The sequence below is a fragment of the Meriones unguiculatus genome, chromosome 16 (genome assembly GCF_030254825.1).
Source record: "Meriones unguiculatus strain TT.TT164.6M chromosome 16, Bangor_MerUng_6.1, whole genome shotgun sequence".
Lineage (NCBI taxonomy): Eukaryota > Metazoa > Chordata > Mammalia > Rodentia > Muridae > Meriones > Meriones unguiculatus.
In genome coordinates, this window is record NC_083363.1 from 62,469,380 (window position 1) to 62,541,468 (window position 72,089).

The following is a 72,089-nucleotide window of genomic DNA, read 5'->3' on the forward strand; positions in this document are numbered from 1 at the left end:
TCTTCCTTCTGCTTGAGACTGCTTAAATGTTATGAGATCACAACCATTTAAATGAAAAGAAAACTGTGAGTAAAATGTCAGATTCCATCAATGACTGGAAGAAAAGAATTTCCACCTAGCACTGTATCAGCTGAGCGGTCCTCTTCTGTGTCCTCTTTTTCCTGAGCAGAGAAGCAGGCAAACATCTTAGTGTTGTGGGTTTTGGTTACCAAAAAAAAATAAATAAATAAATAAATAAATAAAAATAAATTTTTTTTTTGCTTCTTTCAGATACCTATATTTCATTAATAGCAAAACGCTCTCCAACTTAAGCACAGCCATACATTTTCTATGCATTTCTTTCTCTGACTTCAGATATAAGAGATTTTGGGTTGTCCCCTTGCTGATCTATTTTGAGTCGAATGTTTTTAAGCTTTGTTAAGAGAACTGTTTTCTGGATGCCCTAATCAACCCTGAAGAGAGCGGAGAGCCAGCACACACTTCTGCCTGGATGTCGACCAATCTTATTAGAGCCCCCGCCTTGACCAGGGCTGCCACTCAGGGGCTCTGAGGAGATGCCGGGTGCATGATCGGCAAACCTCAGGGGACTCTGCTCCCCCGAGAGCCCATGCAATCGGCGAGGGGTTCAGCTGGTTGTGGTCCTGGTTTGCAGAGTATGTCAGCAGAGCAAGAAAGTGCTCAGACGAAAGGAAGAGCATGCCTGTTAGTCCCTGGTTGAATTGGTCCTAGCAGGCATCACCTGCCCTGGGACCTTGCACGGGAATTTTGGGTGAAGTTCTTGTGTGAGGAAATGAAGGGCTCACTGCTGTCTCTGTGGAGGAAAGTGCTGGAGGAATGTATTCTGTCTGCTGCTGGTTGCTCACAATCATAGATGCAAACACCAAGACGGCAAAGAGTCAGTGGGGACACAAGCCGAAAGCAGAAAGGTGGCAGTGTGGCTACGAAAGGCAGCGCTTTCTCCAGGGGAGAAGAGGCAGGCTGTGGACTACCAGGATAGTTGTGTAGATGAGGATAAGGGCCACATCAGACTCACACGTGTGGGGGAGAAACAGTTGTTCTGAGCAGAGTGCTCTTCCCCCTCTAAATGCTGGTCATTTCACCTGGCAAAGGGCACAGAGCTCAGAAACCATTAGGACCCAAAGTAGAAGTAAGGAAATAAATCTGGTAAATGCCCAGAGGCATCACATGAGAGAAAAAAATGGACATTGCTTACAAAATGGGGTAGCTGGAGAGCTCTAAAGTCTGGAAATGCATAGTCAACGTCGAGTTATCTGCACTGATGGATGTGTGGGGAACAAGTAGAAAATTAGGTTTTTTTAAAAGTCAGATACCCCTGTCCCAGGCTCCTGAGTCCTGGGGCCTCATGACCTTCCTGGGCATCACTAACAAAAGAGGGAATTGTCCGGTAGGCTCTGGAGATAGAATTTTCTGATTTCACAGCGGGTCCTAGTCTACTCAAACAACAATGAAAGCTGTGTGTGTCACGGGGCTGGAGGATGAAGACAAGGGAGATATTAGAATAATCTGAAGGAAAAGGAAAGCAAGTGCTTAGGTGAGAAGAATCAGGGGTTGGGGGGAGGCAGGCTTCCCGACTGCTACTTCCAGAATCCCTTCGCTCTGTGCGTCCTTATCCAGAAGCTCCGACCTGAGCCTTTATCTAGCCGCTGGCCCCGGTGTGAGCCAGGCACTACTGCAGCGCTTGGGATCTGGCTGGCCACACTCTCTTGTGCAATGAGGCACTGCAGTGTTCACTTGCTGCTTTGGCTGGGTTCACATAGGTGGCCTGAATCCTTGTATAAGATTGTTTCTCGCTGGGAAAATCAGGACCCGGCAAACCACTCAAGAAATGGAGCCAAGAAAATGAAGAAAAGCTGTTGGGAATTTGAGTGACCAGGTATGCAGGTGGCAAAGCTACCACTTCCAAAAAGAAAGAAGCTTTTGAAATTATAATGTGTTGTTGGGGCTCACAGAGCCTGAAGTGACAATCACCGAGCGTGTACAAGGTCTGAGCTAAGTCCTCTGCATAAATGTTATTGTTCTGTAGCTTGCTGGTCCTATGGGAGTCCTAACAGTGGGAGTGTGGGCTGTCTCTGACTCTTTCCCGCTCTTGGGGTCCCCTTCCTCCTGCTGGGTCACCTTGTCCAGCCTTGATATGAGAATCTGTGCCTAGCCTTATTGTAACTTGCTGTATTACGTTTGTTTGATAATTCTGGGAGGCCTGCTCTTTAATGAAGGACCATGGAGGAGGAATGGATCTTGGGAGAGACCTGAGGGCTGCTGGGGGGAGTGGAGGGAGGAAAAACTGCAGCCAGGATGTAACATATGAGAAAAGAATAAATAAAAAATACAAGTGTAAGAGCTTGTGACTGAAAGTCTGTTTTTGAGTTTTCTGTCTCACTTCATGTTTCATATCCAGTGTCTTGAGTCAAGGTAATTCTTTTCTCTAATATATAAAAAAGGTTCGTATTTTTTATTTTATGTGTGGGCACTGTGTGAGATCTGCAGAGATCTGCAGAGACCAGAAATGGGCACTGGATACCCTGGAAGTTGGGTTATGGACAGTTGTGAGCGGACATGGAGAGTAAGAAACAGAAGCCAAATCCTCTGTAACAGTAGCAAGTACTCTTAACGGCTGAGCCATCTCCCCAGGCCCACCACGAAGATGCTTGATGCTCAGATATGTAGTTTGTTTAAAGGCCATGGCCATTACTTACGAGGTCTCAACGATTAGCTTTGCAATTTTTTCCACTGATTATTTTTAATGCTATGGTGTGTGTGTGTGTGTGTGTGTGTGTGAGAGAGAGAGATCTTTAAGTGATGACAGTGCACACAAGAAAGAGGGAGAGATGCTATATTCCATCTGTGAGTTCCACTGTGTGTCAAGGACAGAACTCTGAGTGGGACTCAGGCATCCCTCTGCTGCATTTCCAGGATGTTGGAAGGTGGATGGAGCAGGAGACCCCACAGGCCTGTTGCTATCCCTCTCGCCTCCAAGTTACACAAAGATGGTGTGGCTTTCCATAGGTACTCAGGGAGGAAAGAAATTCACTTGTGACGTTGTCTTGGACACTGGGCCAGAGGGATGCAACCAGCAAGTAGGGAATAAGCCTGTCCAGAGTTGAGACTTGTGGGTAGGACACTTATTTAGACCGAATTGCTACATCCCAACTGTTTTAAAATATTTAATGAAGTAGATAAACTACTCAGTTCTAAGAATTCAGCATGTTATACTCCAAAACTGCTCTGTTCTATGAATCAGTATATTTCCAACTTCTTTGAAAAATTCTATGTTAAATGGCACCTAGCTAGTACTTGAAAACATTCAACTGTTTTAGTTCTCAGTAACACAACGGCAGTGGTGTGAACTGATGAAATGAAACAAAACAAACTAAAACAGCAAAGCAGAGTGCTTGAGCAAGGCCTTCTGGGGGCGGACGATCTGACCCCGAGTCTGTGTCTCAATGGCCCATAGGTTATTTTGGTGGCCATCCAGATTTGGAAACGTTTAATGTCTACACAACTAAGACATCCTCTGTTGACAGGTGCAAGACTAAGTTTGTTTTTGTTGTCCTTTGATGATTACCCCAGGAAAGTCTCTTCATTTCTCTAAGGGTGTAACAGACTACACAAACCATAAGTCTAGCTGTATTTGCTTAGAGCCCTGATTCCTATCTGTCCTCATTATGAAGCTCTCAGTTGAGTTTATGCTCATATGGGGAGGCCAGAGTAAGGGCCTTTGTAGGAACTGTTCTTTGTTTCGGTAAGGCCTCGGGGAAATCATCTCACCTTTCGGGGTCCCAATGTCTTCACTTCTAAAGTAGAGTGACATGAGGACCAAATGCATCACCACTAGACATTCTGAATAGAGAAGACTTTGCATTGACACTGGCCACGCTTATACCTGGTTGTACCCTTGCCATGGTGTTCAAAGCAGTGGTACAAGTGTGCCTGGAAATTAAAAATTATATGTAAAGCCAACCAGCTTGCCCGCCTTGGCAGGGGGACAGATGCCCACATGTTCACTTCCTTGAACTTGTCCAACTGTAGAAGCCATTCTGCGTCAGCCTCTTAGAGCGGAAATGGTGTCTCAGTCCCTGGAGGCCCCCAGCACAGGGCTAGCACGTTCTTCTTTTAGCTGTGCAATGGCCAGTCCTCCTCAGAAACCTGATCCATAATAAGAATCTGGTCCTTCCTATTCTTTCTTGTTACACTGTTCTATCTTGTCATTTCTGGGAAAGCTTTGAGGCTCTTCCCATTGTTGAAGACAAAGTTTAGCTTTCAGTGCCTTTCCCCAGACACAGAAGTGGACCAGCTAAGAGTCGGCTTGCAAGAAGCTCAGGTTGGACCAGATGTGCCTGAAGGATAGGAAGGACCACCCTCCAGCATGGCTACGTCTGTTCCCTCCAACTTGTTTCCACACATACAGTTTGGTTTCCACAGAACACATCATATGGAGTCAGATGGAGAACATGGGTTTCCCTGGCAGCATGGGAAGACTGCCTTTACAGCAATCAGTCCTAAAAACACACATGGTAGAGATCACCTGCAGGACCCGCTCACTGAGAACCCACTCTGGGCACTTCATCAACTCTCGTGATGTGAAACAGACATCATTGTCTCCATGTCAGAGTCACTGAGGAGTCAACAGTTTCAAGTATACATCTTAGCAGAACAGGGTCTGTCCCTGCCTCAGAGAAAAAAAAAGACTCAGATCTGATCAGCAGATCTGAGAGCAGATCTGATCTCCAAGGCTGAAAAGGACGATGGGACAAACAAACTAATAGAATGAGGTGCTCTGATCCAAGATCTATGTGGATTTCTTTAAGTGGGTTTCCAGAATGGGCAAGGAAAGAGGTTTTAATGGTGATGACATAATTCTCTATCACCCTTTTCTCTTTTTTTCTTAAACATTTAAAATTGTGCAGCATAACAGAAAGCAAAATAAGCACATACACACCTCTACGTTTTAGTACAGAGCCCATGCTATGAAGCTTTCAGGAACTTTCTTTGCACAATTCCAGGTCCACCCTGAGCAGGGTGACTGTCTGTTGAGTGCCCTGGCTTTTCTGTTTCTATGTTTCCGTAACTAGGAGAGTCTAGTTTTGGTTGCAACAGGAGATGTATATTAAAGATTATGCAGAACTTATGTTCTGGTGTATTATTTCTATTAAGAAGTTGCAGGTGGGCACAATGGCACAAGCCTGTAATCCCAGCACTCTGGGAGGCAGAGGCAGGCAGATCTCTGCAGTATGAGGCCACCCTGGCCCACAAAGCAAGTCCAGGTCAGCCAAGGCTACACAGAGAAACCCTGTCTCCCAAAACCAAAACCAACCAACCAACCAAACAAAAGCAGCACCCGAGGGTCATGCACAATATCACATTTGTTCACCCTTTTGTCACAGTCTTCTTTGCCTTCCAGAAAAGGCCTGTCCATCCATCCAGCTGCTAACATGTGGTTGCTTCTAATTGTGGGTAGTTGCAAATAAGGTGTTTAGTGCAATGCATAGGCTTTTACCTGATTCAAGTTTTCACGTCCTCTGAGCAAACGCTTTTGGGTGCCATTGCTGGACTGACAGCAGGAGAGTTTGACTTTTGCAAAAAGCTGACAAATTGTCTTAGACAGAGACTGTGTTATTTTGCAGCCATGCAAGAAGTGAATGGGAGTTCCTTTCACTCCTCTGCCTCAACGGTGTTCTGTAGACAAAGTTCTAGATTCTGGCCATCCAAACAGACATTCAGTATTAGCTCATTGTTTCAACTTGAATCTTCCCTGTAGAATACTCAACAGTCAGTCTAATATGATGTGTGTATTAAATCTTTGAAAATTTAATACAATGTATTTTAAGTGCATTCACCCTTAGTCCTCTGTTTAACTCCTCTGAGACCCAACCCCACGTCCTTCCTCTCCTGTTTTCTATTCAATAACCCAATGAATCCAGTTTGTGTTGCCTGTATTCAGCCATCGTCTGCAGTGTGTTCAACCCACCAGAGGCCATAATCTCAAATAAAGTTAACTCTTCCTCCCTGGGAACCAGTAACTGCCCAGAGCTCTTCAATTAACATTGACTGCATGGATAGTGTACCGCTCTTGTGCAAGCAAGCAGAGATACTGTAAGTTTATGTGGGCAGGGGTTTGCCTGTCCAGGAGAGACGGTCTATTTCACATTTCAGGTCCTCTGTGTCCAATGATTATGTTGATTTCAGTTAAGCCCATCTTTGCTGAAATGTCTGTTGCAATCAGATTCTTACTGCTGAATTTTAACAGTTATGTACATATTTGGATACAAGCCTTTCATCAAATGTGTCTTTTCTAAATGCTTTCTTCTGTCTGTAGCTTCCACTGTTACCTCCTCAGTGTCTTTCCTATCTTTCACTTATCAGAAGTTTCTCTAAATTTGCAGAAGCCTAGCTTTTGTCAAAACCTTTGGACCTCACTGTAAGGAGTTATCCACAAATCCCAGGTCACCTGGCTGTTTTCTGCTTTCTAATACTGTAAACTCAACTTTATTTTCTAACCTTTACTTTTGTGTTTAGCTTTGAACTTTGAAAAATCTTTTAAGATCTATGTCTAGATCAATTTGTATTTTCTAAACAAAAGAAAACACACCCGTATTTGCTCTATTGCATCAGTTTGATTCACTGTCACAGATCAGCAGTCTCTACCTATGTGGTGCATTTCTGGATTCACTCTTCTGCCTCACTGACCTATTTGTGGGTGTGTGACCTTGTCCTCACACCCACATCACACCTCCCTGGTCCCTGTATATTTTGAAGTTCAACCCAGGAGTGTTTTGTTGTTTGTATTGATTTGCTTTTTTACCTCTTGCTTCTCCGTCTTAACTTTAGAATCTGTTTGTTTATATTCTTAAGGTAACGTGAGAGGAGTTGGGTTAGGAATGAGTTGAACTTACTTTTGAGAATGGAAAGAAGTGGTTTACTGATAACACTGAGTTTCCTATCTATGAACATGGTAAATCTTTTCATTGGTATCTTTGAATAGTATAATATTTTCTTCATATCTATGCAAATACGTGCATGTATATAACGGCATGTATGCAGTTATATTTATTCTTAGTTATTTCAGTTTCAGTTGTTGCTAATATTAATAATAATATGCATTTTATTTTAATTTATACTTGTCAACTGCTGGTATATAGGAAAAACACTTATTCTTAATATGTTAATGTTTTGTCCTGCAGCCTTGCCTGTAAATATTTATCAGTTTTGGAATTGTTTTTGCTGATGGTTTCATTTTAGACATATCATCTCTCAGTAAAGACAATTTTATTCCTTTCCCCCCAATATAACTCCTTTTCATTTCTTTTTCTTATCTTATCACATTAGTTAATAGAATATCTAAAACAAAAAAAAGTGAAAGGAGACAGGAGATACCCTGTTTTATCTCAGATATTATCAAAAAGTTTTAAGTTTCTTACTTATTTTTTAAGTTTTCAGTAAAATACCATTGGAAATAAACAAAAGCATCACATCACTTTATTAAGCATGGCGATAACTTGTAACAGAAGTTTTGGTTTCTTGGGATTTTTGTTTGTTCTTTAGTTTGTCCACAGTTGATAACTGCCTCATGCAAAGGCATGGTCTTTTCCAGCTGGTAATGGCCTGCCTCATGCAACACAGAGAGGAGTGTTGCCTAGAGACTCTGAGAGATATAAATAGGAGTGCCCAGAAAGAGAAGGTGTGGCAGTTTGAAGAGACCAAAGATGGACAGTGTGGAGGCTTAGAGAAGACAGATGGAGAGAAACGTCTCAACATGGCAGCTTGGAGAAAACTGCTCACTGCATTTGCTGTTGATGGAGACTGGTATAGCCCCAAAGAACCTATCAACTCTAAACAGTTGGGAGAAGTAGGAGGGTCTGAGGCCCCTGTCCGCACTAATCTTCTCTCTCTTACCTAAGCTTAAAGGGTTGGTGGAAGAGAGGTAGAGGCATAAACATCCCAACTTAAATAGTTTAAAAACGAGCAAAGCTGTACCCATATGTTTTTGTCAGTGTTATAAAATCAAAGTTTCCTTTGATTCCTATTTTGCACAGCTTTTTCTCTAAAGTCATGAATGGGTGTGGGATTTTGTCACATGTTTTTAAAATATTACTGGAAAAATTATGTGATTTTTCTTTGATAATACTGTTTTGTTGAGTGATGAATTAAGTGGACATGAATACTTGGAATAAATATCATGTGGTTGAACTGTTCTTTATTTACTGATTACTTTTATACATGATTCAACTTAGTCTGCTGATATTTTGCCTGAATTTTTTTTTTGTCTACATAGCAATTATTCTCCCATTATCATTGTGTGGGTATAGGGTCATATAGTAATATCCCCTTCTCATTTCTGTTATTAGTAGTTCTCGCCCTTTAATAATTTTCAGGAACTTAACTGATCACAGAGAACTTTTCAAAGAATTGTGTTTTATTAAATATTTCCTTGGTTTTTCTCTATTAAGTTTCTGTTTGCAAATAAATTGACTCATGTTCTAAATTATATTTATCTGTTTATTTATGGATAATTTAATTTCTGCTTGCCCTTCTCATCCTTAAAGGAGAAAGATTTGATGATATGTTGTATTTTCCCCTCTTCTCTCATATGTATATGTAATGCTATGAATTTTCATCAAAGCTTGTATTTGTTACACCCCCTCCACATTCTTACAAGTTGTGTTTTCGTGTTTATTTAGTTCAACATATATTTAAAATATCCAGCTGTGTCTCTTTGACTCGGTCTTATGCAGCATCATTCTGTTTAATCCTCAGGCATGTGGAGTGATCACAGCCACATTCCTCTTTCTCATCTTCCGTTAGGATTGATGAGCGAATACTGCAGGATGCCTGTGCTTTCCATCTGATTGCAATGACATCTCTTTTAAGGCAGATCTATTAGTAACAAATTTCTATAATTTCTGCTTGTTTGATAAAGCCTTTATTCCTTTTTTGGCTTTGAAATGCAATTTCATGGGTGCAAAATACCAGGTTGGTATGTATTTTTGTCTTTCCACATTACACATATTTCACTCCATGTTCTTCTACTTGCATGATTTCTGGGACGCTATGTGCAATCCTTATTTTCTCTTTACCTATTTATAAGGTACTTTATTTTCTGCTGAATTCTTTCAAGATTCTTTATTTTTACTTTTTTGGGGTTTTAACATGAGTAGGTGTATTTTTATGGTAGGCAAGTAAATTTATTCTGCATGTTGCCCCATGTGTTCTAAGATCTATCTATCCATACAACTATGTGTATGTATGTATGTATGTATGTGTGTATGTATCTGTCCATCTATCTATCTAGCGATATCTATCTATAAGCTATCATCATGCATCTTTTATCTATTATTTTTCTATCTCTGTGTATCATCTATCTATGTATTACCTATTATTTCTATCTACATATCTATTCATCTACCTATCCATCATCTATTATTTGTCTGTCTGTCTGTCTGTCTGTCTTTCTATCCCTGTCCCCAGTGTATATGTTGTGGTATTCACATGTATGTGTGTGTGTGTGTGATGCTCCGTGCTGTTGTTTCCTAGCTCTAGACTACATTTTCCCTTTTATTTCTTTTCTCTTTCTTACCTGTCTTGGAATCTTCTTCTGTGAGATCTTCAAATTCTTAGATTCTTTCTCTAGCTACATTTGTTTAGTTCATTTATAGTGTTTTTGGAGCTAACATTTCTGTTTCATTTTTTTTTTTACAAATTTTTCTTCTGATTATAATACTAGTCTGTTTTTTTATACTGTCCATATTTCTCATTAACTCCCTCAACACATTCATCATAATGATTTCAAATCCAGTATCTAATATTTGCTCTATGTCAAATTAGCTTTGATGTCCATTTCGTCTCTGACTAAGTTCTTCATCTATTATTGTACCTGTGCCTTTCTCCTCAATAGGTATCAGGAATGAAGCTGTTCTCATAGTGAGGACCTCACTAATATGTCCGGTTCTGGTTCAATAGGCTTCCTAATTCTTCACTTCTCCCTTCTCATTTGGGGACATAGGAGGTGCACGGAAAGCACAACACAAAAGCATGAAAGCGTGACCGGGTCCCTCAGAATGTAAGCTCTCAGGCTTGGGTGGCAATTCATCTGTTAGTTTCCGTCCCTTTGTACTGTTTCAGTCTGTGATCCCTGCTCTGCTAAGTAGTGATTCATCAAATCCATCTGTCTATTTCTCTAATTTGGGGAGAATAGCTTGTCCTGTCCTCACATTTTTCTTACTGACCTAAAGAAAGCTTCTGGCAAAAACCAATTTGTTCTGTTTCTTACTTTTTAGGCTGAGGTGGCAGCTGCTAGAGTCTTTAGCCGGCTGCATCACAAGCTGGTAGAACTGTCCTCAGTATATAAAGTTGAGTGTGACTCCAAACCTCAGTCCTGGGCAACTGAGTAAGTGGTCTTTGCATTGCATTGCATTGTATTGTATTGCATTGCATTGTATTGTATTATTTATTGTAATTGGTTCCCTAATTTAATCAACCACTTTGATGATCATTGGAATTGAGTTGTTGGTTTTCCATATTTTCTGCTGTTGTGAGTAGAGCTGTTATATTTGTGTATTTGTTCCAGGGAGTTATGCGGAAGCATATCTGTGTTTAAATGCACACGAGTGGAACTCTGGGTCAAAGTTATGGGTGTTTTCAATTTCTATACATATTCCAAATTGAATTAAAAATGTTATAGTGCCAATTACATTTCCTCTGTTAATATTTGAGGATCAATTGACAATTATTCTTATCATCACTTGGCATCATGGATCTCCCAGTAGTTTCCACACTCTGCTGCACCGTCTACAGTGGTAGTGCAAGGGAACCTTTTGTTGTTGCTGTTTGTGAGACAGGGCTTCTCTGTGTAGCCCTTCTCTGTGGTCCCTGGACACTGTCAACGGCTACCACATCTCACTAGGCTGGAAACAGCCAGAGTGCAGAATTCTCACCCTCTGTGGCAGTGAGTGTGCTAGGTTCTCACTGGACAGGATGAACCTGTTCTGGTTGTCAGTGGTGGAAGATTGGAAAAGTTTTGCCAAACTTATGATGAAACTAGTCTATATTGTTTGGATATTTTTTTCTCCTTGGGCTATCAGAAGGTTGCCAAGTCAGACGCCATTGAGACAAAGTCCTATCTACCCATTTAGACACCTGCTCCTGCACCATCAGCCAGAGTCTTCCTGGACACTGAGAACAATAGAGGTAATTCCCTGTCCCGTACATTTGGTAGTTGACCTTTTGTGATATGCTACCCTGGATGGCCCTGATAAAAAACAGAGGTTGTAAAACAGATAGATAGATTGAGTGATAGATTGTTAGATGATAGATAGATGCTAGCTAGCTAGCTACCTAGATGATAGATAAAATAGATAGATAGATAGATAGATAGATAGATAGATAGATAGAGCCTCTATTAGTGTTGGTTATCGAAGGCACAAGTTTTATATCTGTCATTTAAGGACCTTAGGACTTCTTTCTTCTTGGGTATTACAACTCCTTTTCTTGGTTCATGTATGCAACTTTTCTCTCTCTTTTCAACTCTCACTTATTACAAATAACAGACTTATTTGTTGTTCCTTCCTTTGTTTCTGTTCTTCTTGACTAAATCAGTTGATGAATGATGTCCTGTTCAACTCTGCTGGTCTCCAGGCTGTAGCTTAGCCCTATCCGTCTTCCCAGGACAAGAGCTCAGACTCTTGGATGGCAGGGCTGAGTGCTGTGTTATTTGTGACTCCTTGTTAAGTACTGAGCCCAAATCACCATCCCAGCCAAGTTTGGGGAAGGATGTCACTTCTCGTATTGCCTAGAAGACAAGTATGGGTGATGCTATGCCCTGAGACCATTGCTGAAGGAGCGGGTCACTCCACATCCTCCTGGCGTATGCAGTCACAGCTGCTTAGCACTGGGAATATGTGCTGAGAAATAGCTTTGTTATTGTGCTAACATCACTGAGCATACACACCACATGCCGATGGTGCTGGCAGGTGAAGTAGCTTACGGAAGCTCGGCAGGACAGGTGGTCGCGTCAGGCACTGAAGCGTCAGCGTGCGGCACGTGACTCCCTCCACACAGCCTGGGACTGGATCAGTTGCAGACTGTTTTTAGAAGGAATGGGTGCGCAGAATCCCAGGACTCCCCCAGGCAACAAACAACTCCTTCCACTCTGCCCACAGAACCACATTCGAATGCTGTTTGGATTTTTATAATGGTCTACACAGTCACACAACACATGCGTGCCAGATATGGCTTCTGCTTAAGGCAGACATTTGAAAAGTGAGGCATTTGGTGGGGGGGAGGACCGCATACTCCGGCTCTTTTCTCCCTCAAAATCCTTTCCTGGGCTTAATAGCCAGAAAGTTGAAAAAAAAAAAAAGACTTTTTTTTTTTTTTAAAGTAGTTTTTTTCCATGCTTTTACTATCCTGGAATAAGTCACCCTCCCAGCCTTGATGGCTGTAGCAGCATCTCACCAGTCGCCCTTGCCTCGCTCTCTTCACTCACCGTTCTGGAGACAGGGCTCAGGGTCATCCCAGGCCACTGCGAAGCTTTCAAGGGAGGTCTAGGCACAGTGGATTTGGCTGTCTCGCTGTAGTACCAGCTGGTTGTCTATGGTAGGAAAGAATTGAAAGAGTGTTTTACACCATGGAAATTGTCTTCCAGGCCCAGATGGACCGTTGCTGTTCTAGCTTTGACAGGCCAGGATAGATATATTCAGAAAGCCTTCCAGCTATTTAGTAACTCTTCCAAAACACTGTCAGCACCCATGCTAGCATGCAGGGAGTGGGAAGGAAGTCTAAGGAGGGAACTAAGCCTCGTTAGTATATATTTGCATAATCAGCTCCCAGTGAATGGATGTGTGTTTGGGGGCAGGGAGGAGGTCTCCAGGGACACCAAAAGCCAGAGCGTGTTTGAGTCTTCCTGGGTCAGCCAGTCTTGACTCCCTCACCTAAGCTCTTGTGTATTTTAAATATCCAGTTAAAAAGAGCAACATCCTTTGGAATAAACTCACCTGTGGGCTAACAGCACTCAGTTTGGGACTCAGGCTTAGAGCTGTGTCTCAGCTTTCCCCAAAGGCCAGGGTCAGACTGGGGCTTGCACAGCCTGGGTGGATGTTGCAGTAGCCGGGGGTGCTCTGTCTGGTCATGATTCAAAGATGCTGCACAAACACAAGCTTTTAAACACAGGATCATAAAGATACTGTAGAATTCGTGGCAGCAGCGCCCTGCATTTAAATATAGCTGTGTGACTGTTAGCAAAACGATGTGGTTATGAGCTGACTATTAATATAGCTGTTTGCCTGAGACAGAGGGAGCTGGGAGGAGGAGAGAGACAGCAGAGAAGAGGAGGGGGAGAAAAAGATTAGGAGGGAGGGAGGGGGAGAAAGAGGTGGAGAGAAGGGAGAGAGAACAGGAGGGCAAGAGAGGCAAGAGAGCAGGTCACCTGGGTTTTGAAAGCTCATTTATTTTTGGGTGAAGTATGCCCCTTTTAGGGCCAGACTTTATATTTTTGGTTCAAACTTCTTTAATTAAACCTTTCAAGAATACAAACTGATCAGGCAGCAAAGGTGGTGGAAGTACATGGATAAGTGGAAAAATGGCCCACTGGGGCTACCTGTTCTCCTAATGGTCTACGACGCTCAACAAACAGGTGGCAGGACTGCTGTGCCGAGGGCCGCTCTCCTTCAATGTATCACATTTAACACACACATATATGCGTGTACATGTATGTATCTATATATGTAATGTCTTCAAGTTTTGTAGACATAAGTGAGACAGAGAGAGAGAAAGAGGGAGGAAGAGCTAGAGGAAGAGGGAGGGACATAGAAAGATCAAAATTCTTGAAATCTGTTTCTGTGCCCAGCTAATGAACACCTTAGGGTTTTTGTTTATATGCTCAGATACCAGGGTAATCTATACCTTAAAAATCAACCAGAAAGTCATTTTGCTACTTAAAATAATATCATTGAGCATGCTAAGCCAGTCAGGTTTTAGGAGTGGAATTATTGTGTTCTGCAACCTGTAGTTAACGGCTGGGTTCTCCTTGTCTTAGACCGTCCTGCCAGTGTGCCTGTGGTGACTGATTATGGAGATGTCTGAAGGGAACAGGCTGCCTCCACTGAGGCCGCTGACTGGAGCTCAGTGCTGTAAGCACTACATGTTGAATGTGAAGCACCAGCCTGGCTAGTAGCCAGTTTTACATAAAGAGGCCGGAAATATGTCCTCGCCTCCACCTTTCCATTGTTGTTTTCACCGAACAGGCCAGCATGTTTAGAATGTAACCAAAGTGTTCATTTAGAAAAAGAAAATATCGAAAGCATGGTTTTTGATTTTGTTTGTTTGTCTGTTTTTCTCTTTAGGACGCAAACAAGGCAGCTCCATCAGGCTGCTTTGAAGACTGAGCGCAGGCTGGGATGATCTTGGGTTTTAAGTCATGGCTACTGGAGCAGCAATGGAGTTAGAGAACGCCTCGGCAGCTACTCACGTTTCTTCTAAATAATCCAAGATGAAGTTTTCTTTGTTCCTGCAGCACTGAGTCACTGTACTAAGTTTTAATCTGTCCACACAGATAATTTCCTTTGGTGTCACCTAGTAAGGCTGCATTTAGTGACTGTTGTGCTGAATGTGTTTGGGGAAGACACTGGGCAGTGCAGACATCGGCCCAGGACACTATGTCCAAAGGGTTTGCTCATTTGCTGATTGTGCCCTCACAGAAAGCCATTCCCTGAAGGATTTGCATTTTAGAAGACATTTCCATGGCTGATGTCACCTCAAATAAAACTCTAAATGTAGAAAAAAATTGAAAGGTATATATATTCTCTGAAATCCCCAAATGCATAGAATTTCTAGCTGACAGTTTCTGTTTTGTCTGCACCAGCTTTTGAATGTCTCATTGAGTGGCACTATTTCTGTGAAATTTCATTTGAGTTACACAATATGCTCTAGAAAGGTCCCAAAGCCTAATCTAGCTTAATTACTTTGTAAAGAACACATGTATAAAATGTATATATGTATGTGTGGAGTACATAGAGTTACTTTCAGCTCTTTGACCATTTTCTAGGGAATCTCTACCCCAAATAACAGAATTTAGCATTTTTTTAAATTAAAAGAAAACAGTTAAATATTTGAAGATACATCTCTCTTCCTGAACGTAAGAGGGCCTACAGTTTATTCCGTAATATCCTGCCACCTTTTCTTCCTTCACGTGTTTCTGGTATTTTTGGGATCAGATGGTGGGATCTGTTCTTCACAAAGCCATGTTTTCTATAGTGTGTTTTGCAGATAAAAATGTGATTTCTTTTTCATTTTAGAAATCAGCCATTCTGTATTTGGTTTTGATTTATTCTCCATTTCTACTGACTGTGAGAGCAGAGCTCGGGTTTCCCTCTCATTATCGAAGCCTGAAGTTTTAATTATAATGAGCTCTGCTGACCCGCTCCGGAGACACTGAGTCATGAAACTCCGGAGTCCTTGGTTTGAGCTTATACAGTATCCACAAAGAGCTTCTGGGTGAAGGACACACAGACTGAGAGGCTGTGGACATACTCCAGAAAGGCTATGCCCTGCATCGGAAAAGAGCAACTGGATGATGTCATTCCAATTGTTAAAAAATAAAAAAAAGTCACACTGCTCTCATGGCATTCCCAAGTCCCAGTTTCGTTTTGAGTAATGCAGGCTATTTTTTTTATATGTAGTTAAATTTTAACTTGACAAATCCTTTATGTTTTCTCTCACTTTAAATTTTAAGTTGTTATAAAACTTGACATTGTTCATCAACCAGAAAGAGGCAAAGCAAGAAAATGAGGATTCCTCATCAAGAAACGGTTGCTGAGGCCTGCCTGGCATGTCGGGAGGAAAACGGGCAGCTGAGTTCCAGCGATGCTCAGAACACTGGTCTTCATGGCTGGTTCCACAGATATTCATTGAATAGTTAGTGTGTGTGATACCCTGTTCCATCTTTCTTTCCAACTATGATAAAACAACTGTGGAAATTCACTTATAAAGAATAAGGATTTATACTGGCTCATGATTCTGTAGGTTCTAGTCCAAGGCTGACTGGCTTCTCTGTTTTATGGTGAAACACCACAGCGCATCAGGGATGAGTCATTAGGAAACTGCTTCTTCTATCATCTGGAAGCCAAAGGACAAGGAAAGAGGCCTGGACAGACGGCTCAGTGGTTAGGAGCCCTTGCTGTTCTTCCAGAGGACCCAGGTTCATCTCTCAGCTTCCGCGTGATACGGTGGAGGCTCACAACTGTTTGCAACACTAGCTCCAGGAGGGCTGACACCTTGGTCTTGCCTCTGTGCCATTGCAGCCTGTGATGCACAGACAGATATGCAGGGGAAACCTATACACACAAAATAAAAGACGGGCAAGAGGCTAGTGTTTCAGCGTTCAATTCACTGGTCCTTCCTAATGACCTAAAGACCTTTCATCAGGTCTCACCTTTTAAAAGCCCACCACCTCCCACCGGACTCCTTGACATCCGAAGTTTCAAGGCATGGACCTCGAAAGCACAGAACTGGGGGCCAGGGCGGGGTGTCTCACACTTACAACCCCAGCAGTTGGAGCCTGAGGAGGAAGGACTGCAAAGCATAAGGCCAGACTTGTCCACATGGTGAATTGGAGACCCAGTCTCCAAACAGAAACAGTCCCGAAAGGAAAGCGCGTTCCGGGATGCACCACACTGTATGACAGAGAGGAGGCCGTCTCCTGCCTGTGCCAGAGCCCTCTTGACGCCAGGTTATGAAGCTCTGGTAGGGACAGACGTCCAGTGTCATCTCTACTCTTGATGCCAGGTTATGAAGCTCTGGTAGGGACAGACGTCCAGTGTCATCTCTACTCTTGACACCAGGTTATGAAGCTCTGGTGTGGACAGACGTCCAGTGTCATCTCTACTCTTGATGCCAGGTTATGAAGCTCTGGTAGGGACAGATGTCCAGTGTCATCTCTACTCTTGACGCCAGGTTATGAAGCTCTGGTAGGGACAGACGTCCAGTGTCATCTCTACCTCGTGTTCAGTCAGGCCAGTTGCATAGTTTTTAATCACTTCTTTTGTTTTTGAAATAATGACTTCATTTCCCCTTCTCTTCATCCCTTCACATAACTTTCCTTTTTTTATTCTCTTTAAAATTCAAGGCTTGTGTTTCCAATAACTGTTATACATACAAATATGTGTGCGCACACATGCATAAATATTCCTCACTATGTCAGTGCAGCCTGCTCAGTCTGCATGATGTTACCCGTATGTACATGTTCTCAGGGCTGACCGTTTGGTGTGGGTAACCAGCTTGCGGGCTGTCCTGTGAAGAACGCTGTTTCTCTCCTCTCAGCGTTCTGTAGTTGCTTGTAGTTCTCTCTGCAGGCTTGAGGCCTCCTGAGTTTCCCCCATCCATTCTGGCTTGTGTGTTGTTGTTGTCTTGATCAGCTTGAGTGTAGGAACTCACGTTACAGAGACTTTATGAATATGGCTTCTGACATTGCTTGGAGACACAATCTCATAGCAAGCTCCCTGCTGCTCTGGCTTTTACAATCTCTTTACCTGTTGTCCAATATCCTAAAATTTATAACAGAATTAGCAAATTCTATGGGTTACATAGTCTACTCTCACTTTCCAGGAAGCGGTTACTAAGCATTTGCTAGTACACTGATGACCACATTCCCTCAAGGGAAGAAGAGACAAATATTAAACAGGGTATGAAAGGTCAGGCTGTGACTGGCCTCTGAAGAATAAATATGGAAGGAGAGAGGACCATGTGGTGAGAGGCCCCGAAATAGTCAATAACTTGTAAGATACCACAGTCTGACCCCAAAGCCCCAGTGTAATGGAGAGACATAGGACACACGGCTTCGAGGTTTGGGTCACTTTCTGCAGATCATGAACCCTGATGAGACTCTGTGATCATTCATTGTACAGACAGAAGGAACCAGGCAGACTCTGAGATCACTCTGCTCTGTGCTTCTCTCCTGATCTTTTACTTTTTTATAATCAGCAGAATGTGGCTAGTGAGGCCAAAAAGTGGTACTTAAGGACAAATCAAATGTTTAGAAAAAAATATAAGAATTGTTACCCATTCACGGCTTCATACATCTCGGGATACTTGGGAAAGAATACTATGCCGGTATCATGAGGAGCCTGTGGAGTTGCTGTCCTGAATTAAGAGAGCATCAGTGTTGTAGCAGTCTAAGCTCAAACGCTTGCAGGAAGGCTAAGCCGTGTGCTATGGCAGGAGACCCAATCATGTGGAAACACACCTTTTAAGTATAGTTCATGCCTTGGTGAACGGGAGCCCAGGACTCCACTGTTCTCACGGGTGCACAGACACTATGGCCCCTATAGGCCTCCGGAAATCTCCTGTGGCTGCATTCCTCACAGCCCAGGGGCAAGCGAACATTCCCGATGGTCCAAGGGCAAATGTCCTCTGCCCTTCGGGGGAGGCCCCATCAAGTGCAGGTGAGGCCCATGGAGAAGGAGGGTGGAGACACCCACCTTCAGGGAGGAACGTGGCACAGATAGCGGGCCAGAATCTGAGCTTGCTCTCACGTTTAGAGTTCTCCCTTTGGCTGCTGACTGGCTGTCATTTCTTCTACAGATGGTTTAGTTATTTGACCTCTGAAACTTCCATTTATTTATTTTTAATTTTGTTTTTCTACCTATGCAATGGGAAGAAGAAGACCCACTATGTGCAGGACTTCTCTGGATTGCACTGTGGCGACACAGTGCCCTAACGTGGATTGCAATGCCGCTTTTCCCAGTGGGTAGAACTCTTCCTGAGGGGAGGTTCCCGTCCTGACCACACATGTACTGGATGCCATGAAGATCAATGTCTGATGGAAAACTGTGTGGCCAGATTTCTAAGAGGGAGACAGTCTATAGAATATAGACTATATTGCTTACGCTAGAGTCTACGGAGACGCAGCAATGTACAGAGAGGAAATGTCAAGTCAGATTAGCAGGCCAGACCACCTTCAGCGCAAAGGGATGTTTCCAACCCGGAATAATTATAGTTTAGATGCTGAAGTCCAAAACCCATGCTTCCAATGGTGGAAGAGAGCCCTGTGGGTGTCCAGATGCAGAACAGATTGCCTTTGCTACTTTGGAGAGCTGTGATTGTTGAAACAAACAAACAAACAAACAAACAAACACAGATCTGAAAACGGCCTTGGTCCCACCTTGCTGTTTGTCCCCTTTTAGTCCAGAAGCACGTTGTAGCTGCACGCTGTCCTCTTCAGCATCAAGAAAGCCTTTATGGGACTTCAAATTTCAAAGCTACAGGTGGTCCACAAGTGCCGCGCTTCAAAGAATGTTTTGATGAAATGTAACAACAATATTTGTGTAATACAGACCCTGGATCTTTGAACACTTCCTGCTCAGTTCACCCCATAAAGGTTCAGTTAGGAAAGATCAGGAGACAAGAACCCAAAGCCGTTGCCATCTCTCACTCATGTTTGTCCTTTCGAACACTTTTTATGCAACCCGGGAACACCAATTTATGTTGAGGATGTAATAATGATAATTCAAGACCCCTTTCACAGAGCCAGGGCTGGAGGTGAGGGGCGGCCGCCTAGGTGCGCAGCTCGGATCCTCGGCCTGTTAGGACGCGTCTTAGCGCGGTGACCCGTGCCCACAGCCAACAGTGAGCTTCCAGCCCCAGAGGCCTTTGTGTCGACCACGAGCACACTTCCCTGCAGAATCCTGCGGGCTTTGCCTTCAGTGAGAGAAAAACTGATCCTAACAGTTTTAAACTTGTTAATTCAAGCCATATGTCAGAGAGCCAGACTCCATATGGCGCCACACCACCTTATATTTACCGGGCTGCTTTTCAAACATTATTCTAAAGCTCTCTCTGCCCTCACGTTGACGCGGGGCGTCCTGCGCCTCCCGAGCACCGCGTCGACAGCGCTCCAGCTTCACAACCGCTTGCGGATGGAGCAGAAACTCGCGAATAGCAACAGCTAATTCCTGCTCGTTTTATTGGTAAAAAACGTGCTAATCAAGGGAGGGGGAGACGCGTGCTGAAAGGAGAACGGTTTGCCAATCGTCTGTTGCCAAATACAGCAAAAATAAATAAACAAACAAACAAATAAGTAGAGAGGAGACTGAAGGAAGACAGCCTCCTTGACTGTGAAAGCGGCTGGAGCGCCCATGACAAAAGCGCGGCTGCCGCTGGGAGTCAGAGCTTTCCGCTCTTAGTTGTAAGGCAAGAGCAGAAGAGAGAGGATTCTCACCATCAGCCCCGGAGCACAAGCCTTGGATCCAGGACCCCTCTTTTAAGTGGGAATTGTGTAGTCTGAGACCCTTTGGGACCTGAGATCTTAGGGAAGATTCTCCTACAGGACACGGAGGCCGCTTCCCAAATACCTATGAGGTGACTACAGATGCGTTAGGACCTAATTATCTTCCAACAGCGTTGTTTGATCCGTAGAGTCCAAGCAGGGGCAGGCATGGTTTTCATTTGCGAGGCACATAGAGTTGGCGCTGTTTGGAGGATCAGCGTGTGTTAAACGCTTCGCCTTTTCTCTTTTTTAAACATGGGAAAAAAAAGTGATCTCGTATCTGATTTCTGGTGGGCATTTAAATCTTCATTCCTGCTGTAGAGACTCCCACAGAATTCACTGGCAAGAGTCTCCCGCGTGGAGGCCGCTGCTTGGATAGCTGCTTTCCCTCCTCTCCTTAATTCTCTACCCTTCCCAGAATCAACGCCTGACTTCGAATTTCAGCCCCTCCATTTCTTTGTATGCTCTCTCTCATGTAACTATTTATAGCCTTACATTCTTTATTTTTCTTCCCTCCCTTTCTTTATTATTATTTTTCCTTTTTTTTTTCTGGGGAATATATGAAAGAAAAAAATGGCATAAGGTTTTTCTTCGGAATGTTTGAAATGATTCCAAGGGATTTTCTAAATTGTAAACAACATGCTGGCTATAACATGCTGCATTGTAAGAAAAAGGCTTTTCCGTGGTGGTGAAAGGTTCTCGACACATAGATACTAATTCCTAAGCAGCTGAACCAGGAGGAAAGTAACTGGAGGTCTTGCCATCTTCAAGTCCTCCACAACAGGCGTGCCCATTATCTTTCAAAAGTAAGGTAGGTCTGTGTGGGGAGACAAAGGCGCCAGACGTAACCTTCTGGTCAGTTTTCTGGAATTAACATCAAATTCATGAATGAAATGGCTCAAGGACTGGAGGACAAAACCAAATAATCCATTCATAAACTTCCCGGTTTATGACAAGCTCCCATCCAATCAAGCAGCTGCAACTCACAATTCCCCTTGCTGAGGACTGTGGCATTCTCGAAGCTGGGAGGGGAAGGTTGTATCTCTCCGCATATGTTGTGGAAAGGGAACTCAGCCCAGTCTATTAATTCCAAACCCATGCAGAAGATTAAAGCGCCTGCAGTCTGTTGAGCGCTGTGGAGACTCACTACAGCACTACATTTTTAGAATACCTTGTTGCTGGCACCCTCATGCAGAGACTGTGGGTGCCTGAAGGACTTTGGTCATTGGTATAATGCAGAAACGATGTTCCTTCTCATTACCTAAATTCCTGCCCTGTGCAATGGATGGTAAATTTTCCATTCAGACCAGTTTTCTTCTTGGTAAAGTGCTTAATGGTTAATTGATTTTTAAAAGGAAAATCTATATTTTGCAAGCGGTCATTTATACTCAGACTTTAACCTCTTTGTCTTGTTTTTCACTTCATTGTGTTTGCTTTCACCTCCTTTTGCCTCCCGCTAGCGCTGAGATTCTTACTTAGCCCAAAGATATGAAACTTAGACCACCTTATGATTGATGGCTAGAATAAACAGCACATAAGATTCTGTCAGACTAGAAACTGCTGAGCGATGGACACAAGCCAGTTTTGTTCTTCAGAGAATGATATGCTTTTGTATAGTTCGAGAATATTAAAGGGAGCTGGAGAGACGGCTCAGCAGTTGACAGCACTTCCTGCCCTTGCAAAGGACTGAGTTTGGTCCGTAGCATCTATGGTCTCTTACCATCATATATGACTGAAGTCTTACTCAATCTGTGCCATCTTCTGGCCTCCTCTGGCACTGCACACATGTGATGCACAAATACACATGCAGACAAGCACTTACACACATAGAATAAAAATAAATGCAATTTTTAAATACTAATATTCTATATAAGTAATGTGATATTCTAATAAAACCCTATAATTGCACATTCCTGCTCTGCTGCAAGAAGAAAACAGCCAATGCTGCCTCTGGGCAGCCACAAGATCTCCTAACTGTGGTCCCTTTCCTAACTCAGGCTCTCCTCCCCAGCACAGGAATCATCCCCACCCCCTAAACACCGTATTCAGATCTCCTAACTGCGGTCCCCTTCCTAACACAGGCTCTCCTACCCAGCACAGGAATCATCCTCACCCCCTAAACACCGTATTCAGAGGGTCGCTGCTGATCAACTTCATGAAAGAGCCAACTAAGCCACCTTCCACCAAACTGAGTCACCCTAGACATGTTAGTGCATTTCACTGTCAAGGTGATCTGGTGAGGCCACATGTGCACATCAGCCTGCATGGGTAATAACACACAATACACACGAATACATCATAAACAGCAAACAAAAAACCCAAGGCTCAGGCAATTGGAAATAACCTTCCTTTTTGTTTGAACATCTTCTCTGATGGTCACATTCAAGCCACTTACAATGAGGATATTAGAAACCTTTTTAAGCCCTTAAAATATTGAGAAGTGATGAGGCCTGCTAAGGCTGAGGAATGAATACGATAATATGATAGCAAATTGAATCCCTCTATTTCATTACAGCTGCCAGTTTTGGTTTGCTGTGGTTTTGGTTTTGAGAGACAGGGTTTCTCTATGTAGCCTTGGGTGTCCTGGACTGGCTTTGCTGAAGGGGCTGGCCTTGAACTCACAGAGATCTGCCTGCCTCTGCCTCCCAAGTGCTGGGGTCACAGGTGTGAGCCACCGCACCTGGCTTATAGTTGCCTATTACTATCCTAACATTTAATTATGTATACATTAGCACGTTTACACAACAGCAAGCCTATGCAGGCCTTTGTTTTCCAAAACCAACTTGGTCACATGGGAGGCTATTTGAAGTAACGATGCATCATCACAACCCTGAATAAACTTCTCTTCTTCCTGAAGTACCAACAATGTGTGCTCACCCTAATCATCCCCAATCAGTGCAGGAAGCCCACCGCGTGTTTCTCCTCAGCTGTCTGAATCACGTTGGCCCAGCAGATCCCGTAATTGAGAGGGACAGCTGCAGTGGCAGTCTTGGTACATTTTTTTGATCAGTTGTCTTCTGTGTGTTCCTAGCCTTTGATATACCCTCTGCGGACACTCCACGGCTACCCAGCAGCCACTTGGCCTCTCCAGCCCTGCCCCACTGTGGAAATGGACCTTAGCTCTCATTGATAACATTGTTTTCAGTGAAGGGGAGCAGACTTTGGCCGTGTCCCAGTGGGATCCTGAATTCATTCAGTTCCCTTAATCTCCTTCCCATTGGCTGTGGACATGTTAGAACATGTGAGGCCAGTATAATTAATTAAGACTCAAGAAAGTCATGTGAGTGGAAAGGTGGGAAAGGATGGGCAGCCGGTGGGTGGGCAGACAGGCAGAGCTTTCCTGTCTGAAGGGAGATATTAAACATTTTGCAGAACAACCACCCTCCCCCACCCTTTCGTCTACCTTCTCCTTTCTGCCATTTCTCTGGATGGGACTTTAAACACTCTGCTATCCCATGCTTTTGTTCTGTGATGGCATAAAAGACAGTACGCCCCTCAATACCCACTCTCCCACGGGCTTATTGTCCTGGTGAGAGGTGAGCTCCTGGCTAGCCCATTCTTCCTGGTTTCTCGTTACTGAGGAGCCAAATGCAGCCAGACATCTGGGATCAGCAGATCATGGTGTTTGGAAAGGAGCAGGCCGGCCTCTGTAGTTCAAGTTCATGCTGTAACGGTGCTACGACGTGCATTCTCAGCAAACTGGCTACAGTAAAGAATGCCATGTTTACAGTCTTACCTTCTACATTAAAAACGTGTTATTCTGAAATCTCTGTTGCTGCTTCCTAAATTAATCCTAACTTAGCTTATTAGTAGAAAATACTTTTGTCAAAAAGAAAAGAAAAGAAAAGAAAAGAAAAGAAAAGAAAAGGAAATCACAAGTACATATTTTAATGCTTCTGATGGGCAGAAGGGCCCATGTCAAACTTTGTCGAATTTTGTCACCTGAATGTCTTTCTTTTGAGCCCACACGTCTGAACGCTCCCCAGATCTTCATGCCTGCGGGGGTAATGAATGCCCAGATCTCCATGCCTGCGGGGGTGATGAATGCCCAGATCTTCATGCCTGCGGGGGTGATGAATGCCCAGATCTTCATGCCTGCGGGGGTGATGAATGCCCAGATCTTCATGCCTGCTGGGATGGTCCTGTCCCCTCAGTATTAAGTGAGAATGTTGAGCGAGTGTCCCAAATACGGTAGAAACAGTGTTTTCCCGGCTGGGGTTGGGGCTTCTGCATTCGGCCCGGCGCCTCCAGGCCGGCCTTGTCCTTTTGTCCGGACTGTGGTTCCTCGGCAGAAAATGCTTCGCATTGCACTTGGGCACAGTTAGCAACCCACCGGAAATTTTTTCTCGGTCTCTTGCTTTGCTGCCTCTCTACGTCTCTCTGACTGTTTCTCTCTTGTTTTCTCCTGTCCCTCATTAGAAAGGATCCTTCAGTGCTGTCTGGGCCTTGAACTCCTGGGCGAGGCTCAGATAACACTCTCCTCCCCCGCTTTCCATGTAGCTGGGATCTCAGGTGCCTGTCTTTCAACATAAACTTAATTTTTATTTGTCCTATATTGCTTTTTTTTTTTTTTTTTGCTTGTTTGCTTTCTGTATATGATCCTTTTGTCTGTGTATCAAGTTATGCGCCTGATGCCCAAGGAGACCAGATGTGGACCCTAGATCTCCTGGTATGAGCTATCTTAGCTCTCTTGAGGGTGCTGGGAATCAAAGCTCGGGGAGAGCAGCCAGTGTTCTTTTTGAACTGTGTGACTGTCTCTCCAGCTCTTCATTATAACATTTTCATTTCCAATCACATGTAGAAAAAGGCTGGGATGGGGTAGGGTGGGGTGAAATGAGATGCCGTGTGCAAGTTCCTAGCATTGGGCACAGAGATGGGTGTCTTGTCCTCTTCTCATGACAAAATCCTAACTAAAACTCTTAGTTAACAGACCTGGACTTCAAACCCACGCCAGGCCTCAGGACTTGCTGGGGCCTGCAGACACGGATTTCCTGTATGAACCCTGGTTCAATGGACCCCACAGAACGATGCTTCTCACAGGGTAGTGGAAAAGACCAAATGCGATGCTGCACTATTCTCAGTAAATATTGGGATGAGAATGTTTTACCCTCTTTTTTGCTCTTTTCATCCTCCCTTGGATGTGGTAGCAGTCCATCCTTCCTTCCTGTGCGTTAGTTTGAGGGAGAGGGGATCTGAAAATGTCAGTATAAATGAAAACTTACCTTAGAGTCTGTGTAACTAGTTCACTGCAAGGTTCATGCCTCTTGTGATTTAAATGGAGCCGCGCTAGGCAGCAAGAGTTAGATCTGGTTTGATTTGTTACTTCTGAGATCTGTGAGTAGGATCTGGTTTGACAAGGGCTGGTTTTGACCTGGGCTCTTACTTGTTTGGCTCTCACACATTTTTGTAGAGAGAGAAATGTTAAGTTCATTATCAATCATCTCTTTTTAAATTTTTTATTTATTTGTATTACTTATCATAGTTTATTCATTTTGTGTCCTGGCTGTAGCCCCATCCCTCGACTAGTCATCTCTTAAATGCCAGGGTTCAGTGGGAAACAGCACAGTGCTTTGTTGGTTGGAGTGCAACACATGCTCTTCCTTTAGGAATTAGAAGCTTTATTTTCCTTCAGTATTCCTAAGCTTTTGTGTTTTACGGAAAAAAAAAAAAAGAGAGAAAGTTCTGTAGATAACTTTTCTTCTACAAAGGCTTTATTCCTCCTTCATTACAAACATCAGAACAACCCCACCAAAAGTCTTCAGAACACAACGTATTTCTGCCCAGTTTTAGGTAGGAACATATGCCCATTTGAAGACCAGTCATTTCTACCTATGGAGGAATGTCCAGATTTCTAGTTGTATTTCTATAAAATATTTCAATACAAAATCTTTATATATTTTCAAAGAAAAACAAAATGTCACTCTTTCTACATAGGGGAAGTGACATTTTTGAAAATCATTGACATTTTTCTACATCAGGGCTGTTTCAAGCAATGGCATTATTAAATTAATGCAACAGAAATAGAAAAGTCGCCCACAGAGTATGTGGCCAAATTCTAAGTCTAAATGCGCAAATAGGATCAACTGCTGAAGAACTCGCTTGCTCAGAGCTGCTTAATTACCTGACAGCAGGCCCCCCCAAGTGAAGAAGGGGCCTGGAGATGAACTTACACGCTACACTTTAGCTCCCTTTGTATGTTTATGTGGAGAAAGGAGATAAATGCTGAACAGATATAGTACTAAAAATAACCTGTGAATGGATTTAATATATGAAGCAGTCCAGAATGCATTTCTGAATTTTAAAATGTCCCACCTATGGAGTATAAAGGTACTGAGGATTTTTGGCTTTTGTTTTGTTTTGTTTTGGTAATCTTTAAAAAATCTTAAATCTTATGTACTATTAAGTCTGATGTGTAAAAGAGGAATTTGGGCAGATAACGTAATGACCAGTGCCATCCCGTTTAGTTTTGCTTCATGCAAATTAAAAGGAACTTGAATCTTATGAATATTTAACACACAAACTATCTCCCATACTCTTTCACAGTCTGAATATTGGGGCTCAGGGCCATCTCCCTTCCTCCCATCACTCTGTCCAAAATGCCAGTGGCAGCAACACCATTCCCCAGGCTCCAGATATTTCTTCTTTAGTTCCAGGATCTTGCAGCGATCTAAGGGTTTATGAAAAAGATTATGGGTGGTGGGTGTTTAGGGGGACCATATTTGATTATATCTATGAAATCTGAACATGTTTATGAAATATGAGTGTATCTATGAAAGAATTAAAGTGTAAAAATGTGTTTTATAAAATAGTTTTGATTTTAGTCTGAGTCTTATTTGTTAAAAGTTGTGTTTGGGAATGATTGACTAACACATTGTGGGAAAAAGACCCTGTGTGTGCTAACACACCAGCTCAGACAGCAGCTCAAGCCTGTGCCCGCACAGAGGCCTGTGTCACTCGGAGGCACACAGTGTGCGCTCTGCCTCACCGAGGGCTGGATGGGCCCCGGTGAACAGCAGCTGCAATCTCTTCTTCCTTTACTATCCTAATGACTTTTGTGACGTCCTCTTGGATCTATACCAGTGATCGCAGCAACAAACTTCTCTTCATGCTCTGGCTTTGTGTTACAGTTGCTATCGTTAGGGCTTTGGGGATTACTGGGAACTGGCGACCAGGTTCATCATCAATAGTTATAGTTTCCGCTTTCCCTGCCTTCCTGTTTGTCTAGGGCACTGGTCTGTGCTGTTCAGAAACTGACGACAACATCCTCCACACCAAGATAATAAAAACACACCATCCTGGATCCCTGGTTACAGCTAGAAATGTTTCTTCATTTGTGTAGAATCCTTTACAGAAGCCAAGGAAACACAACAGCTATCAGCAGAAAGTAAACCCTTCCATTTAGGAGTTGAGTTACTACTTGAAAGTATTTTTTCAGAGTTTTGCTACATAAGTTTCTCTGGGTCCCAGCAAATCTTACCGTCACATCCCTGTAGAGACACAACTTCATCAGCACTGAGGTTCACTGTATTTTGTGAGCCTCCCTGCAAGGCATGGGGAGCCTAGAGGACCCCTGTTGCCTTAGCTGGGATGAGAAAGTGTGGGCCAATATCTTCCTGGCACATTCTTAAGAGGTTTGTTGAATGAGGCCTGTGCTATTCAACTCTCTTACATCCCAAGAGACTGGCCCTCACAGCCAGGGTTAATAATACACCTTGAGGTGACTCTTCAGTTGGAAGATTGCTGTCCTACTGTCCTACTGCCTACTCAGCCTGTTCGACCAACATGCTTTTTTTTTTTTTTTTTTTTTTTTTTTGCTTAATGGAAAATTTATTGCAACATTCCAACAGCGTGTTACTTTTTCCTTTCAACATCTTCCTCTGCAGCTTCCTTCTCCTTTTTTGCTCAGATGCCAGAGCTGGGCATTGGACCAGGCCATGTGAAGACTGGTGAAAGCCTTGAAGTTCTTCTCTTCTTTTGTGACTACTCTGGCTTTCTCCTCTTTGTAGACATTCCGGATGGGCATCACAGGTCCTGTTAGCTGGGTGGGTGAGTTACTCTTCATCAGTCCTATCTTCTTTCTTTGGAGCAGAGGGCTGCGTGGGGAAAAGTGTGAGCTTGGGGCAGTACTCCTTTGGGTGCTGCACATTGGCCTGTAGCGACTCGGTGGATTCCTTTCTCCTCCTTGGGGCCACAGAGATGCTCTCAAGCCATGACCCATTTCCTTGTGGATACCAGCCACCCGGAGCACCCAGAGTTCTTCCAGGATTATGCCCCTGTCAGCTCAGAGCTTGGTATGGCATAACTGGGGCACCTCTCTGTGGGCCCGGTGGGCCTGGGATGAGGGGCAACGTCCAGTGCTTTGCCTGCCTGGATTTGCACCTGTGGATCTCACGTACCAGCTGCAGGAACCGAGTGTGCGCTGGCTCACTGCTGCCAATGGATGAGGGGCTTGAGGGTAAAGCCATTCCTGCTGGGTGCTATGGCTACCTCCGTGCAGGAGAACCGCCAAGGAGTGGAAAGTTTCGGCCAACCTGTTTTTAAGAGATGAACGTAACCAATCAACCTTAGTTGTCTTGGCTTTGCCATGCAACCAACCTTTCCAACCTAAACTAACCACAGCTGTAATCTTAAATCACAGACCCCTCCAGGTCCCCAACCCAGAGCAAAGAATTTGTATCATTTGCTGAAAACAGCAAATGCAGACGTTGAAAGCAGGCTTCTAAAATGAATAGCCACCATGAATATTGAACGCAGCATTTGGATACTGAGTGATAAGCAATAGTATGTGATACTGTTGGTTGTGTGGGTCAGTTGGGATCAGTTGGAAATAGTGGCTTCATCCCTTGCCAAACTCTCATTCCTTCCCTTGGGATGCTTTCTGTTCGATAAACACAGATCAAAGCCTTTTGTTGGGGACAGAAACAGAAGAGATTCACAAAGCAGCCTTCACACAGGTAAGATTCAGATCATACAACAGAGGACTGAAGACACAGACACGAGGAACACGAAGCAGAGAATTGACATCTGGACTCTTGATTAAATGACTCCAAGGAGAAATACTTTCCTTTCTTTTCTCCATGTGACACAGTATGTTATTCGTGACTCTGAGTTAATCAGTAAAGAGTTTAATATATGAATCTCCATAGTAATATGCCTGATGTCATTAACTTACAAAAATTACTTGCTTTTATGGTTTGGAAGGTTTGGTCCACAATTGAATGGCCTCATGGCAGGGCTCTCTGTCAAAGTGAGGTATCATTGCATGATCCAGCAAATTGTTCACCTTGTAAGCCAGAAAGCACTGAGGAAAAGCCTTAGTCTGGTAATTCCATAAGAGTTTAGACACCTAGTCACTTGCATACTTGCTAGTAGGCCTGGTTTCCTAAAATGTTCACCATTTTTAAGTCACATGAAGTCACGTTGACCTCGGCCTGTGGACTGACAAGGATACCCATCCAGGCTTCCCAGCCTAGATAACATCTGTTACCAACACTTTCATTTCAGATTGACTTTGAGACCCATTATTCAGATTAAGAACGAAGAAAGTTGACGTTTTGCCCATCATTGGATTTGCACACCTATAATAATATCAACATTTAGGCACTTAACGAAACTATTGTCTCAAATTTTAGGACAGATAAGATGTAACAGAATTGCCTGGCAGTGGTGGCTCACGTCTTTAATCCAAGCACTCAGGAGGTAGAGGCAGGTGATCTCTAAACTTGGGACCAGTCTGGTCACAAAGCAAGTCCCAGGATAGCCAGGATACACAGAAAAAAAAAAAAAAACTGTTTTCAAAGTAAAAAAGAAAATTGAAGATATAATAGAAATTTTATCAAAAGTTGTGACACAGACACACAGAGTTTAGTGCAAGTGTGTACCAGGAGGCACCTACAGTTCAGCAATGTAACTAAATGCATTTTAAAAGGCCTGAGCTAATAAGAGAATAAAAATAAGTTGTGGCCATGTACTATTCGGCAGGGTAAACAGTGTATGCTTGTGCTCCATGTGCCCTAACAGTGACGAATAAGCACGCTCGACAAAGCAGGCTTGCTTCGTTGACACGGTGACGTGTGACATGTGAGCGGTGTGTTAGATCTCTGAGCTGCTGTGAACTCGTCCCCAGAACCCATCCATCTCCAGAACATTCTCAGCTGCAGTAATGGCCCCTCTGTAGATCCACATGACCGAGAGCCGGCAGAGTCGGCTTCTCCCATGGAGAGATGTCAGTCACATCTGGTCCCCGCTGTAGCGCTTCTTCTTCTGACCATCCTGGGTCCCGTTTTCTTCCTTTGAGAAGGAGTCCAGAAGAACCACCCCACACCAACATATCTGTCATAATTTCTAGTTTTAAATAAAAACCGAACCTCTCCCTTGAAGAGAGGCTCCGTGCTTTCAATAACTGTCCTCTGGGATTCCTTCAAATGCCAACAAAGAGGATCTCCCTGATTGCGCCCTTGCATGGTACTCTGCTGGTTACGCCTGTCTGCCACAGCTCTGGTCACTTCTCTGGTTTGTTTCTATTGGTCTTCATTCACACCTTGGCTCACGCTCTCCCCTTCTTCTTAGCTTCCGCCACTGTGTGGCGTGGCTCTCCCCTTCTTCTCCTTCATAGCTCTGCTGTCTTTCTCTTTGCTGTGGCGCCCTTGTCCGTTGTGCAGTCCCGGGCCGTCCTCCCTCACGTCCCACAGTTCCTTGTGTACACGTTTCCATCCCTCACGCCTTCTGCCCCACCAGGATCAAAGGTAGAACTCGCTTGTTGAAATCCCTACTCTGATGTCTAACTTGCATCACAATTCTTACACTTTCAAAAGAAAGCTCACTAGAGCTCACTAGATTCACACTCCACCACCTGGTCACTGGTCTCTCAGCCTCCCCTACAGCAACTAACGTCTCCCTTGTCTGATGGGCCCTCAGGCCAATGCCCTCCGACGGTCTCTGACTTGCAGGATCCTGCATTTCTCTGCAACCAACTCCGCATCAGGTCTGCTCAAATGCGTCTTGAGAACATCTCCTGAGTCTGCGGTTCTCCAGTCCTCTCCACTCACAGTGTTATGACTCCATCTTAAGCTCTTATTTGCCACAGCAAAACCAGAACAACATTTTCTTACCTATTTTATTTTATTTTTTTGTTTGAGACAGAGTTTCATTAGGTAGCCCTTGCTGGCCTTGAACTCACTATGTAGACCAGACTGGCCTAGGACCCTCAGAGACCTGCCTTCCTCTGGCTCTTGAGTGCTGTGGTGAAAGGCATGGCCGCCATACCTGGTTTAGTCAGCCATCCTCTGTGTGCATGCAGAAACACTCTCCCCACTCAGCATCACTCTGAGGCATCTGCCAGGCTCTTCCACGTCTCACACACCTTAAACCCACACAGGCTTTGTGACATCAGCAGGGATCCCGCCTTCTTTTCCTGTTCAGACTCTGAACAGGAAGAGGTTTGGGGAGAAACCTTTTGTTGGGTATTCAAATGGCTTACTCCTTTCTGATACATATGATTTTGCTCTAATGACATGGCTTTGTCACCTCCTCCAAGGCCGGCCACAGGACTGGAGCTGATTTTTTATAAAAACGAATGAACGAACAACAACAAAAGTCAAATCTAAGCACACATGCCCTCCATTTCATGTTGTACCAATCTGCTATACTTTCTTGTACTTTTCGGTATTTGATATTATCTCTAATTTTTATTCGTTTGCCTATCCCAGCTGGAACATTTGGCTGGAATTAGAGATGAAAACTGAAGCTACAACCAGATACTTGTAGAACCTAAAATTTCTTTTAAGTGAGGCAAGTACTCTACCAGTGAGCTGCAGCTCAGCCATATGCAAAGATATTTGTTCGCTTGGATTTATTTATCAAACTGTCTATCTATCTATCTATCTATCTATCTATCTATCTATCTATCTATCTATGGCACAATAGGTACAGTAACAAGTTATTTGATCAGGCTGGTTTTATTTCTCTGAGATTTTAAATGAACATATCTAAGCTTCTTGTTTTCTCTGAAGGATGATCTTAACAGCACAGCCCCCAAAACCAGCACACCTTCATAAAAGACTTCTACAGGGGATGGGTCAGTGGTTAAGAACACTGGCTTCTCTCCTAGAAGACCTGGGTTCAATTCCCAGCACCCATATGGCAGCTCACACCTTCCTGTAACTCCAGTTCCAGGGGTTATGAAACCTTCACACAGACATACATGCAAACAAAACAGAAATGCATATAAGTTATACATAAGACTTCTACATAGGGAAGTTGCTCCCCAGGGAATCAGTGGCAGCTTAGCAGCACCGGGGTCATATTCAATTTTAATTTGTCTTAGTTGTCAATGAGTGAGAGTAAAAGGATGATATGAGGTCTGGGGAAGCCTTAGAAAGTGGCGCTCAGCTCTCTGTGCTGCCTTTCATTGTAAAGCAGGAATGCCAGTTGGGTCAGGATATTAAACGCAGCTACCCTGAACTAAAAGCAGTGTAATGTCTCCCCACAGCCCCTACTGCTCTTCACAGGGAGTTTTGGAGGCCTGGTGGCCTCATGTCTACACCAGTGTCCTGATCCTACATGCTTGTCATCCGTCAAATAAGGCCCTCTCGCCTTCTGACAGACCAGACTTCAGAATGTGCTTTGAACTAAAATTTACCAGCCTAGAGAACGAGAACTTAAATTGTTTACTTACTTCTATTAAATCCTCTATGAAATGCTAGTGGGCGTGCCTCCTTGGCCCAAGCTAGAACGCAAATTACTCACAGCAGCAATTTCTGAATGTTTGGGTCTTATCGGAGCCCGTCTGCCTGCAAACCTGTGGCCTACAGACTGCACCACTTTGTATGTATTTGTGTCATGCGATGGCTATGTGGGTATTATTGCTCCCCACCTCAAGGCAGTTCTGCATGTGCTGTCTCTCTCTATTCTCACAAGCCGGAAAAAGGTTCCGACTTCTCTGTTATCAAGTATCTCAGCTCTACTAGAAAATTAAAAGGTGAGAGAGATTCTGATTAAGAAAACCATTTCCTTTAAATGTGGAAGGAAGGGATAGACAAGTCAAAACCTGAATGTTAATAAATTATTTGAAATGTATGTATTAGAAGAGAGAAGCTTAATTAATTATATAAATATAAAAAAGGGACAAGAGCAGCCAGCAGGTTAATAATGAATATTTCAGGAGCCAGTGGTTAAAAATATGTTTCTTAATTATGTTCATTTATGGATTTCTGATAGAGTGTTGAGGGGATAAAATAATTTAAATAGTAGGGTATGATGAATCAAAATGAATTGTGAATGAGAAATTGAGAGCAGACAAAAGTTGTAAACACTATAGTGTTTTTTCTCATGTATACACATTAATAAAAAACATTACTTTACACTTTATGAGTTGCAATTTAATGGGGTTTTATATGTAAAAAAAAAAAAAAAACCTAAACTCTAATGCTTTCCAATGTTTTTGTTATAAATTTGTCTTCAAAACTTAAATTCTCAGAGATCACTCTATAGCCAAGAATAAGAAATTTGGATTTCCCATGTAAAATAAATAAACAAGTTGCTACTATTTAAAGTGGGACACACACACACACACACACACACACACAAACCACCAAAAACCCCCACCTACCTCTGGATCCATTTACCACCACACATGCACAGAACTATGAAGGACTCCAAGGCCATGATAAAGGGAGATGGTGTAGGTCTTGCTGTGAACCAATGAATGAACGTCCACACATGAGGTGAATTCCATTGCTTCTCATGGGGCCAAGATGTTGGCCATGGTGGGCTAGTGCCTAACAAGCCCCCATTCCTCACGTCAAGTGGATGCTCCATTCTCCTCAACACTTCATAGAAGGTGCTCAAAAACCTTCAACACCACAAACAGAATAGTGGTAAGAGATGAGTGAATAATTGGTGTCCCACAGCCATTTAGAAAAAAAAACAAACAAACCAATGACACACACTCTTTGTTTCCAGTAGGACACTTACTAAGTAAGTCTTCGGGGCTGAGAGGTACCGCAGCAGATACACGCACTTGTACTGATTCCCACTATCTTCATGGAATCTCACAACCGTCTCTTTCCTGGAAGACCCCACGCCCTCTTCTGGCCTCCTCAGGCACTGCACTCACATGGTATAAGGACACATATGCAGGAAAAGCACCCACAAACAGAAAATTAAAAGAAAATAAAAGAAATAGAACTTGCGTTTGGAGATCAACTTAGGGAAATAGTTTTGGCCAATGCGGCCTCCAATTTCAGTAACAAATCTTACCATAGCCCATAGGACTGCATTTTCCTCCAAGTGAAAGAATGCACTTGGCAGGGTTTTTGAAGCTAATCTGGGCATGTCAATCGACTAAACCTAAAGAAGTCCTCGATTGTTTTAAGTCTGAGAGGCTTTCCATTTGTTTTTTTCCTTTCCTTCTGCCAAGAGTTTTCCAGTGTGGCTCTGAGGTTTCTATCCATGTCCATGGCTTGGGCTTAGCAGACACCTCCAGCCCCCAACAGACCCTCACCTCTCTCACTCAACTTCAGTTTCTGACTGAGCACAGGATGAGGTGTGAAGGGTGTCTTTTGATTCAGATCTGATAGATCATAGATCAGGCTCACGAGGCTGTGATTTATATCTTCCATCCAGGCCCTTGTAATCATCTTGCAGACATGAAGAAAACTGAGCCAGAACAGGCTGTGGACAGTCACAGCCAGAAAGAATGTTGGTTCTGGGTGACATTGCGGGGCGTTTGACTTAGCTAGCGTTCACTGCCATGCCTCCATGCCTTAGATTTCTTGTTACACAGAACATACTCTTCTTCCCCCTCTTTCAAGACTTCTAATTGATGCTTTTCTGCTGCTTTCTTGAAGAGGTCGTCTTGGTGGACACACAAATGTTGACATGGCCTTTCCCCTGTCGTTAAAAAGAAAAACGTGGTGACCCCTATCATTGCTTCTACTTAGCGATGCACTCCCCTCTCTGAGGTGCTGCTGGGAACATACAGCCGACAGGATTGCTTTCCTCAGTGATGGAATATTCAAAATTCAATCAGTTTTCAGTTCAAGGAAATAACCGCTAATAAAAAAATGCTTTTGGATCGTTTTGTAAAGCAGAGTATTTTATTCCATATGGCATCCTGCAGGTCCATATGGCTTCAGGGATTAGGGAGGTATATTTGTCAAAATATTCAATCAATTGCAGCCCTTGAAGTTGATAATGTTATGTGTTTGGAGCATACACCGTCCCTGGAATATGGGGAAAGTCAAAGGAGCAAATGCCAGCCAAGCGAGGAGCGGGGCTGAGCGTCAACTCAGGAGAGAGAGACAAGAAGGAAGAGCAGCCGCGCTGCCGCACTTTGCGTCATGTGACCACTAAGACTGAGCTGTGATGCCCTCGCCACGGCCAAAAGGGATGTGTTCTAGGTTTATTCAAAGAAGAATGGGAAAGGAACATGCTGATTACTTCATGCTCCGACTGGCATACTTTTAGAATTTCAACCCCGTAAAAGCAGTTCTCCTGAAACATATATGACACACATGAAATAAACTTAAACACCTTCAAAGGATTTGTCCAACTCTATGACCATATCCTTATCATTATTGTCATTGTTGTCATCCTCCTTCCTGTCCCACCTCCCTGTTCAATTTCACATCAATGCTTGTTCTTAACCTGTGGGTTCAGTTTGAGCTGTGATTGACACCGGCACTATTGTACAAACCCATCCTTTTAGATGAAAGAGCTAGAGGAGAGCAGTTGGCCACGTGACTGCATCCCCCCAGGCACTTGGCACCTTGTATGTCATGTTTGGGGTCCTGCCTTTCCCTTTCCTGAGAGTAAGGATGCAGCTCAGAAGGCCTGGCAGAGCTTGCTGAATAACAGGTCTGTGCACGGTGATAAAACACACAAACACAGCAAGGCGTATGCATTTTAGATGATTCTCCTTCGAGAGTAAAAGGAGAAGACAGGGTTCACACACCCCTGACAGCTTACTGCCAGAAACACAAGGTCGGATCTACCTGCAGGAAGAAGGCTCAGCTCACCCATCAGTCAAGAGATGGGCAGGATAAGTCTGCAAGGCCTGTAGGGCAGAAAGGCACCAATCTTTTTTTTTTTTTCCTTTATTTTATTTAAAATTAACCACTGTTAGATCAGAAGGCAGGATGAATTGAATACAAATTTAATGAAATGCAATGTTCAGGGGTTTGGCTGTTTATACAAAAGAATTTACATTTGAATAAATTCAAAATAGAATTTTCATCCTCAAAGGTCTTCCTGCTGATTGAGACAGTGAAACTGGAAAGGCATGAAGGTTAACCATGTCCTGGGACTACTGCCAGGAGCCATGATTTCAATCTTTAGACCCCACAAAGACCCACATCTGGGTTCAGCTTACACACAGATCAGCAAGACAGTGTCTTGGTAGACACTGTGAAACTAGTCACAGACTGGGTTGGTGTGAATCTGAGGAGCCTGTCCTGCAAAGACAGGATTGGTGAAAGTCTTCCCTCCCCGAAATCACACTCTGTTCCGTGACGTCACATCCCACATCGAGGCTGGTTCTAGAGTGTCCCCGCTTCGTGCGATGCATGCGCTCACTGTTCGCTCCAGCAGCCAATCCCATCAGCTACGCAGACACGCGTGAGGGCATGGAGCAAAGCACTATGGGAGGTCACGACACGCCGTCGACTTTTTCCAGATCTTTCACACTCACAGAAAACTTTCCCAATATTCCCAAGTTCGTTGATTTTGTTTTTCTTTCTAGGAACCTTTAAGACTGTACACATTAGTGGCTCCCTAGATTCTGTGGACTCGTTGCTGCTTAGCTCACGTCTCAAAGACTTGCCAGCTCTGGAAGACAGACACAGTTGGTAGTTGCTTTCATCTTAGGTGCTGTTTTCCCTCCTTCGCAGCTCGAGTAATGCTGAACGCATGCTAAGTTGACGACATGCTCTGGAGCACGAGGCCTGCCCTTCTGCGTGCTGCATCATTGCTTGCTGTGACATACGCTGACATAAGGCATTCTTGTGTCTGCTGCCACCATGCTGCGTCCCTTTGACTTCCCTGGGAGACTATCTCTGCCAGAACGGAATCTGTCAGAATTCGGGAATCAGCAAAATCTGGTACTTATTAGCTTGAAGCATTAGTCAAGTGGTTCTCCTTCTATGGGTTAAAAATGGGAATTATACAATTTTCTCATGTGTGTTGGAGAAAATTCACCAAGATTGTGAAGTGAACAGGCCCAACATGGAGGTATGGACGGGATTTTAAATGTTATCCCCTTCGTTGTGCTAAGAAACAGTAGTTTTCCCTTTAAACTTTGTCCTCAGATAACATTTATTTCTTTGCTCTTTAATGTTGTCTTATTGTTATGTGTTTTATACTTTAATATATTTTCATGTCTAAGAACACAGCATAAATGCTTTATTTGACAACAAAAAAACTTTGTTCTTCCTGGAACCAGTTTCTATTTCCCTGGAGGTTTCATGTATGTATGTGTGTGTGTGTGTGTGTGTGTGTGTGTGTGTGTATGTGGGTATGTATGTGGATGTGTGTGTGTGTGGATGTGTGTGTGTGTGTGAATGTGCTATCTGTTATGAAACCTCTATATTTTCAAATATTCGGATCTTCTTCCTTCTTAATGATGGATTACAGCTCTCAGTTATTTTGTTCTCTTCACATTTTCCACACACAGTAAGACACTGTGCAGTGCCCTGACTCCTTTGTTATTTAGCAAGTTTTTTCCGTCAGATGTTAAGCTTAGATTCTTAAATTCTTTCTTCTATAGCACTGTTGGTTATATGTTTTAGCTAAGGCTTTAATCATTTTACATCAAGATGGACTTTCTGAACATTTACAGTAAGACAGTGCTCAGTTGCGGACTGGCAGGCAGCTGGGCGGTTAGAAACACTTGCTTTTCTTTGAGATGACCCAGTACCAACATGGCCATTCACAAGTGTCTGAAACTCGAGTTCCAGGGGCCCCAGGGCCCTCTTCTTGCCTCCACAGGCACTGCATGGACACCCCACACATACACACATACATTCAGGAAGACACCAAAATACATAAAATAAATAATCCTAGACCCATAAGAGTAAATAGATAATCCTAAAAGGTAATTTAAAAGATGTTCATAAGGCTAATATGCATTCATAGTAATTTGTGTTGCTTTTGCTGTGCAAACTTTCCGGTCTTACAGCGTACATTCCCCGTAGAAGCTGCGCCTTCTCAGATGCCGTAGGACAGCCTGCCAGGGAGGCTTCACTGTCACGTGACTCTCCCGGATGATGTTTCTGGACACTTGCTTTCTCGGCGGCAGAACAGTGCTTCATACCACTTCAGAACAGGAGCGAGATGGACAGCGCTCTGCATCTCCTGCCCGCCGCACACGAGGGGTTGCCAACAGTCGTCGTGGAAAGCGCTGTCCCCCTTTGGGTTTTGATTTTAGCTGGAGGCCTCTTCACGGTGGCTCAGATGCGTTCTTTGAAACGTGACGGAGCCCAGGGATTGCGCAGCAGCCACTTTACCTCAGAGATGCATTAAAAGGTGTAATCTAACTGAAATGTAAATCACCGTTCTTGAAAACAAATTACTGACGGAGATAACAGGAGCGCAGGGCAGCGTGAAGCATCAGAAGGCCATTCCAGACCCATTCCTTTCAGGTCCAAATTGCAGAGGCACTGCTATCGAGGGTAATAGGGGGCTGCGAGGCATGCTGATTACAAGGCGAAGGTAAACAATGCTTTTAGACGCAGCATCTGAACAGAACACACACAACATTAATCAGCTGAATTCAAAAGGGGCTCACAGGAGGAAGTGGTTTTCCTGTGTGCCGAGCTCTAACTAGCCTTGAAGATGGCCACACAGACCCCGGGTTAGAACATCATTATTATCTTAATCCTTTACTGCTCATCATGAGCTGATGTCGACTCATAATTGCTAGTCCACTTGGGGGAAAATCACTTTCTTTCGGTATGTGGCAACTATGGAGTATTTATTGTTAGTGCCCTTTGTGCTGATAATATGAGCAAAGCCTGAGATTTCAAGGGACTGACAAGGAAAGGCAAATTAATCAGTGTCTCCTCAAACTTTCCCTTTGATAGACAGGCACTGAACGTTTTTATTCTGGGATGAGAGGGCCGCATGTGGGATATGGGATGAATTCATGTCTAGGAAAGTTTCTAAGTGCTGGGCTCCTGTGCTTGGAGGGGTGTGTGTGTGTGGGTGTGTGTGGGTGTGTGGGTGGGTGTTATCAGCTTGTAGCAAAATAGTGACATGGTGTGCCACAGGAGAGACCGAGGGCTAGTAATTGTGGGTCCCTTAGGCTGGAGCCTGCCCTGCAAGGTAACAACCTGATACCTGCTCTGTCCAAAGAGCTGGTTGTCTCAGCAGCTCCACCCTGGCACCAAGGGGGCCACTTTAGAGGCTCCTGAAGAGCCGCTGGTCCCTAGTCGGTGGCAGGAATATAAAATGCTGTCTCCACGCTCAGAGGAAGAAGTGTCGGCAGCCCGGATGAAGATGTTCAAGAGGCAAAGGTGATAACCTCGCTTCTGCCGTGGATTTGGCTCTGGACTGCTACCTAAAGGTGCTGCTATGTTGGGGGGTGTGGGTGTTGTCTTCATTTCATCAGATGAGGGGATAAGGTAAGAAAATACCCAAACTTTGCAAATGAGTGGCTTGGGCTGAGCTCAGATCCCTTCTAACTAACTATCCCTCAGCCTAGGCCTGGAAGCTTCGAGCCTCCATACAGTGTAATCTTCTGCAAGCCCATACTTTGAAGGCTCCAGTTTCCAGCTTCTGTCTGCTAACCTAGGCTTAGAATGTTTTCTGTCTCTCAGACTTACTGCTGAAGAAACTCACCCTTTCCAGTTCCTTCTGAACTCTGGCTGGCTGCTTCAACTTAGTTGTTCTGGCCCAAAACTCTTCTCCAAGCTGACAGATTCAAGTTGGCTTCTCTAGGCTTCTCACTGAATTTCTCTGCTTGCAAAAACTGCTCTTGAACTCCACTAACTAAACTGCACCAAACTGCCTACACCAAAGTCAACAGAGCTGTACTAACTTCGCCAAACTGTACTGACTGCATGAACTCTATTGTATGTCTGTCCTGACTAACTCTCTCTGCACTACTCTTAAGTAACCTCCTTCTTGGGCATATTCCATCTCTGACTCATCCTGTCAGATCTTTCTCTGATTCCTCACTTTGTCTGTCCTTCAACTAGACATTATTGTTTGGGATTAACAGTGTGCATTAAAGGCGTGTCTATAGCCCGGCCAGAGGCAGTAAAGGTGTGCTGTGTCTGTATTCCAGCCAGGGGGACAAAGCTGGACTCTAGGGGCATGTCCCCATTCCATCCGGATCACACAGACCAAGGTCTTTGGACTTCACCCCTTGCCAGGGCAGCCATGTTGCTGGATTTAAACTCCTCTACACAGGTGAGGCTTTCCCCATCAATTAAGTCAATCAGGCCAGTTCTTCAGGAGGAGGTCTTCACTTGGGTGATTCTAATTTGTGGCAACCATCACAGTGAGACTGTCTAGGGTGTGACAGGTGAGCTCAGTACAATGCGTACCTGACAAGCACGGGGATGGCCGAGACAGGATAAATTGTGTGGCGGGAGGTGATTTTATAGAATTACTTATATGACTCTTAACATGTCTAGAGAATACAATTTCTAGTATAGTTTTCTGTTATTCAAATAAACCCTGACATGGGAATAATTATTCTAAACGCACTTGTTAGAACAGTAATCTCAAAAAAAAAAGCAGAGTAAATGTCTTTCCTACACCTCAATTCTTAATATTTATGTTCTAAAGAAATTAATACTTTTAAATAGTTTACTTTGTCACATTGCATTTTAAACCCCCAATCCTTCCTCAGTGTTCAATATACACAGTCATATTGCTAATTTTTGGCCTGATTTTCAACATTATATATTTTACTTTCATTACAAAAGCTTACTTCTACTTATAGCAGTTACTGCTTTTTGTTTGTTTGTTTGTTTGTTTTGAAAATACCCCTTTCCCTTTTCTTGTTTTGTTTTTTTTTAATTTGGATTTTTTATTATTAATTAATCCAATTTACATCTCGGTCAGACATCTCCTCCCCTCCCTGTCCACCCTCCCTCTTGCATCTTCTCTACCCTATTTCTCAGAATAGGGGAGTCTCCCTCCCCAGACACCCCAGTTCATTTATTCACATGAGGACTGAGTTTGTCTTCATCCCTGCGGCCTTATAAGGAAGTCCCATCAGGGGGAAGTGATCAAAAAGCAGGCAACACAGTCCATGTCAGAGATATCCCCACTTCCTAATTCAGCCTTCGTGAAATACTTTATTAAATTACTAATCAGCCCTAATCAATTAGCTGCTCATCCCATCCCTTCCTCCCCCCTCTCCATTCTATAACAGTTTACTGAAGAATGCACGGTTTTTAGGTTTTTATTGGGAACACCATCATAAACCATTGTCCCAGTCACAAATGTTCAGTATCCAGTTAGAGAGGCAAGGTAAAAACAAAACAAAACAAACAGAAAACCAAGTAAGCAAACATACAAACAAAAAAGCAAAAAACCACAACAGTCATAGCTGTGGAGAGCCGTGGACACAGCTCAGACAAAGCCAGCCTGAGAGACAGGCCCGGATGCTCCAGGTAACCCGGAAGCCTCCGGCACCTGGACGCAGATGGCCTCTTGCTAAAGAAGCACACCTGCGGCCAAGCTTGGCGAGCTGAGTCGGATCACTAGGACTCACACTGTGGTGTGAAAGCTGCTTGTTAAGCTGCTTTTTCACCTGGGGAAGTAGTTTTTGAAAAGAAGTTAGGTGTTTCCACACCTTTTCCTTCTTGTATTGATGTGGCTTGTTTTTGCTTTGCCTGTAAATAATGAACCCTGCAATAAACCTGCACTGCTTCAGTCAGACTGACAGCCCTCTCAAGCCAATCCTGTGTGTAGTGTGATTTATCCTCACTCCCCACTCAGGTACCGTTCAACTCTGCTGGCGGGCTCCGGCACTTAGCCCCTTACAATAAATTGGGTGGCGTAAGATTTCGTTCAGAACAGTGACATCATACATGACCATGCATAAGCCCTCTTGTCAGATGTTTCCTTGCTTACCAGGAATCCTCCCAGCTGTTTGAATGGCTCCCTCGTGCTGTGAACCCTAAGTTTAGAACAGTGCCTTACTCAGCACATGACATCATGCACAGGTATAGCAAAGTCTTGCCTTTTGGCAGCTATGAAGGTCATCTGCAAAATTCTCCCAAATCTTCAAAAGTGGCGTGAACATTTTTTATTGTGGTTGATGTTGGCATGTCCCACAGGCTGATGACAACCCTCTTTAAATGAACCCAAAGCACACCCATGTGACTTGCTTTGCAAGGGTAGAGCCAGGGCTTATGATACCAAGCTGCCTGAGCGAATCACAAGTGTGAACAGGAACGAGCTGGAACAGTGCGAAGCCTAGCTCTAAAGACGCCTCCCTCCGTAACAAAAAGCTGCCTGTCTTCTTCAGCAAGGCTCCTTCTAAGCTACTGACCTATGGTATTTCCCAGAATCCAGTGCAGTGTTTACTAAGAAGTTTCTCGAAGCTTCCAGCAGCATCAGCACATTTTTAGGGAGAGAATTCAAATATGCTTAAAAGTTCACAGAGACGGGACTACTACAGAAAATTCCATTTCCTAGGGGGTTTGTTTTTCACAGGTACCTTTACCTTTGTGAAGGAAAGGTTGTTTTTATGTTTACGAGTGTTTGTCTACATAGATGCATGTCACGTGTGTGTCGCTGGGGAGGGAGGCAGCTGCTCTGTAGGTGCCGAGAACTAAACCCAGGCCCTCCACAAGAGCAGCAAGCACTTTTAAAACACTGAGCCAGCTTTTCATCACCCTCTTTTTAGGGTCTTTTTAGTGAATGGCACCAGTCGTCCATCTTTTACATGTATGAACATTTTCTTTGTTGATAACATTTGGTACTAGGAGTTACTAGAGTTGCCTTGATTTCGGATTTTGAGTCCTCCAGCCTGGAACCACAGAGGAGAACTGGTGCAGGAGATAAGGTATAATTAGCTCTCCTCCTGATGTGGTTTATTCTTTATTGCAGACTAAGATATGGCATAAGGACCGCATGTGGAGGTTGGTGATGATTAAATGGCAAGTCTGTGAAACTGTTTTTGAAAGTACTAAACTGGTTGAACATTAACACATCAAAAATCAAATTTTAAGCAGCTTCTGCTGAGCTGCAGCCCATACAGCTGAGGGGGCTTGGCTGCCTTCAGAGCAAAGAAATCACTCGTGTCTATTGCCCGCTTATCTGGACGAGTGGCTTTAATTACACTTTTATAACAAAGTAAAGATGTAGAACTTTTGTGCTGTGATTTTGCTAGACTGACAAGTTGGGTGTCCCCGTGATGGGTTGTGTGGATAAATGGCATCACTGTCTTATGACATACAGCTGGGTGCTGGCATTCACCATGCACTCCCCAAGGAGTAGGCATGGGTGAGCCACTTACATAAATGCAGCCTGGCATTTAACATAGCGAATTACAACTATGTTGCTAGGTAAACTCTCTCACAGTCTTGGATGTCCTCTTATTTGGGAATTTATGTCACTTCGGACTAAAGGTGAAGATCTTCTGAATGCCTCAAAATGGCATTTTGAGGATTCCAATAAGAACAGTTTACTTCATAAACACAATTCATAATTTACAGATAGAGTTTTGAGCCTAGGTTTTCATCTTATATGCTCCATGTTGTCTGCAAAAGGGTACATGAGTGAAAGAAGCTTTCCACAAGGCACTTTCACCATCCCCATAGCAATCAAGTGTCCTGAAAAGTATACCTGAGGTTTCAGAATGTCCACACATCCACTAACACACTATTTCAACATGAATTTACACCAGTGCTATTCATTTATTTGCAACATTTCTATACAAAAAATACAAATAAAAATCTCAGTGTTTTATCCAGAGCGGTTTTTATTCTTAAATAACCATTTTCTCCTCCACAGCCTAAGATCTTTGAAAAGTATCAAGTTTGCCTAGTAATGATCAAAAGCATTCTGTGATGAACACAAATGAAAGATAGTTTCTATTTCATTAGTTAATTCAGCCACAGAGGCAGCTGATATTGCAAATTTGTAACAAATTGGGCAATTCAAGAAGCTCTATTAATGGATGCTATGAAAGTAAGAATCATTTGTGTCAATTGAGTGAAAAATACACCTGTTGTTTCCAGCCAAGGAAATAATCATCCATCTAGGCCATAGGCTAAGGCTTGCTTTTAGTCTGTGTCCATTAGGAAACAGTACCCCATTGTTGGTCTACACCCAGGCAGCGCCCGCCAACCTCAGGGGCAGCAGGAAATGAGGCTCCGAGAACCTCTTAGTGCAACCCTATCCTGGGACAGGTGCCACTTTTAGACATTTTAATTGATCTCATTTGTCAGTTATACGTGTAAATCACACTGTTATCATCCCTGAACAAGGAATAGAAAACCAGAATTGTCATGGACTAGAGATAACAAACCAAGTCCTCAAATGGACTGGCAGATAGACTTCCTGGCTGAGATTCACAACAGGACATTAGATTGCAATTAGATACCTGGCAAAATCCAAATTACATGGAGGCCTCTTGTTTCTTTATATAACATTGACAGAAAACTGCTTAATATTCGACCAAGGCAAGGCTATGTATCATATACTGTGTGTGTGTGTGTGTAGGGGTCTAACAGGCTTGATTGGCATACATCATACTATACCTACTACTGAACTGTCTAACTGTACATCTAGTTACATAAGTCTCTGGGATTTGAAGGAGAGATACAGGCCATGATCGTTGGTGGATGGAGAAGAGTGAGGCATCCGAAGGTTGTAAATTTCCGGTTTGTCCCCAGGCTGCACAGCACAAGCTGAAGGAGAGTCTGTGTCTCCAATGAATGAACAGGAGACTGCTGCACCGGCTGCATCCTTGCGTGAGGGTGAGGGTGCTGAGGAAGCCTAAGGATTGAGTCTGAGTTAGGAGAGTCCAAGGCTTGACAGTTAAGGTGTAACCTTGCCAGGCTCCTCAACTGAGCATAAAACACACTTATTTTGTCCAGCAGCAGCTCTTGGTTTGCTGGATTCTTCACCACCTGTTCGACGAGGTCCTGTACCAGCTGATAGAGACAGAGTCCCCCTGTCTTCCAACTGCCTACCACAGCTTTGGTATTCTACCCATGGCCCTCTGAAAATATACAACAAATTATGAAAAAAATAATTCATACATTTATTTATTTTGTTATTACCTATGACCATTCATCTTTTAATGTAGCTAATTTATAAATTAAACTTTGTCATACCCCAACCAAGGACAGTGCACGGGGAGGACTAAAATCCCCTGCTCAGATGTAGCTCACAGACTCAGTCTCCAAGTGAGTTCCTTAGTAAGGGGAACATGGACTTTCTCTGACATGAACTCAGTGGCTGGCTCTCTGATCACCTCCGCCTGGGGGTGTAACCTTGCCAGGCCACAGAGGAAGACAATGCAGTCCTGATGAGAGCTGACAGGCTAGGGTTAGATAGAAGGGGAGGAGGACCTTCATATATGTGGACTGGGAAAGGGGCATGGGAGAGGAAGAGGGAGGGAGGGTGAGACTTGGAGGAGAGGAGGGAGGGGCCACAGCCAGAATACAAATTGAATAAATTGTAATCAATGATAAAAAACTTTCATTATATGAATGTATGTATAAAAACATTTTATATAGAGAGCTCATCCCTTTGTTAGCTTTGCATTATTATAGCAAGTTACCTGAGGCAGGATGATTTAATGAAGCAAATATATTTACATAGTGAATAATTTTGTTTCAAAGTCTTTGTAAATCTGTTGTATCAGATCATGGTGGATCTCAGTGATAAATGAAGATAGCACTTCCAAACAGGAAGCCAGAGACAGACAAGGGTCCTGAAATCCTTTGGAAACCGCACCCTCACTTGGCCTGAGAACCTCTTACCAGGTACAGCCCCTCAAACTCCAGCTGCTTCCAACACTGTGGCCCTGGAGACCATGTTTCTGTGACAAGGACATGGGAATGTGGCTAAAATAGAAAGGAAAGACTCCAGCTCAGTGATCCTCAATCTGTGGGTCTCGAAGCCTTTGGGGGATGGTGGAATGACCCTTTCATGGGGTCACATATCAAATATCCTGCATACTGGATATTTACATTATTATTCATATCAGTAGCAGGGTTCCGGTTATGAAGTAGCTATAACATGATTTTAGGGCTTGGGGTCACCACACATGAGGAACTGCACTGAAGGGTCTCAGCGTGAGGAAGGTTGAGAACCACTGAAGAGGAAGTGCTCTCCAGCATTCACTGGATCTGGGCGCATCTCTCCAGGGATAAACAAGGAACACCGGAGCACCTTCATCTCTGCCACTAGACTGTGATCAGGAAGTTGGATCCAGTGTTCTGGACGGAACTTAGTAAAGTGCTGTGTGAACAAAGCACAGCCTTTGGTCCATGCTAATTGGATTTCGGGACAACTGTAGCTAATGCCCTGAAGTCCCTGTTAAATATTTTAAAGCACCATGTTGCAGTCACACTTAACAATGACTACTACAGAGAAGCAGCAGCAGTGGACTGGAGTATGAGAAAAGGCTGAATCTGTGAAGTAAAAGGCACACAGAAGAGCTTCTTTTGATCCCGTCTGAACTGCGATTATCACCTTGTCTTGCTGTTGTTGTCTCTTTAATTCTCAGCTGAAGAAGAGAAAGCTCTGTTTGGCTTTTGAAGTCTTCCCTTATTTGAGGCAAGCTGATTGTATTTATAGATCAGATATGCATAATCTGAAAACACTTCAGACATGGAACTACAAAAACATGGTTTGGGTGAGAAACTATGGTGGGTGCTCATACCCAAACAGCTTGAAAAAAAACAACAACAACAACAACAAAATCCCAGGTCATCTTCAGGCTAAAGATTCTCCATCTTTCAGGGCCAGAGGACTTTTGAACAGTTTTAGTCTTTCACCCCCAAGAGAAATCAACATAGTTCCTCATTCATGATTTTATTTCTGGCACTCAACTTATGAAAACAAGGCAGTGTGGGAACGGAGTAATGCTGGGTGGCTGGGACTCCAGTGTGGTACTTGGAGGCAAAGTTAGTGGGTAGGTGATGACAATTCTACAGTAGAAAGTTGTCTGAAGAATAACGTTGTTACCAGTGAGGGATCTTAATCTGGGTTCATTTTCTCTACTGGTTAAATGACTCAAAAGCATGGAGGGTCACAGTCACCATGCACAGCTAAGTTTTTATTTTTTTCAAAGCACATCAAAGCACGTGATACAGCAAAGAGGAAGAAATGACTCCTTGAAATGGGAGGGTTTCTGCTGCATTACACACACATACACACAGACACAAATACACACACACACACACACACACACGCGCACCTAGAGGGGCTGGAATTTTGTGATTGGGACATAGGGGTAAGCATTTTTTCTTCTCTCCAGATTGGTTGTTTGGCTGACACTGAGGGTTGGATATTTGCATAAAGATGGGAAGCCTGATTAGTTCCCACTAAAACAGCTCAAGAAGGGGGGGGTGTCAAAACTCCTGTTGAACAGGTATCGAAGGTGGGGGAAACAGAAGGCACTAGATCAAAATTCATTGTCCCCCTCCCTCCAAATCTTTGTTCTTATGTAGAAGGCCCTGGAAGGGCACCATCTTATAGTCACGTGGACACAAGTTCAACTACCATAGCCTCTTTCCCTGACTAGCATTTTCTGTCTTTATGTCCATATATGTAAACGTGTAGTTTATTTTACTTTCCCAAATTGGGATGGTTACCAGTGAATTAGAGTCAGGAGTGCATTAGGAGTCCATGGCTGAGGCTACTTGGGGTCTCTGAACCAGCGGTGGTTGTGTTTCCATTTTTACAGAGGAGGCAATTCTGCTATGCTTACCAGGAACTTTCTGTTGAGATGGGCTGCTAAGGGGAGAAGAGCCTGGCTGGATACCCTAAATGAAGCATCTTAAGATCTTTGTGGGGCTGTTCGCCTATAACCTCACCATCGAGCCCAAGTTCAGAGACAGCGTCTCGACTAAAGAGAAGAATCAAAACAAAACGAAGGGCACTTTCGCTTGTCGTGCGGCCCCAACCACATAAAGGGCTGTTGCCCATCACGAGCAGCTATAGACTCAGCCCGCACTTCCGCATTGCAGGATGGACCATCATACGTACCTGGACACTTTGCAGGCTCCTAGAAGCCCAGAGAATGCCCGAGAGGCATGTGATTTCTGACTGGATGGATTTGAACTACGGATTCTGTGGTGTGGAGACAGGTTAGAGTATGCTGACGGTCCTGACTCAAGCACCCTGCAGTCACAATCACCGGGTCCTGGGAAGACCTTAACACTGTTGCAGCACAGACTTGGCCGTTCCCACTGTCTGTCTCCTTTCCTCCTCTTGTTAATACTGATGTGGCAGTGTTTGCCCAGAAATTTAGATTCTGTCCCTAACTACACGACAAGATCTGATTGCCCTTCAGTCGATAGGAGAATGGATGACCCTGGCTAGAGTCCTTAAGCTCCCTTCCTTTTCATTGGTCTTCATGTTCTTCCCTTCCGGGCTCTCTTCTACCCTCTTCCCTTTCCTCATTCTATCCTTCCCCTTCCCCTCCCATTCTTCCTCTTAACCTCCTATCATATTCATTGATAATTAGATAGTCAGCTTCTCTGAGATCCAACCCACATTTTGAATTTGAACAGTTCTAGAAATATGCTTTTCCTTGTCACTTATACCTTACATCTAGTCTCTGGGTCTTCACGACCAAATGTAAAAGTAGTTCAACTAAGGGCATAGCTTCCTGTTAGTCAACAAAGATGTGGAGTTTCACCTTTCCACACATAGAGTCCCATAGAGGGGGACAAACATGGCCTGAGCCCTGTTGTGGTCTTGGGGTGACTAACAGAAAGCAGTGGATGCCAGTGATTGAAATCTGGACTGCGGGTCGTCTGGTTCTGAACTGAGGAGGCTCTAAGAGACCTCGGCACACAGTGGCTTTCCACGGGGCCTCAGCAGGCACCTGGTAATTGCTCTCTGTGGAGTCTCTCCCTCCTTCACCTGCGGGCGTGCGGCAAGTCAGTGTCTCAGACATCTGGACAGCACCCCAGGAGCAACACAGCACAACCGTGAGAGCCATGCCAGCGGATACAGCCCTGCAGTAAAGATCATGGCAGAGCTGCCATGGACTAAGCTGAGCACGCAGAGAGTTGAAAATGTATGACTTTATAGTGTCTGCCTTAGCAGAGCAAGGAAAGAGTAATTTCTTTTCACTCTAGTTAATGGTCTGGGATGCAAAACAACAACAAAACAAAACAAAAAAAGAGCACCCAGGGATATATAAAGAGGGACTGTGAGAGGTAGGCTTATCAAACAGTGGAGGAAGGTGTTTTGAATATAGAGGATTGTATATTATTATATATTATACATAATATATAATGTTTATTATATTATATATTATATCAATTATATAATATATCATATCACATTATATCACATACAATAATTATATATTAATTATATAATATATCTTATAATACTATATAATTATATTATTTATAATAATTATATATTTTATATAATATAGAGAATTCTATATTATATATGTGTATAATGTATTCTAATATAAGCAGTCAACTGAATATAGAGGATATGGACAGAAAATATTTTAGCAGATATCTTTTTAAGAAGTGAGAAAATATGATAAATTTTATAATATTTCTGCACATCTATCAGCTTGCAACACCTTTTAGGGAAATTTCCAAGGAAGAACATGAATCAAATTCTTCTTCTGTGTTGCTCTCTAAGTCACTTACTTTCTTCTCTTTGTTCCCGTGAGAGTTAGGCATATCCTGCCTGCTCTGTCAAATCTTTTTCTGATTCATCACTTTGCCTCTCAATCAGACATCACTTTGAAACACGGCTGCATCCGTCTATAAACTAACTTTACCTACACTGTTCGGGATTAAAGGTGTGTGTTAGGCATGTGTCTGTATTGCAGCCAGTCATATTATGTTCCAGCTGGTCATATAGATGTAGAAGGTCTTTGGATGTGATCCCTTGCCAGAACAGACATGTTGCTGGATTAAAGAAAACAAAAACGAAAACAAAAACCTTCACTGTTTAAAAGGGGAAAAAAAATACCTACCACCAAAGAAAACTAGATCACAGTATATGTAGCATGTTTTAAATTCTATACCCATTATACATACAAGTATTTAAAGAAAATGTAAGCATACATTAATATAAAATATATTTCTATATCAGCAAGGTACAAATGCAATGTCATAGGGATTAACTCACTTATTGGAAACTTTTATTTGTCTGTGTCATTTAATATGTGAAAATGTATCATTAAAATAGAACCTGTCAATGATGATGATCAGCAAAATTCAGTTATCCAAACTGAGCAATATGATTCTGAATTATGAAAACTCTTGACCCATTTCACCCAGCAGTATTGACGTGAATATTTACAGATAATTTTATGACATTACTCTATACCAAGTCTTCATGGCAAAGTAGAGTTTATCCCGGAAAGGCTTGATCTTTAGCATTTAGAAGTCAGCCGATGCGATCCCCGGTTCTGACAGAGCCTGCAAACAAGGCAAGCACACTGTAAGGAAGACCCCGTACCTAAATACTGGGCAGCACAAGTTTGCCAGGGAGGACAGAGGACAGAGGAAGAAACAGCAGGGCCCCAGCCTGGGTAGGTAAGGGAGGAGAGGGCAAGCTGGAGAAGAGTTGGTGGAGGAAATGAATATGATCAAAACAAGTTGTATGAAACCCTCAAACAATTAGTCAAACTGTAAGAAAAAATTGTAATTGAGTGATGAAGCTAGAGAGAGCATTTGACAGAATCTAACCCTTAGTCCTAATGTTTTAAAAGAGGGAAACAAAAAAGAAACGCTTCAACGGTCTATGAATAGAAAGGAAATTCCTCCACCTGCAGATGCCACTGAGGAAAAAACGTGATTCGCATTAATGATAAATGCTGTGTCCCGTGTATAATCCACAGTGACGTCAACCTTGGATCAAACCTGCTGGTTTGCTTTCACAGCACGGAAACGTACCACGACAAGGCTGGCGCCAGCAGAGACACAGGTCAGCCTACACAGCACCGGCCCCACGCTGCGACCCTGACCTACCGGGTACACGTGCCCACTGCTGAAATGGTGGCAGACTGCTACCAGGCCGCCGGCTTGTCTCTTACTGGATTTGAGGCCTGCTCCTCAGGAGGAAAGTCATGCCTGCTACTGTAAACCTGGACAGGCCCTCGGGGGAAACTGTTTTCCTAAATGGTCATGTCATTTTCTATACCCTCTGTTTGTGCTGCTGTAAGCCTTACTCAGAGAAGCTTCTTTACAGCGAGTTGTAGCTGACTCAGAGACTGGGCAAAGTGACCGTGAGTGCATCACACTAACTGGGAGATCCGCACCAACCTCCTTCACTCTTAGACTCAGAGAAGAGGGCCTAGGAGGGATGTGTGCACCAGAGAAAAGAGAGGAGTGCTGTGAATGCTGTCTTCCAGACATTACATGCTTGTTGCACAGAACTCACAACATGTGTGCTCATCGGCACAAAAGCACATGGTGAAAGCTACAGCCTGGCATTTTGGGAGGGCATGAAAGGGAGCTGCCGACAGCTGGTGATGGCTATGAAGGAGCGGGCACTTTTATTCAGGGCATGAATACATCTTGACTACTCAACACCCCTCCACATACGAGCACCGCTAAAGAGACTCGGTGGGCATTTCATACATGTGCATGTGAAGGGGGGCTGGAGAAGCGGCTGGACGCGGTGGGCATTTCATACATGTGCATGTGAAGGGGGGCTGGAGAAGCGGCTGGGCGGTTAAGAGGGCTTGATGCTCTTGCAAAGGACTAGGATTCGGTTCCCAAATCGGGTATCTGACAACCACCTCCAACTCCAGACCCAAGGGATCTGATGCCTTGTTGGCACTGTGTTAGCATGCACAAAGCCACAGATAGTTTCATGTAATTGCAAATAAAGAAACAAAGGAAAGAACTTGACATCGGGAGGTATGTTGTGAAGGTCCAAGGGGAGTTAGAAAAGAAGATCATAGCATGCACATGGCAAAGACATGTTATACACATGTATGACATTTTCAAAGAATAAATAAAAATTTGCATGCGTGTACATATAATGTGTGTATATAATAAATTTAGAAATTATTTAAAAAGAGAAATAATTCCATCCACAGCAGAGAAGTCCCACTCTTGTTCTGTTGACTGCACGATATCAATTAAAAACTCACAGACAGTATAAAACGAAACAGTGTCAATAAACATTCTTGATGTGGCAAGAAATAAAGTCAACAGGTGGAATAAAAACATGGAACTTAGATCTAAAGATGAACACTGACACACCCTGAAGTGAGCAGAAGCTGCACTTTTTCCTATCACTCTAGAAGTTAAATGAATCCCCTGCACAGCATATATGATCCAAAGGCGGAGGAAAGCATGTAGCTGGGGCTGTTATTTCAAGGAGTCACGTGCTTGCTAGATCCTTAGATTTTCTTTTCTGTCTTCCATGCTATCAAATGCTTTAAGCAGAAGACAAGAGCTCAGGCCAATAGCGAGAAGCAGAATAAACAAAAAGTTGACGTCTGGTTGAATGAGAGACAGCTACCTGCAGAAGTGACAGAGCGCAGGGTGCCCTGGATGGCCAGGGCGTGACCTCTGCCCTCTATGGTGAGAGCCTCCCATGGTAGCCGGAGGCATGCGGATATCACGGTGGTGCACGCCTGCCACCTCAGCCAGCAGCTGTCAGAGACACCCAGACTGCACTCCTGTGTGACACCAACAGCTGCAGTCTTAGGTTATCAGAAGCCCCTGACTTGGTTGTCCACAGAGACTTAGTGGGAATCTGCATTTCTCCTAAGCACTTAGGGTCATAAAAGGGAGCCTCGACTTCCCCTGCCACAACAGCGTCGAGGGAAACCAACCAGGCCATTAGATTTAAACTTGATCCCGTTAACCAAGTTCCCCCAAGTGAGCAATCTCCCAGCCTGAGCAAAGAGAGTCAGTCGACCCCAGCACTGAGTGATGACAGATTTGACGGACACTCTCAGGCAGGCGACAAAATATAAATTTCACAGAAATTATAAATTCTCCTAATAAAAGGAAAAATTGAATCTTTATAAAGAAATTAAAATTCCTGGCAACGAAGTAGATACCAAGGAAGAACTATACAATGACTTCATAATATAAACCCAAAACTATGAATAAATAAATAACCACTGAATAGGCTCAATATCAGAATGGAACTAGAAGGGAGAAGCAACTGAATTAGAAGATAAAGTAACAAGATTCTGTAATTTAAACCAAAGAGACAAAAATGAGAAAAAATAATTGAAAATAGCATCAGAGACCAAAGAATATATAGCAAAGGATCTCTCAGATGACAGCAGCAGGAGGGCAGAGCTGCGAAAACACAGGATGATTCCTCCATTTGGAAAAACACGACCAATAAAAAGCAAACCAAAAAAGGCGTAGAGGTTTAAAAAGCCAAACAAAATTTAGGGTGGATAAATCCAGTAAAATTTATACTAACATATTATTATCATTATTCTATGGGAAATTTAAGACAAAGAAAAATACTGTGGAAAAACAGCAGGTAATAACGCACTTCATTTGGATGAGAGGAAATTTCTTCTCAGAGTACATGGAGGTACAGCTCAGTTGGTAGAATATTTGCCTAGCACGCTCGACAAAACAAAACAACAAATGAAAACACACAGAGGCCAAAAGGAAAGCTTAAGTCTTTCTTTAATAATAAGCTTGAAATACATAACTGTCAAGTCACAATTTCCTTTTCTTATCATCTGTGTTTCTACAGATCAAATCCAGGTCCTCATGCACGCTCATCAGCATTCTGGCCTGACCTCCTTCATGGGATTTAGAAGCCCTTATCCAGGGAGAATGTACTGAGGCAATCAATGTCACTGAGGCCCTCTCAGAAGAAGCAAACTGCCTGAAAACATTGCAAACAAAAGAAAAGATGCAATCTTGGACCATCAACAGGACTAAAAATTTGTAAAACTACAACATACGTACTTGTATTTTTGCATTTTGTCTATTTTTGTTTGAAGCAAAAATGTTAAAGCACTGATGCTATTCTGAATTAGCTTCCAGAAACATCTAATATTTTTATAAACAGAGGAAAATAAAGTTTAATGAAGCTTACACATGTTATTCACGAGAACTCAGTAACTTACAGGAATACAGGAAAAGAAAAGTAGAAATACCAAAAAGTTAAGGAGAACCAAAAGGTAGAAACATTATGAGAGCAAACAAACACGTCCTAATTAGATTTAGTCCCAATATACAGCATGGAATTCTGTTGGGTGCTATTAACTGGGCCAAGATCCATTGTCTGGGTAGTTCATAGGCCCTAAGGGAGAACCAAATACTCCTATTCTACTAAAGAGACATAGTGATAAACTTTCTCCTAAATACTTGCCTTTATGCTTATAGACTAGTGAATCAATCATTATAGAGAAGCAAATGTCTTTTAGCAAGAGATGCTGATCAATACAGAGACCCACACATAGTTTATTAAGAGACTGTGACGTGCTTGCTCTAAAAGGAATATCTATATTACACCTCTATCCAAGATGCTCAGAGATCATTGTGAAAATGAAATTATAAAGATTGTAAGAGCCAAAATGCCATTATGGATATCAGAGGGACTCGTGAAGCCCCACACCAGGTGAGGAGCTGTTTGCGGTGGATGGCTCCTGAAGGCAGAAACGTCAGGTTTCCACCAAGATGCAGCCCCTGACAGGCCACCCACCCAGAAGATGGCCTCACAGGTGCCCTTGGAGCAGTAACTGAGAGCTCCAAGCGGATCCACAGACCAAGAGAGACCAGCCTGACAGGAGGAGACCTACCTCTGGTGGCACACCTCCTCCAAGGCCACACCTCCCAATCCTTCTAATCCTTTTAAACAGTGAAATGTCCTGGTGACTAAGCATTCAAGTGTAGGAGCCCATGGGGACCATTCTTGGGCAAACCAGCACAGGAAGTAAAAGTGGCTGAAGGATGGGAAAATAATGACAGGAGAGGGAATGGGTATAGATTTGATTGAAACATATTCCATTCGTGATGGAATTCTCAAACAATAAAAAGAGAATCTGGCATTTAAAATAATGTAAATTAAAACAAAAGCCCTTCTAAAAATATACATATATCAAGACACATACTATGCATATACTGTTATATATAGACACAAAAGTTGTGCAGCTACTGCTCATAAATGAAGAAGGTACTGCTGAAGCATACAACAACAACGGGTAGATAAACTAAAAATAAAGACTTATGCAGAGAGAAAGAGCATGCAAAGCAGAGTAGATGGTGTTTGTCTCCGTCTATTTTAAAAGGCTCCAGTTTTTTGAAGTTGGTCTATAATGACATAGAGCAGATAGTATGGTAAGGGCAATGATATGAAAGACATAATATCTATCTTGATGATAGTCATAGTTTACATAATACCCTTTAGAATGGCCAATCTGGATACTGATAAGTAGAAGAGTGATGCTAGATCCTTACCTCTCACCCTGAACAGAACTCACCTCCCGGTGCATCAGTCTCTCTTACCATGAGATCAGACACTTTGAAACTGTTAAAGGAACTATTGGTAGACATTTCAACACAGAGGAAGAGGCAAGGACTTTCTGAGTAGGGATCTCATAATGCAGAGAATATGACCAAAAAGTGATAAATGGGTTCTCATGAAATAAAAAAGTTTATGTATAGCAAAGGAAACTGTCAGCCCATCAAAGAAGCCCCTAGAATAGATAGAAAGCTTGCCAGCAAAAAAGAGGTCAAAATAGCTAAACTTCAAGAAAAACAAAACAAAACAACAGCAAACAAAACCAACTGATTGAAATGTGAGCTGTGTATTTTGCACAGAGATTCTAAAACAGTATATATGTAAGTGGCTCATAAGCATTGAAAAATTCTTCAACATTATTAGCCCCTGGGAAAATAAAAATGAGAATTACTGGCAAGGAGGATCAGTGGGTAAATGCAAGGATGCCAAGCTGCACATCCTGAGTTCTAACCCTAGGGCATGCACAGCAGAAGGAGAGTTCCTCTGTTCCCAAAGACAATGCGGTGACACCTATCATGTGTGCCCACACAAACAACACAAATCAACATTAAAAGTAAATGTAATAAACTTACAGCTGCTTTGAAACTTCATTTTACCAAAGCGATACAGGTCTTTTCAGCAAATTCATTCCCCATCCCTTCCCCTAAGTCCTCCCAGATCGACCCTGCCACCTCACCTACCCTGCCAACTTCATGTCCTTAAAAAAATGTACTGTCAACAGATGTGCCCATGTGTCAATGTAAGGCAGGTGTGGGTGGGAAAGCAGGTATCTAGACAGCAACTTGTGGAAGTCTGTTCTCTTCCCCAGCACTTGAGACCTGGATATTGAAGGCCAACTGTCAGACTCAGCAGCGAGTGTCTTCACTGGCTGAGTGATTTCGTTTGCTTCAGTTTTGTTTTAATTTTTACACGTATTTTATTCTTCATTTTCTGCGTTTCTACTTTCTTTAGTATTTAAATAAAAATATGCCTGAGTCAAACTTCAATTTTTTTTTCTTTTAATTTATCTTCTATGTTTCATTTGTTAGTTTTACTTTGGTACCCAGGGTCAAAATTAACACATAGAAGTAAAAAATAGATAGTTCAAATCAATAGAAATATTATCAATATCAAGAACATCAATAAAAAATCTTTGTTCTTTTTTTTTCATTGACCTACTTTGTGTCTTGATTTCAAACAATTAAATATATTTATACAGGGCTGTGCTTTACAGCACGTTTATAAATATCAGAACTATACATCTAGTTGTGGCATTCATTGATTAGGTTCTGGGGGTGTTTGAATTTTGCAGCTCTTCCTATACTCTGTACACTAATCACCTGTCTAATGTAAAGTTGGAGAAGACTTTCACACTCTGTAGTCTCTTCATTCTACTGTTTTTCTTGGTTGTGAAGAATCTTTTAATATCTTGTGATGCCATGGGTCACCTGTGCATTTGGAGTCCTCTTTGGAAAGAGACTCCTTATGCCCTTGTCTTGGGGGTTTTGTCTATAATTTCTTTTGTCAGTCTCAACATTTCAGGTCTTATATTGGAGTCTCTGATCCAGTTTGAATAGGTTTGTGTGTGTGTGTGAACAATGTGTGGTATGCTGTGTGTGTGTGTGTGTATGTGTTGGAACGCCTGGAAATTTCCTGTATCTTTCGCCCATCAAAAGGATGGATTGGACATTGCTACTATTTCTAGCCTGTGTGCGAGGTCGAGGAATCCAAACTCAAATTGTTAGACTTGTGTGGCAAGTGTTTGCCCACTACGCCATCCTAGGTCCTTCTATTTACGTCACTTCTAGTTTTTCTCTTGTCATGTTGCTCTAGCTGTATTTTGAGAACTGAGGGAATGTCTTCTCTTGTTCCCTTCGTGATGGGAGGAAATGTGTTTTCATTCTTCCCATTTAGTATGATGTTGGCTTAATTCAATGACGTAAAGCATTTATTATGTTGAGCCATGTTCCTTCTACTTCTGCTTTCTTTTGGGTTCTTATCATGAATATTGAAATATTGAAAACTGAACAGCATTTTTCTGCTTCCGTTGAGTTGGTCATGTGCCTCTCATCCTTACGTCTGTTTGTTCACTGTATTGTATTTATTGATATGTTCATGTTGAACCACCCATGCATGCTTGCAAGAGGACAGACTTGCTCATTTATATGACTTTCTTAGTATATTTCGGGGTTTTTTATTTTCAGGATTTCACTGAGAATTCTTGAGTTCTGTGTTCATCAGGGAATTGATTTCTAGGTTTTGGGTTTGGTTTGTTTTTGATTTGATTTTGATTTTATATCTTATCCAGTCTTGATATTCAGGCAATCTGCCTTTGTGGAGTGCTGTGTTCTTCCTTTACTTTCTACTTTATGGAACAGTTTCAGATGCATCTTTGTTTCATCTCTAAAATGCTGGTAGAGTTTGGCAGTGCATCTGTCCAATCCTGGCATCTTCTTTGTTAGGAAAATGCCTATGTTTCATTGCCATAACTTGTTATGGATAAGGCTAAGCTGCTTTTAATCCTCTTGAGTTAACCTTTGAAGGTAGGGCATCTAGAAGTTTATTCACATTTTTAGATTTTTCAGTGTTATTACTATTTACTTTTATTTACTTTACATCCCGAGAGTGCCCCCCCTCCTCTCTGCCCAGCTCTCCCCTACCTGTCTTTTCCCTTCCCCTCTCTCTTTCCCCCAGAAAAGGGGATCCCCCGCCCCCATATCAACTCTCCCCAGCACATCAAGGCATATCAGGACTGAGCATATCCTCTTCCCCTGAGGCCAGGCAAGACAACACTTTCAGGGGGAAGTGATCCAAAAGCAGGCAATAGAGTATATGTTGGAAGCAGCTAGCCATGCTCCCCCCACAACTTGCCAGGTGACCCATATAAAGACCAAGCCCCCCCACCATTGGCCACGTGTGCAGAGGGCCTAGGTTCAGATAATGTATGATCCTTCATTGATGTCTCAGTCTCTGTAAATCTGTATGGATCTGGGTTAGTTTTCCTTGTTGGTCTTCTAGTGAGGTTCCTATCCCCTTCAAGTTCTTCCATCTTTCTCCCAACACTTCCACAGGCCCCGGAGCTCTACTGCATGCTTGGCTGTTAAGTCCCAGCATCTACCCCAATCCACTGCTGGCTGGAGCCTCCCAGATCTCAGTCAAGTTAGGCTCCTGTCTGCAAGCTTAGTAGAGCATCATTAACAGTATCAGGGCTCTCTACCATGGGGTGGGTCTCAGGTTGGGCCAATCATTGGTTAGACATTCCCTCAATCTTCATTCCCTCTTTATCCCTGCATTTCTTGTAGGCAGGATAATTTTGGGGTCAAAAGTTTTGTCTGTGGGTTGTTGTTCTCCTCCTCCCACTAGTTTTGCCTGGCTAGGAGGTGGTCACTTCAGTCTTCAAGTCCCCTGCCTGTTAGGAGTCTCAGCTAGAGTCACACCCGCACCCTCCGAGGAGCCTACCTGTCTCAGGCCTCCAGCTTGACAAGGAGATGTCCCCCCCCTCCCAGTTTCCCTTCTTGTTCCCAGGCCTCTCACCTGTCTCCTTTGTTCTTCCCACATCTGATCTCATTCTTGTTGCCCTCCTCATTTCATCTCCTGCCCAGTTCCCTCTCTTCATCCAATTCTGATGTCTATGTCTGATGTTCTTCCCACATCTGATTTCATTCTTGTTGCCCTCCTCATTCCATCTCCTGACCAGTTCCCTCTCTTCATCCAATTCTGATGTCTATGTCTGATGTTCTTCCCACATCTGATTTCATTCTTGTTGCCCTCCTCATTCCATCTCCTGACCAGTTCCCTCTCTTCATTCAATTCTGATGTCTATTTTATTTCCTCTTCTGAATAACATTTCTGCACTCTTGCTTGCACCCTTCTTGTTACTTAGCTTCTCTGGGTCTGTGGATTGTAGTATGGTTATCCTGTACTGTAGGCCTAAGATCCACTTATAAGGAAGTACATACCATGTGTGTATTTCTGGGTCTGGGTTACTTCACTCACTCAGGATAATCTTTTCTAGATCCATCCATTTGCCTGCAGATTTCATTATTATTATTTTTTTATTGCTGAGTAGTATTCCTTTGTGTAAATGTACCACAGTTTCTGTATCCATTCTTCAATTGAGGGACATCAACGTTGTTTCCAGATTCTGGCTATTAAAATAATGCTTGAACATAGTTGAGCAAATGTCTTTGTTGTATGGTGGAGTATATTTTGGGTATATGCCCAGGAGTGGTATAGCTGGGTCTTCAGGTAGAACTATTCCCACTTTTCTGAGAATGCACCAGATAGATTTTCAGAAAGTTTGTACAAGTTTGTACTCCCACAAATCAGTAACCTAGAAAGAAAAAGAACAAAACAGAAAATCAACAAAACCAAGAACTGTTTTTTTTTTTTTGAGAAAATCAACAAGATAGACAAACCCTTAGCCAAACTAACTAGAAGACAGTGGGAGAGCATCCAAATTAATAAAATCAGAAATAAAGGGGGGGGGGGTTGGATATAACAACAAACACTGAGGAATCCAAAGAATCATTAGATTAAACTTCAACCTCAAAAGCTTGTATGCCATGAATTGGAAAATCTAAATAAAATGGATGATTTTCTTGAAAGATACCACTTACCAAAGTTAAATCCTGATCGAGTTTACAATTTAAATAAACCTATAAACTCTAAGGAAGCAGAAGAAGTCATCAAAAGCCTCCCAACCAAAACACACACACACACACACACACACACACACACACACACACAAACAAAACACCTCAGCCAGATGATTTTAGCACAGAATTCTACCAGACTTTCAAAGAAGAGCTAACACCAATACTCCTCAAAATAGTCTACAATATAGAAACAGAGAAACAGAAGGAACATTACCAAACTCATTTTATAAGACCACAGTCACCCTGATACCTAAACCACACAAAGACCCAACAAAGAAAGAGAATTTTAGAGCAATCTCCCTTATGAACACTGATGCAAAAATACTCAATAAAATACTTGCAAGCCTAATCCAGGAACACATCAAAAACATCATCCACCATGATCAAGCAGGCTTCATCCCAGGAATGCAGGAATGGCTCAACATATGAAAATCCATCAACGTAATCCACCATATAAGTAAACTGAAAGGAAAGACAAACAAACATGATCATCTCATTAGATGCTGAAAAGGCCTTTGACAGAATTTAACACCGGTTCATGTTTAAAGTCTTGGAGGGATCAGGGATACAAGGCACATACCTAAACACAATAAAGGCAATATACAGCAAGATAAAAGCCAACATGAAGTTAAATGGGAGAAACTTAAAAGTGTTCCTGTTAAAGTCAGGGACAAGGGAAGGCTTCCCACTCTCTTCTTATCTCTCCAATATACTACTCGAAGTCCTAGCTAGAGCAGTAACACAAGTAAAAGAGATCAAGGGGATACAAATTGGAAGAGAAGAAGTCAAAATACTGCTTTCAATGTTTCTTTTTTATTCTTTGAAAATTTTTATTATCATCATTTATTACAATTTATTAATTTTTTAAATTATTTTCTTTTATTAATTACAGTTTATTCACTTTGTATCCCAGCTATAATCCCCTTCCCCATCCCCTCCCAATCCCACCTTCCCTCCCTCTTCTTCTCCTATGCCCCTCCCCCTGCCCAATGATAGCAGAGATCTTCCTCCCCTACCATCTGACCATAGTCTATCAAGTCTCATCAAGACTGGCTTCTTTGTCTTCCTCTGCAGACTGGTAAGGCTGCTCCCATCTTGGGTGGAGGTGATCCAAGAGCCAGAACATGAGTTCATGTCAGAGGTGGTCCCTGGTCCTATCATTGGAGAACACTCTTATATACTGAGCTTCTTTGGGCTACTTCTGTGCAGGGGTTATAAGTTATCTCCATGAATGGTCCTTGTTTGATATATAGTCTCAGAAAAGACCCCTGTGCCCAGATTTTTTTCATTCTGTTGCTCCCCTTGTGGAGCTTCTATCCCCTCTAAGTCTTTCTATCTCCCCCTCCTTTCATATGATTCCCTACACTCTGTTCAATGTTTGGTTAAGCATTTCAGCATATATTTTGATACCCTGCTGGGTGGAGTCTTTCACAGGCCCTCTATGATAGGCTCTTGTCCTGTTCCCTGTTTTCTCCCTCTTCCAATGACATTCTCATTTGCTTTTCTGAATGAAGATTGAGCATCTTACCCAGGGTCCTCCTTCTTGCTTAGCTTCCTTAGGTGTACAGATTTTAGTATGTCTATGTATATTATAAATCTAATATACACTTATAAGTGAGTATATACCATGTGTGTCTTTCTGCTTCTGGGATACCTCACTCAGGATGATCTCTTCTAGATCCCACCATTTGCCTCCAAATTTTGTGATTTCTTTGTTTTTAATTGCTGAGTAGTATTTCATCGTGTAAATGTACCATGATTTCTGTGGTACATTCCTCCATTGAGGGACATCTGGGCTGTTTCCAGATTCTGGCTATTACGAATAAAGCTGCTACAAACATGGTTGAGCAAATGTCCTTATTGTGTACTTGAGCATCTTTTGGATATATGCCTAGGAGTGGTATAGCTGGATCTCGAGGTAGCACTATTCCCAATTGTCTGAGAAAGCACCAGATTGATTTCCAAAGTAGTTGTACAAGTTTACATTCCTACCAGCAATGGAGGAGGGTTCCCCTTTCTCCTCATCCTCTCCAGCATGTGCTGTCACTTGAGATTTTTATCTTAGCCATTCTGATGGATGTAAGGTGAAATCTCAGGGTCATTTTGATTTGCATTTCCCTGATGACTAAGGATGTTACATCAATGGCAGAGAAACACTTAAAGAAATTTATAAAATTAGTATCCCAGCTGTGGCCCCTCCCTCATCTCCTTCCAATCCAATCCTCCTCCCTCCATGCCCCTCCCATAGTCCACTGATATGGGAGGTCCTCTTCCCTTTTTATCTGACCCTATCCTATCAGGTCTCATCAGGACTGACTGCATTGTCTTTCTCTGTGGCCTGGCAAGGCTGCACCGCCCCCCACCCAGGGGAGGTGATCAGAGAGCCCACCACTGAGTTCATGCCAGAGAATGTCCCTGCTTCCATTATTAGGAAGATTGAGATTGGAGATTGAGTCAATGGGCTACATCTGAGCCAGAGTTTTAGGTCCCCTCCATGCACTTCTGCTTTTCAATGTTTTTGAGTATAAGTTTTCACATTATTACTGAAAAACCTTCTGTATTTCACTACAATTGGATATAAATTCTTTGTGTTTCTAATTTTGTCAACTTGAACTTTCTGTCACGTTTTGTTATTTTAGTTAGGTATTTTTCAGTGTTGTTTTCTTTTTTTAAAGAACAACTCTGTTTGAATTTATGTAGTATTTCATTACGTTCTGCAGGCTTTTCGTTATTTTTTTTTTTTTTTGTCTAGTGCTTTAGAGTTTGTATTGCTCTTATTTTTTCTAAGGCCTTGAGATAGAGGCCTTAGAAATTAGATTATCTGAAAATTTGTTGGTTTTTTGTGTGAGTTTTTTATTGTTGTCATTCATTTGTTTGTTTGCTGTTAGCACACATAGTTCGTCATAGTTTTCTTTTTCTTTATTATTATTTATTATAATTTATTTACTTCATATTCTGGCTGTACAACCCCCCCTCCCAGCTCTCTTTCTCCCCCTTCCCCTAGTCCAATGATACGGGAGGCCCTCCTTCCCTACTATCTGACCCTAGCCTATCAGGTCTCATCAGGACTGGCTGCATTGTCTTCCTCTATGGCCTGGTAACCTCACCCCACCAGGAGGAGGTGATCAAAGAGCAGGCCACTGAATCTTATGGAAGAAGGGGGAGATAGAAAGACCCAGAGGGGACAGGGGCTCCACAAGAAGAGCAACAGAACCAAAAAAACTGGGCACAGGGGGCCTGCAGAGACTGATGGAGCTCAGTCTCCATGTGGGTGCCCTAGTAAGGAGAACAGGGGCTGTCACTGCCCTGAACGTGGTTGCCTGTTTTCAACGTTTTCAATTGGAGTTTTAGTATCTTTTCCACTGTATCCCAAAAGGTCAGGTAAGCTGATTGTTTATTGATTGGAATCTCTAACTTTCCATCCCAGTTTGTTGTGTTTATATCTGTATCTATCTGTCTACCTACCTATCTATCTACCTACGTATATATACTACATATATATATGTGTAGGCAAATATATATGTGTATATTTGTATAAGTATGTGTGTACATGAGTGTACATATGTATGTGTGTGTATATATATATATACATATACATATTCATGTGTATGTCTGTATGTGTTTGTGTAAGTATATATGTGTCGGAGCCAGCCAGCAGAGTCGAACGGTTCTTGAGTCGGGAGTGAGGATTAATATTAATAAAATAAACACACAGCACACAGGAAACTTTTTTAAAGGTCCAGACTCGACAGCCACAGCAAAAGGCAGGCTGCTGCAGCAGTCTGCAAGTCTCAAGTCTCTGCCTCCTCCTTTGCCTCCAGCCTTCTGTTTCCTAACATTTAGATTTCCCACATTATACTTGCTTTTTGTGAAATCTTAGGTCTGGTTCATGCTCCACGTCCTCCAAGATCTCTCCTCCAGCTCTGCTCTCCTTGCTTCTCCTTGCCCCTTCTCCTCCTCCTCTTTCCTGTTCTCTGGCTCCTCCCATTGCACAACATTGTATCTAGTTGCTTTATTTGTGTCCTATTAACACAAGAGTTGAGACAGGATGCTTGGAGCATCATCTTCAGCCTTCTTCTGCAGTAACTGTCGGCCTGTCTTTTTATTGTAGAGTTTCTAAGCCAGAGTAGAAACATCTCAGAACAATGGTTAATTTGCACCAGGAGCCTGAGGAAGAGGTGTGACCCTCACAAGCTATCCCATCTGCTGTCACAAACAAAAGGAGATGGACTTGCAAGTTCTCCTCTGCCATTAGTAAAGGCCTCCTAAAAGCCATCTCTCCACCAAGATTTAAATATCGAAGCAGGCCGCTGAGTCATGGCTCCCGACATATGTGTGTATGTGCATTTGTTATGTATGTGTATATACGTATGCAAATGTATTTGTATATATGTATGAATGTATGTGTATGTGTATATGTGTGTGTAGGTACTGAGCCTTTATTTCCTGCTTTCTCATGACCTCACGATTGACACTAGGGGGACTCCTCATCCACATCCCTGTGAATGGCCACATCCTACTTTTGTGTTGAGTTTTCAGCACTCCAAAGCCATGACAAAGGTTTTCAAAGCCCTCTGTCAGTATCTCATTCTCCATGTTTTCTTTTACAATTTGGCTGCTCTGTTCTCACCATGCCAAGCTTTCATGATATTAAACAATGTTTCTGATTTAAAAAAAAAAAAAAAAACATTCCAAGAGAAAAAAAAATTATTTTAGTAAGTATACTCTCAGACTTACTGTGGGGTCCAGAAACATGGTCCCAGAGAGCTATTTGAAAGATCAGGGCACCGGCGAGCGAGGTCTGGCTGGAATTCACAGGTGAGCGGTGAATTTTCTAATAATCCTGCTAATAGTTTCTTAGGAGGCTGCACTGTAAATGGAACTTTTATTTGCTTGAAGTGATTGTCCTCTTGGAGGCTAACTACAGAATAAGCTCGCCCTTTCTAATTCTTTCTGAACTCTGGCTGGCTGGTGCAACTCAGCTGTTGCGGCTCGAACTCCGAGCTGACTGATTCAGTCTGGCTTCTCATTGAATTGTGCCGCTTGGCCTCAAACTAACCCTGGCAATCTGTTCTGCTCTTCTGGCTCCTTCTCATTCTCTGGCTTCAACTCCTGTGCATGAACACATGAGCCCACTCAGCTCCCGTGCACGGCACTCAGTCAACTGACGGTACGGAATTCATCTCCACTCAACTGAACTCCACTCAGCTGACTGGACTCTCTGCTGTACTCAGCTCTACTCTGTGGGGATCAGGAACCGAGGGGAAGGAGGATGAGTGACAACGGAGCCCACGCAGAAGCCTGGGAGTCAGACTCGCAGGTCAGATCTAGCCTTATTCCTTAGCGTAGCAGCCTTTAAAGGACTGAAAGACAATCACCCCATCCCACGCTAGCCTCGAGCACCAGTAACCATCAATCAGGTCGGAGCAACCATAACGGGATGTGGGAGACATGGGGGGAGGGTCGGGGCTGCAAAGTCATATTAGCAGACTTCTGTAAAGAAGGGCGAAGCAGTCACTGCCGTAGCCTCGGATTCGCTTTGAGATTTCACTAGGAGTCCACAGTCGATCAACATTGTGTGCCGTGGATCAGGACCTTTTGCGAGTCACTCACCATTCCCCGTGGGGCTCCAAAAGGCCTACCTCGCCATCCCCACACCGCTCCTTTCTCTACTGCACTGTCTCCTCTACAGATGCGGTGGAAAGCTTTTACCACTGTCTCATCCCTTTGTTAGGTTTGCAGCTGCCTTGCTGTGCCTTGACTTCCTTATCCAGCCAGAGAACGGTACCAACCCTCAAAGCTGCGCATGAGCACCTTTTCTCTGAGAGTGAAGCCCAAGGCCAGTCTTCCTTCTCCTTAGTGAGGCTTTGGGGGAACTTTAGCTCAGGTTCTGAGGACCTGAAAGGGTTCATGACAGCGTGGTGTAGCCTGTTCTCTGCACCCAGCCTTCTGTGCTATCAAGATAGGTAGAGACGTATTTTCACGAGCACCGAGGGTGTTCCTCCTCCTGGCATGCGTATCTCAAATGCCTGCCTTCCTGAATGTGCCCAACTTTGTAGGTTTATGTGTCCTTCACTTCCTTTGCAAACCCAGCTTCACTCACCAGTCCAAGAAAAGCTATTGACGTTTAAAGTTTTTCAGATATTTTCATGTAGTGATAAAAATAACGCGTTCCATTTAAGAAACATGGGATGTTTAATAGGAATTTTCTCTTTTTTAGTATCTTGGGACTTCTCATGTCAACTAAGCGTGTATCATATGTGCTTCTCTGAGGAGCAATACTGCCCATGTTCTTACTTGAACTGCTTCTTTTAGCCTCGTCTGTTTTCTCCTCTTCAGTCTTTCGCTCTGTGTTTAGCCCTTCTTTATTTTCCTGCGTAGGAGCTCTCTGCTGCTGCATCTCCTGCAGCATCCCCAGCATCCCCTTTCACTTTGTGGTTTCCATTTTTACTCCACTTATGGTGTCTTTGATGAAAATAGAAAGTTAATTTTAATGTACTACAACTTTTAAATGCTCTCATGTATGGGTATTGCTTTTCGTTTCTTGTTCAGAAAAAAAACATTTTCTATCTCAAATTTTTAAAGAAATTCTCCTATGTTCATGTCAGACTCTTCAGTTCTGGATAAGAATGAACTTCTTGACTGGGGATTCTTTCAGTCTTGATTCTTTGCTCTTTGAGACAGGGTAGCGCCACACTGCTCATGGTGGTCCCCAACTCCTGGAAAAGCGTTCCTTCTGGCCCATTGGCTGACAGCCGAGACTATTAGTTTATGCCATTGCATATGCCTTTTGACGTTTTTCCTCTTATTCTTAGTGACCTCAACCAATTTTATAAGTGTTTTCAGAATTATGAAACATGAACTTCCATCATTTGTATATTTGTTTAAGCTACACAGTTTCAGAGTGCACACTTCGAGGGGTGAGAGGTCAATTTGAATAATGTCAGTTAAGTCAAGATTCGATAGCATGATAAAATTCTCACACAGCATATGATGAACATGTGTACAATACCAATATTTTCAAATGATTTTGGTAGTAACATGGGAGTATGCACTTGTAAAATGATTTAGAAGACAGTTCAAATTTGGCACTACTATTTTAGCATGTTTATGAATGGTCATTTCCTAATAGTTCTCCGGCATCTTTTTATAGAGATGTACATATATACTAATACTATAAATGTGTCACATAGGCACAGATTCTTCATAAATGCAACAGTCTACAGTTCTTTTCCCAACATTGGGCAATTAAGTGTTCCAGGAGTTAGCTTTCTAGACAGCAGCCTGAAGGGCCTTTCACGGCTCAGACTGCTTTAATCTACTCAACTACCCTTTCACCATCACTTGAGGGGTCAAGAAATGTACTCTGCCATTTTGTAAGATCAGCAGCCTTGAATTGCAAGGGCTGCAGCCATTCTGTAGTGTCACTGTTTCATGCAGAGAGCACAGTGGTCCTCACACCATCTCATTCAGAGACAGCCCTAAATAAACCACTCATAGCCAGAGGAGCTGGAGGAATGATGTGTGGAAGATGAAATTCATAGCTCTAACTGAAGAATTAAGTCACATTAAACTGTTCTTTTTAAAGGATTTGTTTTGATCTTTGTGTGTGTGTGTGTGTGTGTGTTTGTCAGTGTGAATGTATGCACTCATGTGTGTGTGCCCTCAGAGGCCAACAGGGAGCATTAGAATCCACGGAGCTGATGTGACGGATGTTTATGAGCCGTCGATGTTTTTGCCAGACTCTGGTCATCCTCAGGGGCAGCACATCTGACCCGTGTCTCCAGCCCCAACTCTTCTTCTATTTTAATTGCTATCTTGAAATGATGGTGTGCATGTTTGACATTTTAACTGTTCATTCATTTCTGAAATTTTAAAATTCAAGGAAAGGCATCCATATTTTTTATTGGTAAAGTGTTAAAAATAGAATTCTTAATGGAGTTTTTTGCAGGTTAGAAGTTTTAAACTCAGACATGATGAGAAAGAAACAACTTCAGCATTTGTTAGTTAGGATAAAAATGGAGTATATAGTATCAACACGAAGATATTTTTCTCCCCTGAAAAGGCACAGACAGGCTGGCATATGCTTTTCTCAGTGTAGACCTGCGCAGTGCTCAGCACAGCTAACACACAGCGAGCTTCGGTGACTTGGCTTCAGAAATGCTCCCCGCTCACACATGGCAAGGTCAGGTGGAACAGAAAGGGATACCGTGAAAATATGACCTCGGCACTAGATCTTCTTGGGAAGACTTTTGCCAGTTAGTAGGTGACCCTTCTATTTTCCTGTGTGTATGAGTGTGTGTGTGTGTGATCTGTGTACACGCACATGTGTGTTTGCATGTATATCACCTGGGGTGACCATGCATGTGTTTGAGCATGCGTGAAGGTTCCAGGTCAGGCCAACATCAGGTGTTATCCTCAGTAGCTCTCTATTCTGCTCACTGAGGGTGTCTTGTTGACAGTGGAACTTTCCATCGACCTTCTATCTTATGCTTGTGCAGTGAGACATCCTGGCCTACTAGCACTGTGTATAATTTCATTAACCTTTACTTTTATTTTAGGTGTATGGCTGCCTTGCTTGCATGCATGTCTGTGCACCGCGTGTGTGCAGTGCCTGCCGAGGCCAGAAGAGGGCACATGTACCCCAAGAATGGAGTTACAGGTGAGCTACTGCGTAGGTGCTGGAAACAGAACTCCAGTCCTCCGAAGAGCAGCCAGGGCTCTTGAACATTGAACCATCTCCACTCCACACTGTATTGAGAGCTGAGTCTGGCCTTTTCGCTAAGCAGTCGTAGTAGAGTTTACCACTGTTCTTGACCAAGCTGACCCAGGGGTAGACGGCTCTGTCCTAGCAATGACCCGGATGCAACAGTTGGCTTAACAAACAATTCCTTTATCCCGGGAAGAGCTTCTCAAAGATGTGATCTCCCGTCTGCTGCGTCCCTGGTGGAATCAGCGGTACCATCAGTAATCTTTACACACGAGAGGCTGATGTCTACAGACAAACATATGAAAACTGCCACAAGCTTAGGAGTCCTTGGTCCCATCATTAGATTTCACAGATTTGGGTACAATTAGCAAGTTCCCTACCTCATGGTACTGTCCTAATTACTTCTCTTTTCTCTCATCCATCAGCTCTTCTGCCTGGAGGTCAAATGTTGCGATTACTAATCAAGGCCGCTGGCACCACTGCCATGCTGGGGTGCCATGTTCCCCTGTCAAGGAACATCGATCACTCCTCTGTGTGTCAAAACGTAAATTAAATCAGACCCACACAAATCTCTATGTTTGCCCTGATTAAAGGCCCACGTTTTCCCTAGGCATTGCCAGACACAGTCCTGACTTGAAAGAGACTCGACGTTCTTAAAACATCATTTGGAAAGAGTGTGCCTGTCTCCTTGGGTCATTATTCTTCAGATTCACTTGCTTTTTATGGACTGTAGGCTGATGATCTAGACCTCCTTTGGGGTGTTAATTAAGAAGTGTCCAAAATTAATCAGCGGACTCACTAGGGCGAAGGGGAGCTGTCTGAAGGCCTTGGAATACAGCACGCCCCTGGTGCAGCGAAACCAGCCCTCGGCTACTGACAAGAGCACCAAGTGCACAGACGGCGATGTGACATAAAAATTTATATAGATGCAAATATACACTCATTTTTGTTGTCAGCTTGTCAGCTTTAATTATAAAGGTTGATTTGCTATTTGGCAGATCTCAACATGGTAGATGTTGGCCATTTGAAAAGCTTCCTATGGTCAGCGTCCTAGAACAATGGATCATGAGGACACAGCATTTGAGCCAGTGTGCTTAAAAACTACACTGAGCAAAAATGGCTTTTCCCATGGCTCAGCTGCAAAAATTCAGTCATTTTACGAAGATGAGAATATATATTAATATAATACAACAATGACGACTGATGAAAACCCATGGTTTGAAGGGTCATTTCCCATGACTATTTTGTAGTGTTCATTTTTGTGTTTTAGACTTCTCTTTTAATACAGCTCATTCCTATTTTATACAAGAAGTTTGAAATTTCAAGATAAAAGTTATCACTTTTTAACAAAATTTGGGGATTTTGAATCTGATAAAAATGAGTAATCCTAAATCTTTAATGAGTATTATTTCACTGGTAACAACAAAATTCACTATTTTTTAACAGGGTGTGTTAGTTAATAAAAATTTATTTTCCTCCAATCTCTGCTGTTAACCTCCACCTATACAGTAATATTTGAAAGTGAAGGATAACAATTCAATTGCACTATAATTAAGACTTTCAGCATCATTTGGAGAATGAGGACACATGCTTTTATCCTTTAGCAACCTAACACAAATAACTGAGTGCTAGACACAGGGCTTTATAGGCTCTAAATATAGAAGTACTTTCAGAGCCTCCAGTAGGGGAAAGTGAAAAAGCCATTCATTTCTACCATACATAAATGCTTGGGTATGATGCTATCTGAGCCTGCTATCTGGACTTAATTTTCTATTGATGCAATATTCAAAGCAATAATCACAGACCTTACAGATTTGAGATATTAGCCAGGCACAGTGGTGCACACCTGTAATCCCAGAACTCTGGGAGTCAGAGGCAGGCAGATCTCTATGAGTTTGAGGCCAGCCTGGTCTAGAAAATGACCACAGGACAGCCAAGGCTACTTAGAGAAACCCTGACTCACCACACATACACACACACACACACACACGGAAAAACTGAGATATTTTTTTCTACAAAAATAAAATGATGGGATCTTATTCTAAAAACAACTAACAGGCATGTGAAAAGGAAAAAAAAAAACAGAAAATAAAGGGAAGGGAAGGAAGAAGATGGGGAGAGAGGAAGGACAAAGATAGGAAAGAAGGGAGACAAGGAGAGACAAAGGCAGATTGGGAGAGGGAAGAATGGATAGAGAAAGAGAGGAAAATAGAAAGGGAGGGATCCTTTGATCTACTTCTCCCTCTCCACATGCTTTTCCTTTATTTTGTGTTTTTTTTTCCCCTTCACGCTTGTTTAGTTGTTTTAGAATAAAATTCCATTCTTTTCATAGCATTCATGCCTCTCCCCATATGGAAGAGGGCGGAAGAGAAGGAAGAATGAAAGGATAGAGGGAGAGATGGAAGAAAGGAGAGATGGAGAAAACAAAATTCCAATCATCATTGACGAATCATCATGAGAGGAGGAAGAGGAGACAGCTCCTTCCTTAGAGTCACACTAACTGGTTGTTGGCAGTGAGAATCTTTCCTCAAGTTATATTTTGACTTACGTCTTTATTTAGCATTCCAATTTATAAAACAGTTGTGCATCAATCCGTGGGACTTAATACAAAAAGTAATGATTTTTAAGATAGAACTTTATTCAAAAGATAAAAAGAAGTTTCAATAATTCATTTGAAGAAAATCATAAAAATTTTCCCTTTTTATTCCCCACAAAAGACAGAGTGGTAAAGCCTTAAACTCTTGCAGGAGATTTTAACCTTTTACACACTTTTGGGTTACTTAAGTTCTCTATGGAAACATTGTCAACAAAAATAGTTTTTGTAATA

At 42.9% G+C, this 72,089-nt stretch overlaps 1 pseudogene; it reads right to left on the reverse strand.

Annotated features, from left to right (window-relative positions):
- Positions 1 to 28,123: 28,123 nt before the first annotated feature.
- On the reverse strand, positions 28,124 to 37,292 carry LOC110560581 (large ribosomal subunit protein eL13-like; annotated as a pseudogene).
- Positions 37,293 to 72,089: the final 34,797 nt, after the last annotated feature.